Source organism: Pinus tabuliformis, chromosome 7 (assembly GCF_031772625.1).
Source record: "Pinus tabuliformis cultivar Carrire ecotype Pingquan chromosome 7, CPIR1, whole genome shotgun sequence".
In the NCBI taxonomy this organism is placed as follows: domain Eukaryota; kingdom Viridiplantae; phylum Streptophyta; class Pinopsida; order Pinales; family Pinaceae; genus Pinus; species Pinus tabuliformis.
In genome coordinates this window covers 1,413,584,106-1,413,656,194 of record NC_142293.1, presented here as the reverse complement: position 1 = coordinate 1,413,656,194, position 72,089 = coordinate 1,413,584,106, and positions in this window count along the sequence as shown.

Genomic DNA, 72,089 nt, shown 5'->3' with positions numbered 1-72,089 from the left:
AGCTTGTCTTGAGGGTATGGCTTCTATCCACTTTGTAAAATAATCTGTGGCAGTGAAGATCCATCTATGTTGGGCAGAGGAAGGGGGATGAATTTCACCAATGAAGTCAAGACCCCACTTTTGAAATGGTGCTTCAGTAGATATTGGTTTCAAAGGTAATAGTAATATTTTTCTTTTTCCTTCAAATCTGACATTTGTGACATGAGGTTACAAATTTCTTTACATCAAAAAATATAGTGGGCCAGTAGAAACCAGCTCTTAAGATCTTATCAGTTGTGGTCTTCCAGTAAAGATGTCCCCCACAGTCACCTGCATGAAACTCTTGTAATATTTTGTCAAATTCTTCCTTTAACAAACAATTAAAAAGGATGCCTTCATGATTTTTCCAAAATAAAGCATTGTCAATTATGAAAAACTTCAAAGATTTCATTTTTAAGAACCTACTTTTAGTCCAGGATAACTCTAGAGGAGCTTGAAGATTATGTAGAATATATATAATGTCATCATACCATGGTGAGTCATTAAAGGCCTGGCTGATCTTTGGAGTCGCCATCTCCTCTTCGTTATCCAATTCTGCAATGAAATTTATGTCTAGGGCGTAAGAGTTCGATCCAGCCATGAGCTTGGCTAAACCTTGGCCTTTGATCAATTTTGTAGGCTTAGTTTCTAAGTCATATTATAATATGGTAGCTATCCACTTCCCTCTCTTTCCATCTAGTCCATCCTGTGTTAGGATGTCTTTGACTACAACATTGGGAACATAAGCTACTATATGACAATACAAGATATAAACATGGAAAATTTTAGGGGCTAATGTTCGCCCAGTGGGCTAATTTTCCATGATTTTTCCACAAAAAAGATTCGCCAATTTCCAATTTTATAAAAGACGATTCGCCCAAATTTTAGAATATAAAATTATTTTACCTTAAAAATCGCCAACATTATATAGAGACTATATATAAAATAATTATAAATTTGATTAATTTTACAAATATATCAATAAACATTTATAATTTGCATATTAGGGATTAGTGAGATTCGCCAATATTTTAAACTTCAAGAAAATTTTCCGTCCTTAAAATTTTCCTTGGATATAAACTTTGAAATCTTTAATAGCTTTGACTAGAGAAAAAGCTTGCTTTTCCATTATATTATACTTTAAAGGTGCATCTCTCAGGGCTTTACTAAAGAAGGCTATTGGTTGTTCAAAACCCTGATCATTTTTCTGCAGTAGGACTACAACAATGGTATTTTATGAGGCGAAAGAAAATATGATGAAATCCCTATCGAACATTGGACTGATGAGAACTGGTGTTTGTGTTAAGGCTAGCTTTATATATTGAAAAGACCTTTTAGCCTCTAGAGTCCATTTAATAGTTGAATATTTCTTTAACATGTTGTTTAATAATCTAATTAGTTCAGCTAAGTGTTATAGCTCCAAATCTCACTCTTATGGTTTGTGATGCTGCACTTATGGCCTAGGGCAACCCCTCCTTCCAGACCTGGTCCAAAAATTTAAAAAATAGTGTTTTATTCCCGCCATGACTTATGCGTTGAAGACTCATTCTTCTTTGCTTCTTCGTTTCGTTCTGGCCTTATACCCTAGAGGCTCCTATGTGTGTTGAGTTGTACTTCTGCATTGCATGTTGACCATTTGCACCTTTTGGCCTATAGCCGGCTTCACTTGGACTCGTGTTTAAGCCCACTTTTGACCATGACGTCTGCAAAAATCAACCTTGCATACCCTTGACCTCTGCAGCTTGACATACCCAGATCCGTGGAAGGGACATACCTCTGAGTGTCACTGACCAGTTTTTCACCTCCCTGCATTGAGCATAGGAACGTTCCTTTCCCAGGAACTAGATCATCTGTTTCACCGACACTCGTTCTTTCCACTGTACCATAGCATTCTTTTATTCTTTTTCCGGCTTATCAGAAAAAGACAAAAAAATTAAATATTCCAAAAAGAGCGGGAACAGGGACATTATTTCCATTTATTGTTGGCAGCTAGAGTCAGTCGTGTCGCCCTTGAACAAAGCACTCAAAACAAAGTCTCCTCCGCATGGGTGGGATTTAGTTTGACTTAGGTAAGCCATAACCTTGTTATCGAGTCAGTTCTCCCCCGATTGGTTATCTCTTCCAATCATATGGAGGGTTCGTTCGTGCCTCCTGCATGACGAACTTATATAGATTCATTATATGCTGCCACATAGTCACATTGAGTCGTGCTTTTGTTCAAGGGAAGTTAGCCTGAGTCGGCCTTTCTGCGGTGTCTCTTGACTCATTTTTTCAGTCGGCCATCCCTGGTTGTCAGTGTCATGTCTATCATCACATCAGTTATATTGGTCCTTCACTCGTGCCGGTTTGAGAAGGTCCCCATTGACTTCTTGCTGGCGGGTCTTGTCCTTATCGACGACGACACATTGCTCTGAGGGCAGACCTAGAGACCGCACCCTGGCCCTATTTTCATTATTGATAGGTCACCTTGTGCTCAGCATCGATCAGTATCATGGGTCTTTGACTGAGTGGTTTCCCTTGTGTTCGACATCAGCATACATTATCACACATTGGGATTCGTGCAGTACCTTGGTTTCCATTTGACCCTATTGGTGGATACCTCGCCTCTGTGTCAGCTTTCATTATTGGTTGGTTCAGAGGGTTTCTGCTGTGCGCTAGCCACATCTTGTGTACGCCGGAAACGTACTTCGGTTGGGTTACTACATCTTTTTCGTCCGATTCCTTCCACATTATTGGCCTACGGGTTACACTCGCGCTAGATTGATGGAGGATGCCTTAATGCCTTCCTTCTAGCGGATCTTTCCCTATCGACTCCGACTCATTGCTCTGGGGCAAAGATCTAGAGTCCATTTGGCAGTACCTTGGGGTTTGCAGTCATTAGTGGCAGATTCCTCACTATCGACAGTGGGAAACCATCATTGTCTCCTGATTGATAGATTCTTACAGGTGTTCGACTTCAGCTCATCTATTCACACTTGTTAGATTGTACTGGGTACCTTGACGCTCATTATCATTATCGGTGAGTAGTCTCGCGTTTGTTAACGGTATACATCAATGACCGGTAATCAAACGATTTCTCACATGGTCGACTTCAGATCATTTATTCCCATGGTGTAGAAATGTACCACGGCGGTCGGTGAAGACCTCAGGTTGTATCAGCATTCATTGGTTCACTTGACAGTTGCGCCTATTGCTGCTAGTTGATACCACTCCACCTTATATGTTGCAGTCAGTCATGGCGACATTTTGTATGCTGGCACCTGAGTTTGCAGTGTAGTACCATCCTATTCCATCATGTTCAGTTGGTACCTTATGGGATCAGTCTTTGATTTCAGTGATCCGTTGCATCTTTCAGCATCATTGACAGTTTTATATGTGATATTCAGACATGTACTTACTCATTATGATCAGATGATCCATTATGTATTTTACAGTCATTTATACTTGTATACTTAGTGGATCCGCTTGTACTTGATATGCGGACATGCTTTACTTTTCTTGAGCATGGGTATGCCCGCCTCAGACAGTGTTTCTTTCTGATCTCCTTTCGGTGGCTTGGCAGGCTGAATTCTGGTGAAGTCCTCCTCGGTTTTTCGGCAGAGTTCCTTTCCTTGTACTTACTTAATATGTTTCGGCCATCATGTTCCCCTTCTGACCTCATACATTAGGGGGCATCTGTTATAGCTCCAAATCTCACTCTTATGGTTTGTGATGCTGCACTTATGGCCTAGGGCAACCCCTCCTTCCAGACCTGGTCCAAAAATTTAAAAAACAGTGTTTTATTCCCTATACGCGACTTTGCCCTGTGTTAAACGTGTGTACACGCGGGTCTGTCATACCCAACCCGCGTGTATCTATTAAAACACTTAAAAAAATATAATTTCCTCTTTTTCGAGCGGTGATCGCGGGTTTACCTGCTGGATCACCTGTTAGTGCCCGTGGCCCAACTGTTCCCAACCAACTCCTAACTAAAAAACTACTTTGGAGAGGGTATAAAAAGACATCAAAGGGAAGGCCAAGGGGAGAGAGAAAGGAGAGCAAGATTATTATGCTGAGATTTTTCCCTTAGACCAGGTCTGAAGTCCTTGGTGCATTCTGCACTTCCCCCATTTTGCATAGGAAACCCTTGTTTCCATGTGTATTGGTGATCATTCATCCTTGACATCATCATTGAGTAAGACTTGGAAGGAGCTCTTGTTGGAGGCTTGAGGCTGGAACAAATCCGGGAGGAAGCTTGCTTGGAGCCTGCTGAAGGTGTTCAGGTGATATCTTTCCGATATATGTACTTTATTTGCCTTTATATATAAAGAAACACGTCTTTGTTCCCGAATAATCTTTCTTTATGCTTATGAGATTCTTGTGTTGAATTCTTATGAAAGTGGTTACTTAAAGATTTTTTATAACTAACTTTATAGCATGAAGATGATTTATATATAAACTTCTATACACGTACTGTTGTGTTCTTTGATTTGTTTGTCTTGCAGGTCAAAGAAAGAAGAAGGGAACTCCAAGAAGGGTTTGCACCCTAACGGTCTTCTCGAACGTAGGACCTTAGGTATGTACCCTAAACATTAGAATTTGCTTAAAAGTAAAAAAGATGGCTGTGTGTGTGTGTTTCTTTGAATAAGCAATTTTCAGTCTGGTAGAGTCTTAGCCCAAAGGACCCTAGGGGTACTTTCCCTTCAACCACTAAGTTAGAGATGAATCTCCTCAAAAAGTTTATTTTGCCTAAAAATTCTTATAGTTCTTTGATGTTCCTAGGATGTGGTATCTGTAAAATGGCTTAAATTCTTGTTGGGTTGATCCGAATACCATCTTTGGAGATAATGTGACCTATTAATTTTCCCTCTTCCAACCCAAATAAAGATTTTTTAGGATTCAGAGAAATTCCATACTTCCTACACTTGGTAAAGACCTGCCTGAGATGATCCAGGTGTTGCTGATTTGATTTAGAGAATAATGTGATATCGTCTAGGTATATTACCAAGAAGTCATGGATTTCCTTAGCAAAGGCTATGGGCTTTCAAGGTTTCCTCATCTAAATTACTCATTTTCACTCTCTTTAAGTTGTATTGAAATCTTTCAAGTAAATCCTCCAAGTTCTCATTTTCTTTTTGCGTCATTTTGAATACCTCGTCCTTATGATTAGTGGGCATACAATAATCCAAGTATCTATCCAAAAATGTTTGCTTCATATCATTCCAAGTCCTAATGGATTGAATGACTAATCCCATGAACCATTTCAAAGCAGCTCCTTTTAGTGTTGAAGGAAATAGTTTGAGTTTTTGAGAGTCTTCCATATAGTCATAAGTTCGGCACAAGACTTCAAACTCAAATAGAAATGTTTCAGGATCCTCACTCCACAACCCATAAAAGTTTGGAAGGACAGATGGTGAATTTTTTTTTATTGTTGTATGGGTTTCCTCATCAGCTATAGGGAATCCAAATGAGTTATCTCCTTCCCTATTTCCCCCATTATTACCTCTACCTCCTCCATTGTTTCCTCTACCACCACCTCCAAAGCGTTGTTAGATTCATTAAATTTATTTTATAGTTGATCTTGCTTAAGAAATTTGCCTTTCAAGTTCACCGCGAGATGTAGATGTACAATTCCTAAAATGCAATCTAAGATGATAAACAATCTTTTATCTTCTTTGTGCAATGAAAATCCTAGCTACTAAGGAAAGAGAGACAGTATTCTTTCACAAAGAGCAAAGAGCACACACTAAATGCATTGTCCTAAATCAAACCAATCAAACGGTCTAAATGCAAATGCACATGCATGTATTTTTTTTCGGCTTTCTTAGTATGTGAATGATAAAAAGAAAGCTAATGCGCAAATCTGAATTACTTTTCAAGCGACAGTTACTAACAAGTTTCTTTTCAAAATCAAAAATGAAGACAATCAAAACACTTTACAATTCGGAAATGAATACTTGCTTTCGACACTAGAAAAACTACAAATTCAGACCAAATACAATAGTAACAGGGTAATCGACTATCAAGAGCAACCAAACTCTCTCCTATGACTGAAAACGACACTTGCGACACTTTCAAATCAAGAAACGACAGTACAATTACGTTACTTTTTGCAAAGGAGAACTGAAAATGACTCAACAAATACACAAAAACATTTACAGTTCTTTTGCACAATGGAGGCGGAATATCAGCAAGGAAAGGGGTTTCAAACAGAGATATACTGATTACAAACAGAAAAACTCATGAATAGAACTGAAAAGAATGAACACAGAAACCAAAACTGAGGAACAATGCCTAGTCTAATCAGCGCACATGTAACACAGTGAACTTGAAATGCAGCGCACCTACTACACTCGGGAAGTGCACTGAATTTCAGATTCACAGAACAGAGCCTGCATTGGGTCAGAGACGATACTTTGCTTGGGTTCCGAGTCACAGTTTGCAGTTCAGTTCAGGGGTTTTGGCTGAGCAAATGGTAATCAGTAAACCAACAATCAGGGTTAGATATAAGGAGGTTACTGGAGCTACCACAGGGGCAATTAGAGAGTTTGTAAATCAGTTGTTTAATTCATAAACAAATCCTGGAGATTGACTTAAGCGGCATTTATCTACTTTGCATTTGCATAGCAAATGCAGTTCGAAAGCTACCTGGCTCGACTTCAGGCTCCGTCTGTAAGTTTATAAAATAAAAAACAAGTAAGATAAACAAACAACCTAGTCGTTCCCCAGCGAAGTCACCATTTTGTTACCGGGAAAAGTGTCTACACAGAAATGCTTATCCCACTAAGGTGTGGTAGCTACCTTAGAAACAAACAAAGTAAAGCTACTTTCATTTTTCCTTTATGAAATATAGATGAGAGAAGAACAAAGGAGACCAACCTCTGTCTTGCGCTTATCTCCTAGTTCGATGCCTCTCTCTCCTGATAGTCCTTCGCTACTTGCTTCCTTGTACGCCCAGCTTCACAGAGTACCTGTAGGATCAAAGTAGCATAACACTATACAAGAACATGGATCTATAATCATAAACAATCTAGGATCAGATGTAAATTGACCATACAAATGCATAAAACATAAATGACACAAGAGTATGGAGGAAAACTTGAATAGCTTTTATTGATAATCAAGAAAGAGCCAAGGGAGTTACAACCAGTTGTTCTGACCCAGCATCATCCTCTCAGCAAGTAAGCCCTTCTTCACCTCATACAAAGCTTAGATCACCCAACACTATGATGTTGTCCCAAGAAACCAACAACAATTCCTTACAAGATGCAAAATTCCAGCCTCTGGATCTCTGGGATGAGGGATCCATATATAGATATCTGTAAGGGAGATGAGTCAGCTTGTGCTTTGATTAGTGTCTTCCCTCTGATAGTTCTTGCTTCCACTTGGAGATTGAATATCTCTTACTCATCCTTGGTCGAATTAAGAGAGGCAAGTGTCACAGGAGAAGTTTCTGGAAGATTCCATGCCTCTCCACCTCGCGGATTGACACTGCCATTTGTCACTTCTCGCCCATCGCACCCCATAAAAGGGATTTTTGAAATGCAACGCACCCACAAAGTGTACTTAGGTGAGATGCAACGCACTTTGCCTATGGAGCAGCTGAAATGATCTTGTTTTGACCAGTTTTGAGCAGTTTTTCATGGAGAACTTCTGGGAGAAGCTGTAATCAGTTGACCTTGTTCCTTTAGGGGTTAGAACAACACTTTTAGGGACTTAGGAGCCCTTGGTTTATGGACATTTCATTCTTGGGGTTGCAGTGCCAAAAAATGTCTATAACACCTAGAGCATTGATTTTCTTACAAAACCCCTCTAGCATATCCCTATTGAAATGTAGCCATACTCTATCTCCCACATTGAACAATTTCTCTGTTCATGTTGATCATGCCTGGCCTTATATTTCTCCTGTGATTTCTACAGTATTTGTTGTACATGTATAGGGATCTGCCTGATCCTCTCTATAAACGTTTTAGACCGAAATCCATTAGAGATGAATGGATAGATATTTTAAACATGATCGGGAAGGGAGACATTTCTCAACTTCCACTACATGACATAGCATAACTATGTGTCCATCTCTCAAGGGGAAAATCTAAAACTGGAAAAGGGCCTAGAGATCCTTCTCTTATTAGAGCAAAAAAATCTACAACTAGATCAGTAAGTAGGGCAGAGATTGGCAATATGCTTGATGAGTTCAAAACTGATATTCTAGGGAGCCTTAGTGAACAACTAGACACCTTAAAATTCAAAACAAGCAGAAAGCAGAAGCTGATGCCTTAGCCATCTTTTGCCCAAAATGTAGAAAGAAACATGCTCTAAGGGAATGCCCCTTAGATGCAAAAGTTGTAGAAACATGTATGATTTGCTCAGAAAGTCATGAGACCAAGGATTGTCCTTCAATTCCTGGGCTCAAAGCTGTCTTTCAGGAAGATCCAAAATCAGTGGAATCCCTTTGTTTTATTTCAAGAAGACCTTGGCAAGGGTATCAAAATCAAGGATTTAACAATCCTATGAATTTTCAGCTCCCACCAAATTGGAATTCTTGGCAACAACCTTGGCCCCAACCTCAAAATCCATATCAATCATGGGCACAAGGGGTACAAAATCCTTATGGGAGATTTTCTCAATTCTATCATTATCCTCCATCTTTTCAAAATCAACAACAAAATCCACAACTTTCATTGCCATTTCCACAACAACAACCTTCTCAACAAAATCAAAATTCTCAACTCTTGCTTCCATTTCAACAAAAGCCAAATCAACTACCAGCCTAGCCATTACCAAATCCCAACAACAAAAATCCTCAAAATGCTTACATGGTAGAAGGACAACAATTTCCTACCTATATGATTGTTCCTCTTAATGATGTTCAACTCAGATCTGGTAGAGTTTTAGAAAAGGAAAAACCTTCTATAGATGTTCAAGAGCAAGATGCCTCTAAGGAGGATTCTCTTAAAGTCAATAAAGGTTCTGAGGAAGCATCCCTTCAAAACCCAATCATTCAAAAAGAAAAACAAAAAGAGTCAACCCCCACAACTCCTATAGTTGAGCAACCTGCATCTTCATCCACACCTCCTTTCCCTGAAAGATTACAAATTGACAAAGGGGTGGAAAAACAAATCTTGTTGCCTAACTATGATTTCCTAGATGAATTAAAGAATGTCTGTATCAAGATTCCCTTGCTACAAGCCATTAGAGAGATTCCTATTCTAGCAAAAACAATAAAGGAGTTGAGTTTCAAAAGACCAGGTAGGAAACCAAGAGATACAAAAAGAATCCACCTGGTAGTAAAAATTGCAGATATCATGATGGGAAAGATTACCATGCAAAAATATGTGGATCCAGGTAGTCCAATTTTCAAGACACACATAAATGGGACAGAAATTCCAAATACTTTGATTGATTTAGGGGCTGCTATAAACATTATGAGTAGACAGACTATGGAACAACTTAAACTTCCTAATATTCTTTTTACACCCACCTTACTGCAACTTGCAGATAGATCAATAATCAAACCAGATGGTGTATTAGAAGATATTTCAGTCTCCTTAGATTCTAGGGAATATCCAGTAGATTTCATGATTTTGACTCCCAAGAGTAATCTAGGAGGGCACCTGCTCATCTTAGGAAGACCTTGGCTAGCCACAACTGATGCTTTCATTAGTTGTAGATTTGGGGATATGTACATTTCCGATGGTAGTTCAACAAAAAAATTCAATTTGTATCCTCCAACAAAAGCAATTACAAAATTAGGACACAATGAATGGGTCAATGATGAAGATATTATACAACCTGTCTTTACTATTTCTGAAGTTAGTGAAGATAGTCAAATTTTGAACACATTAGAAAATTTTGAAACATCTTCAGAATATGACCACACACAATTTCAGTTAGATTCTGATATTGAATGTTTTTTATCAAGGCAAATGTCTTTTTACTCTATGGAAGAGTTTGGTAGTTCTACAGTTGAAATTTTTCCAGGTAAAACATTGAATATCAACAAAAATTTGGAAAAGTTACAACAGGCAGAGCTAACCAGAATCTTGCAAAAACATTTTGCTGCATTTGCATGTGAGTATAATGATATGAAAGGTATTGACCCTAAGACTTGCATCCATCATATCTATATCGAGGAAAATAGTAGACCTATCAGACAACCTCAGAGAAGGATGAATCCAAATCTTAGGGAGATTGTGAAAGAAGAGCTCCAAAAACTACTCAATGTAAACTTCATTTACCCAATTTCAGATAGCTAATGGGTTTCTCCCTTGGTTATAGTACCCAAAAAGAATGGTAAATGGAGGGTGTGCATTGATTAGGGAATTGAATAAAGCAACTTTGAAGGATCACTTTCCTTTTCCCTTTATCGATCAAGTATTAGATACATTAGCAGGCAAAAAGTACTTTTCATTTCTGGAGGGTTTTAGTGGTTATAATCAAATTCAGGTAGCACCTGAGGATCAGGATAAAACCACATTTACCTGTCCATGGGGAAATTTTGCTTACCGAGTTCTTCCTTTTGGATTATGTAATGCACCTGCAACATTCCAAAGAGAAGTACTAGGAATTTTTTCTGATCTAATTCATAATTGTGTAGAGGTGTATATGGATGATTTTACAGTTTATGGTAATTCATTTGAAGAGGCATTAGAAAATTTGGAAAAAGTCCTTATAATATGTAAAGAAACAAACCTTTCATTAAGCCATGAAAAATGCTTTATGATGTTTACTGAAGGTATTGTTTTAGGACATCATATTTCAGGGGATGAGATTAAAGTTGATAAATCAAAAGTTGAAGTCATCTCCAAGTTACCTATTCCAAATTGTCAAAAAGATGTTAGAAGTTTTCTGGGATTTACTGGATATTACAGAAGATTTATAGAAAACTTCACCAAAATAACATCTCCACTCTTTAAAATACTTACAAAAGACTGTGAATTCAAATGGAGTCCTGATTGCCAATCAGCATTTGAAGCTTTGAAAACAAGAATATCTTAAGCGCCTATCTTGAGAGGACCAAATTGGGAACTTCCTTTCCATATTTCTACAGATGCTTCAGATATAGCTCTAGGGGCTGTGTTGGGACAAAAAGATTTAGTTCCTTATGCCATTTACTATACCAGTAAAAATTTAACTCCCACTGAGTTGAATTATACTATGACTGAAAAAGAGTTCTTAGTTGTTGTTCATGCAATCAATAAGTTCAGAAATTATATAACAGGCTATGAAACTTTTATTCATACTGATCATTTTGCAATTAGATATCTAATGAACAAGCCCGTTACTTAATGGCAGAGTTACAAGGTAGCTCCTACTTTTACAGGAATTCAATATTACTGTGTTAGATAGAACAAGGAAACAAAACACAGTAGCTGATTTCTTGTCTAGGATTCAGAATACTAAATAAGATTCTCCTATAGAGGACAAGTACCCTGATGAATATTTATTTGTAGTAACTAATAAGACTCCTTGGTATGCAGTAGCTAACTATTTGGTTACAGGGAAACTACCTCCACATTTATTTCCTAGTGAAAGAAGAAATATTATTTAGGAGAGTTCAAAATATTCATGGATTTCTAACGAATTGTTTAAAACAGGGCTAGATCTTGTGATCAGAAGATGTGTCAGGGAAGATGAAATGCCTGATATTCTCAAGGCATGTCATGATGAACCGTGTGGTGGACACTTTGCTGACAAAAGGACAACCTATAAAATCCTTTCTTTAGGATATTATTGGTCGTCCCTCTTCAAGGATGCAAAACAATATTTCAAAAGGTGTGACATCTGCCAAAGAGTAGGGAAACTTACCCTCTCAAATGAGATGCCATTACAACCACAAGTTCTCATCAAACCCTTTGAAAAGTGGGCTTTATATTTTATTGGACCTATTAATCCACCATCTAAACAAAAAATATATATATATTGGTATGTACTGATTATGTCACTAAATGGGTAGAAGCCAAAGCATTATTTTCTGCTACTGAGAATTCAGTTGTTAGTTTTCTTTATGAGGATATTTTTACTCGCTTTGGTGTTCCAAGAGAAATTGTGACAGATTAGGCAGGTCAATTTACACCCAAATTGGTGGAGACGTTGATGGAAGAGTACAAGGTCAAGCATAGAAAATCTACTCCTTACCATCCGCAAGAAAATGGTCAAGTAGAGTCTACAAACAAAGTAATTGAAGGCATCATTACCAAGACTATTCATCTACACAGAAGAGATTGGGCAGAAAGGCTTCCTGAAGCCTTATGGGCCTACAGAACCACATGGAGGAACACAACAGGACATTCTCCCTATGAACTTGTTTATGGGAAGGAAGTTTTGCTCCCCATTGAGTTCCAAGTTAAGACCTTCAAGATGGCAGTTCAATTGGGAATGGATCTATCAGAAGCCCAAAAGCATAGAATGGAGCAGTTGAATGAACTAGATGAGATCAGATAAGAAGTAATCCTAAGAACTGATCTAGTTCAATATCAAAGAGCTAAGTGGCATGGCAAATACATCAAGGAGAAAAAGTTTCAAGAAGGAGATTGGGCATTGCTATTTGATTCTAAGTTCAAATATTTCAAAGGTAAATTCAGACTCATTGGCTTGGGCCATATGAGATTTAAAAAGTTTTTAGCAATGGAGCGGTAAGAATCAAAACAATTGATGAGTATCAAACTCCTCTCATTGTAAATGGTCACAGATTGAAGATCTATCATAAGACACTCTCAAAGGAGGAATTTGTCAAAATCTTTCAAGATAATTCTGCAATAAGGTTGGTGAAGAAGAATCCTTGTTCTTCTCTAGCCTAGTCTTTGTTCTTTTCATTGAAAAAAAATAAAAATGTATAAGCCTGAAAACCAATCACTGATTGGCAGTCTTATACAGAAAATACATGGTGAAAATCAGAAACTTCTAACGCCCTATATTTTCCAAAAAAAATCTCTCTCATTTTATTCATAGTTGTTCCATTTCATGTCATTTCACTTCACTTCATTTCATCCCATTTCACCATCACATTCCAACAAAAAAATTCCTTTCATGTCCACTTTTCATGTATCATTCATTCAGTGATCATTCATTTCCATCCATCTCCATTCACTTCGCCAAGTCATATGTTCACTATGTCAGTTTCCGTAGCCGAATTCTGATTCCTCAGCTGAATACTGATTCCGCAGCTGATTGTTGATTCCGCAGCTAATACTGTGTTACTTTGCAGTGACAGCCAAATGTTAGCCAAGTAATGATGAAAACTAGATGCAGGTATGGAAGAGGAAGATATTTTGAAGATGTTAGCACCTAAAGCACCAACAAGAAGCAGCCAATCAAAATTCAGCGAAGTGGTGAGATTTTAAGGTATGAGCAAAATTAATTTCAAATAGCATTTTAAAACACATAATCTGTATAGTTGTAAAACCACCGACTCCATCATGTGTAATGATTCGAGTTGATAGCTTCTTTAACTCCTCCATGACCTTTGCATAATTCCACCACGAACTTCGCATAAATTTCCAACGGCCTCATGATCCGCTTCCGAATCTAACTCGTACTTAATTGTACGTCTGCATTACACCTGTTGAACCGGTTAATTATGAAGATGTAATCCAATTGACCACGGCTCTTCTCTGCCGCACCACTCCGCAGTCCTTTTATGAATGTGCAAACGTCCACTCTGCAACCTTTTAATTCAAAATTCTGCCAGACTCACTCTATTTCCATAACGATTGTCAGTTTTGGTCTGTTTATACAAGCCTCCGCTCCGTGAACTCATTTTCATTACATGCTCTGTATTCTTTCTGTTTTGTGACTACTGGTTCTCTCCATAATCATCCTCCTCCATCTTCCGCTCATACAACTGTTCCGCCTCTGCCAATGCATCACTTACAGTCCATTACTTACAGAGGTATTTTCGAAGCAAGAGGAAGGAATGGGCCTTCTGGTAAGAACAGAGCTAGACGGGCCTAAATTCATGGAGGGTTATCCATAGTTAAAGAGCACATTAAGGAAATCACAGTGGCTGCAGTTTATATAGAAATTCAGAGGTCATAATAAATAAGTCACGAAGACATTTGCAAGGTCCTTCAACGGCATAGAAGTTGAGGTTGGGGATATCAAATTTTCAATAACAGAGGCTTCTATTGTAGCAGCAATGGGGCTCCCACAGGAAGGAGAACAGTGGTTCAAAAACAAAGACTTCAATGAGAGGGCCTGGAGGATTATTTTGTGTAACCCAGTTATGGATATAACCATTTTTAAACGTGGAATCCCTGTTTCTGCTCTAAAGGAAAGTGGACTAGTTTGTTATTGATAATTCAGAAGTTTAATACGTGTGAAGGAAGGTTTGGGTCCATGTACATGTACCACATCAGGTTATTAATGAATTTTCTGGAGAATCAAACCATCAATTTGCCTTATTTCCTGTTGAGTAGCCTCAAAAAGATGTCCACCACTGTACAAAAGAATTTGGATGACATAGAGCCTCACCTTTATCATCACGGCCTTGTCAAAATTCGAATTGAAAGACAATTGAAGGAAAGAAAGGACACATGGGAACAATTCTTGATTAGAAACTTCTTTCAGGACTCATCTGAAACACCTGAAGGTAGCTCAACAAAGAAAAGTAGGAGAAGAAAAACAAGGGTAAACATTCAAGATACTCCTACTAGCATAGCTAAAGAAACTAGTAAGGAGGAAATGTTGTTTGAAACTTTGATTGAGGTTAGGAAGCAAGTGAAACAAAAGGGGAAAGAAATGTTGAAGATGTTTATCAAACCCTAGAACCTTCCTTAGAAGAGGAATAGATACTTTCTGAAAGACTAATCCACCTTAAAGAACAATTAGCTAAGGCAAAGGAAAAAGGGAAGGAAAAACAGAGTGTAGAAAAAGGAGATACCAGCTCACAGTATCTAAGAAGGAGTTCTAGACTTAAAGGAAAATTGAAGAAAGTGAAAACTAAAGGAGCTTACTTCATAGACTTAGGAGGGGAAACCCCAGAATAGTCACAAGAAATCACCCCTCCTAACCATAGCCCACAATATTCTTCTTTTTCTCAACCAGATTTTGAGATTAGTCCAAGAAAGGCTACACCAGAAATAGATCCAACTCAGCAACAAATGTATGATTTTATTGAATCGTTGGAAAAGACTACAACAGACTAGGGCACTTCATCTAATCAGCCTAATACAACTCGGGAAGTTTTGATCCAATCACTAAAACATGAAGTTTTTGAACTAGAAGTCTTGAATAGACACATCAAAAGGGAAAATGAAACATTGAAAGAACAGAGCAGGTTGGATAAAATTATCCATGACAACACCATGTTGCATCTTGGATTGTGGCACAAGAAAAATAGGAAATTGAAGAAAAAGAATAGGAGGTTGAGCAGAGCCCTCATCAACCTCAAATACAGGTGCCTAATGATGAAGCCCAGGATGACAATGACACCAAGGAAGAAGAAAAGAAGGCTAGATGTATTAGCAGAGGTCTCAGAGCAAATGAATTGAAGGAAGGATGGTCACAGTTTTGGTTGCATGAGGACATGCAACATCTTCATAGTGGGGGTATGTTGAGCCCTAAAACTACCTCTCTTCTACATACTTTCCTAGACCTTTTTCCCACACCAGTGCCTCATAAGCTATCAAAGATCATTACATATTGATTCTAGGAGTGCATTTAAGTGGTTTTCTAACTATATTCTTGTGTGTGCTATTTGATTTATATTTTGTTCATCAACTGCGGAATGCAGCCACTTTCCGCAGCTCACTCGCAATTCCGCAACTATTTTTATTGTTCTATAGGTTACAGGTGTCAGCATGTGAAACGAGGCAAGTGGGTAGCTCAGAAATGATCTATACATGGACAAGGTCCTATCTATTTAGTCAAATTCATGAATAAAATCCTTGGTCAAAGGACGGTCAAACAAGGAGTCCTACAGCAAATAGGTCTCTGTTTTCAGCACGTGAAAGGTCTGAGACCGTTCCTAGATTTGTGGATCCCTCTTGATAGCTGTAGGCCGTATCCACGACACAAACCCAACATCCACCTTTTGTAGATTGAATGATCATGGCAACCAAAACGCTGAGCTTACGGGTTCTGTCTTGTTTACGTGTCTTCTGCTGAAGATTCCTCACAGAAAAACAGTTATCTAATTTCCTCTATAAATAATGCGTTTGCAAACGCAAGTAGTTAGTCTTGATGTTAGTTTTTATGCTATTGTTGTAGTGTTAGTCCTGTTGTTGTAACGAGAAGACATATCCTCTGTTTTGCAATATAAAAACTCTGTTTCTTATGACTGTTTAAGCATGATCTTGGGTTGACAGCGTATTAACCAAAGGCCATGCAGAGGGCCCCTGCTGGCTGAGGTTTTGTTTTTCATTTCTGTAAAATTTTCATGCATCGTTTCCCTTATTTTCACTATATATATTTCATAATTTGTTTAACTATATATGTTTCATAATTCATTTATGGTGTTAATCTTTTACCCCTGTACATGATTTCCAGCGTTGCATACCTTTTACTAACACTGATCAGTGTGTTTCAGGATAGGTTATGCTCGAGTTTTTTCATATAATTTTGCATAAAATAGTGACATGAGATTTGCCTCTCTACTGAACTTTTTAAGCTTTTCAATTTTAGTTATGCTTGTTTTGATTTCAGTGATATTTATTTGCTGCCGTTAGCTAATTTAGATATCAAATTCTTCATGTTATTTGACGTTATCTCCGGTGCCATGGCTTAACCCCGAAAAGCTACTTGGTGAGCTATCAGATTATAAGTGAAGTGATTTGATTTTACTTTCATTAACCTGCAAGTAGGTAGTTTAAATATCAAGTTCTTCATGTTATTTGACGTTATCTCCAGTGCCATGGCTTAACCCTGAAAAGCTACTTGGCGAGCTATCAGATTATAAGTGAAGTGATTTGATTTTACTTTCATTAATCTGCAAGTAGGTAATTTAGATATCAATTCTTCGTGTTATTTGACGTTATCTTCGGTGCCATGGCTTAACCCCGAAAAGCTACTTGGCAAGCTATCAGATTATAAGTGAAGTAAATTAATCTTGCTTTCATTAGTCTGCAACTTTTAGTTTGTTTGAGTGCAATAGTTTAGATTTTATTTCTGTAATTAGATGGGCAGTAGAGATAACGATTTCATGATCAATATTTCATCTTTTGTTTGATTTAAGTAGCTCCACGTTTACATTCCCGTTCAAGTACTAATTTTATCACTAGCATGTTTCGAGATCTTTTGAAGTGCTAAGTTCTGGAAGTTATCATAAGAGACATAAACCTTGTCTTAAATCTACATCGATACTTGCCCTCTAAAAGTATCCTTAAAACTTAGGAATAAGATCTCCATTTGCATTAGGAGACAAACAAAGAAAAAACCCAAAAAAAAATTTGAAAACAATAAAAGTAAGAAAGAGGTTGTCTTGCACATACAGTGCACCACACTTCATCAGTTTACGACTCCCGGATTGATAATTAATGTAGCAATTTAGGACATACTAAATTGACTAAACAGTAGGAAATGAAGACCCCAACCAATTCTGGTTCGTCGCGAAGGATGTATGGGAAGCTCATGGTATCAAGGATGATCAAATGAAGAAAGCAACGTTGGTTAGTGATTTGTAGAACCGCACACTAACGTGGTACATTAAGTACAATACTAATAACTTGACGTCCACATTGGCAGATATCTAGACCGCGCTGAATAAGGAATTTAGTAGGCCTAAGTCTCAAGCGCAATCCATTGTGGGATTCAAGGAGATCGTGATGAAGCCTGGGGAGATGCCCTGGGATATGGATCAAATATTGAAGAGTATGATCTGTGAAGCCAACATGAACCTAACTGATGGGCAACACCGCGAATGGTTTGTGGCCTCGCTCCTGCCCCACTTAAGGGTTGCGCTATCACAACAAAAGATCGGGACCTAGGTAGAAGCTCTAGAAATCATGATGAGACTACATGAGACACCAATATAGGATGCTAATCTGGGGGTTTAGCAGATTCACACACAATTTCAGAACCTTTGCCTTGAAATGCAAAGTCAGAAGAAAGATAGAACAATTCGGCCATAGGCGCGCAAAGAAGTCTGGTGCCTGAAATGCAAAGGTCAGGGGCATGACAAGGATCACTATCCAGTCTTCACGAACTATGTTGCAGTAGGGGGGCCAATGCCTCTAAGGGCAGAGGCTACAGTAGGGCCAAGTACAGGGCTTGTGCTATGGTGTGCTACATGCCAGGTAGCTCGGAAGCATGTGACTAAAAATTGCCATCTCCTGCAGAATTTCGTATAGACATTGCAACAACTTTTCTTAAATTTATGTCAATCAGTGGGTCATGACGAGCGCAATTTCTGTAGTTATGAATTAATGATGGACAAGACACCTGCATACAGGGTGCAGGCAGAAACGCGACCTCCGGACCAAGGCGCTGGCGGAGTGTGAGGTGAGTATCAGGGGTGCGACTGAGGTCAAGGTGGAGGAGGTCTGGTAGAGGCTGAGAGCAGCTTATTTGTTACAATTATAGAGGACCAGGACACTACATGAAATACTGCCCAAACCCTACGCGATTGTCATGTCGCTATTGTACTTAGTTTGACCATGTGACTGAGGATTGCCCTATATTGTTGGCTAAGGTTTGCAAAAAGGGGGTGCAACCTCTGCAGCTGACACAGAACCTCCATATGATGAGGGCTGAGCCTTATGAGGAGGACCCTAAAGTAAACATTATGTTGCGAATTGGAACGGTGACTGGCGAGGATAAAGGGAAACATCCTGTAGAAAGTGAGTGGGTCCACAAAGAACCAGAAAAGGAGACTGGGTTTGATTTGGAGCACGCAAAAGAAACATTTATGAAAACAAAGAAGAGCTTCGCTAAGGCCTCTACCTCAAGAAGTCAGGAGAAACCGGGTGAAGAAATGGACCCATCCATGATTACCACGTTCTTGGAGACTTGCATGAAACTACTCCATGATAGTAAGGCTATGAAGGGACTACGGGAACTGATCAATTGATGCATTGGAAAGGAAAACGATACTAGTGAACCACGCAAGTTAGAAATCTTGGTAAGCATAAGGGAAGGACGGGACGTGAGATGAGACTCACTGTGAAGATAGGAGATTATGAGATGGATCAAGTTATTTTGGATCTAGGGTTGGACGCGAATGTTCTGCCTAAGCAGATATGGGAGCGGATGGGGAGACCTATGCTGCAGTGGTCTCCAATTCAGTTAAGAATGGAAATTTAGCAAAAGATCATCCCCATGGGCCGATTTCATGGAGTAACTGTAGATATTGAAGACGCAAGTGCATTGGATGATTTTGAAGTAATAGAAATTGTGGATGACAACAACCCCTACCCTACACTCCTTGGGATTGATTGGGCTATTGACATGAATGGAGTGTTCAACTTGAAGAAGAAAAAAATGTTATTTGAAAGAAAATCGCTTCGCGTAGTAGTACCCCTAGATCTTGCAGAAGGACCATGCTATATTGAACCGGTCCGTGATTACTAAAGAGATGACGATTTAGAACATATATATAAGATAACAACATGAGATCAAGAATGGGTGAATCCAACAGTGGATGACCATATTGCATGGGACTGTGAAAGTTCCTGCACATCAGACTCGGATGAAGAATTAGAGCACTGGCAGAATCAATTATATGAAGTATTTACGTTGCATTGTAATATGATGACTAAGACGTTGCGCTGTAATATGATGACTAAGACGTTGCGCTTGTGTGTCATCGAAGGTGAGGAATTTGCCTTCTTATGATGGGTTGACTGATGTGGATATATTTTTGGATGCATTTGAAAGGGAAGTGCTAGAAACGCATCACTTCCAAGCCTTGGATTAGGCGCTGCGCGCTACACCCGCAAGATGGTGGGGTACACACAAGGGTAGTTTTGATGATTGGTGCGAATATAGGAGGATGATGAGAATACGCTTTGGACAGTTGAAAGTACAGATGACAGACAAGTATGATGGGAGGGATGATCCATGCGATCACTTGGCCAAATGGACTAAAGCTTATGGAGTGGAGCCTCAGCCTGAATGGGTGCATCTGTTCTGTCATACCCTGGATGTCATACCAATGAATTGGTACCTGGAAACAAAGCTCCTTCATGACACTGAAGAATGGGATATTTTCCACCAAGAGTTCGTAATGACATTCAGCTTTGAAAACAGGTTTGACTATATTAATGAAGCACTACAAGAGGTTAAAGCAACGATCTTTAGGATACCACATGATCCTTTAGATCTGATTCAACCTGATTGGACCACTCAGCTGAGCCACGCACTAGAGTGTTATAACGTGACTGTTGAAGAAGAAGACGAGGATCCTAGGAAAATTAATATTTCAAAAACTAAAGGTCACCGCGAAGTTGAAGGACCGTAGGTAGAAAACCCAGACATAACTGCACCACTCAAAACTAGGCAGGTGAACATTGGCACAGAAGCAGAGCCAAAGTTTGCAAAGATTGGGGACTATTGGGACGATGCGATAGTAGATAAGGTCACCGAATTACTCCGCAAATATCAGGATTTGTTCCCCATGAAGTTTTCTGACCTAAAAGGAATAATAGGAGACCTAGGTGTCATGAGGATCACCCTGAAACCGGACGCAAAAACTGTGAAACAAAGACCTTACTGCCTCAATCCGAAGTATAAGAAAAGGGTCCGCATTGAGTTAGATAAGATGCTCATGGCAGGTATTATTGAACCAGTTGAAGAATCTGATTAGGTAAGCCCAATAGTGCTTTAGGAAAAGAAACAAAAGGAAGAAATAAGGATATGTGTATATCTTAGGAAATTGAATGAAACTTTTGAATCATTGACCGGAGAATCCACAGTTAGAACATTTTTGCACCAACGTTTCAAATCCCAAATGGGATCCATCGTCAGGATATGAGAATGATGATAACAAAAGAGCAACAAAGAAATAATAAATAGTGATGAGGATAAATTTTTAGAACAACAAACTGTCGGCTGTAATAATCATTAATTAATTTTAATTAATTTTATATAATTTAATATTAATTTGTTTTAATAAATTACTATTATTTGATTATTATTTAAATTTTGGAAGAGTTCATAAATTAATACCAAACCTAAAGATTAAATAGGGACAAAACTAAAACTAAGGAAACCTATTAAATTAAAAAGAAATAATTTCTATATAAAATTAAATTAATGTGTTAACCTAATCTATATTAACAATTATAAATAATAAGTATTTATAATTGATTAATATATTAATTAATTGTTATATAGAAATTATTTTATTTTATTTTTATTTTATTTTATTTTAAGGAAAAATATTGCTAACTAATAAATTTTAGGGTTATAACTAAAACAAAAATAGACTGAGGAGACTAATTTTTACTAAAAACTATGGAAATATATTAATTCTTTTATAATTTAATTTAAAATATTAATCAAATTATATTAACCATTATAAATAATTAATATTTATAATTAATTAATATAATGACTAATATAATACTAATAGCTATATAGAAATTAATAAATTCTAGTCATTAATGGAATTTTATTATACCTAGATCTAAAGAAAACAAAGACTAAGGACACAAGAAAGGAGAGGGAAACTTACCTGCTGAGGCCTTTACCAGGGGATGTGCTTGCGATTTTTTATTTCCCTGATCAAGGGAGGCCAGCTCCCGCTAATCTCCATACCATTGTCTCTGTTTAGATTGTGTACATGATCCTTTCCCGACCCCGTTCACCGACGAGGTTCTGGATAATGTAGGCAGCCAACAAGCATACTCTTCAGGGAAAATTTTAAGAACCCCCCATAAATTTACATGTATAATAAATGGGAAAATCTCCATGGTATATAGGAAAAATTGAAGGCGATTTTATCAATAATATGATATGTATATATAATTTTTTGGCGAATCTCTCACCAGGAATGGCGAATATTTTACTCAATTATAAAATCTTGTATTTATTGAATACACAAATAAAATCATTGCATTTCTTTAAAATATCTTTTGAAATCAAAATTACCGAAATTACATATCGATAACCTAGTGGGTGTAGGATAAAATTCACCCGTGCCATTCACAGAAAGCATGAGAAAAAACCTAATACTATATATAAAACTAAGAAAAATTCAAATTCATCACTTCTAGGGACCTTGTAACCACCCTGCCAATACACAAGTATGTTCCTGTTTGCAATTAGAAAAATTACCCAAATTACAATCTATTTACTCCAGCATATGTTGGAAAGTTATAGAAGGATGACTAGTGCAATCAATCCATTCCTTTTAGCCCTGGATTTGTTTCAGTTTAAAACAGAAGTATACAAATATACTTGTCCAATGTCTATGCTTTAACCATTCACCTTAAGATGTTTTTACAATATAATTTCCTAAGTCTATTTAATATCTTCTTTATCATAAAAACCAACCTATATCCATCTTAACTCCACATCTACCACTCTTAGGGGGATGAAATCTATTTATCCCTCTGAGCACTTGGTAGACCCAGAATTAAGATGGATCTAAGATGATAGAATTTCCCCTTTAAATAGTTTATGCTCACATGAATACCATGGTATTACCATGGGTCAATACCATGAGTTATCATAAACCTGGAGCTTAAAAATTACTATTAGTAATTTATAAAAATTAATAAAATTAATAGTTGATTTTTATTTTATTTTTTATTTTAACCAAGCTAAATGTTTAACATACATTAAATTACAACATCCATTTTTACTCTTGATCGGATCAAATATTTTTTCACTCTATGCTAGTTTTCATATCACGATATTTGGTACCTCTTGGGGGTTAGTAGATCCAAAGTAAAGATGGATCTATGCTGGTTTAATTCCCCAATTTAAATAGGCTACATTCCAGGTGAATACCATGGGTCAATACCATGTGCCATTTTGGTGAATACCATGGGTCAATACCATGTGCCATTCTTATTTTTATTAATACTAATATTAGGGTTAATAATGTTTTTTTGCATGGTGTATTTGTCCCAGAGTATTTTGCCCATAGGTTTCACCTAAATATAAGGCATTTTTTGAGTGTTCGTAAATATAAGGTGAATTATGGAGTAAATATAAAAAAATGTTTTATTTGTTTACCATACCTCTCGTTTATTTATATTTTTATTAATTTACCATACCTCTTTTACAAATATGGTATTTGGCCCATAGGATTCACTTAAATAAAACCTCTTTCTTGAGCCTTCATAAATAGAAGGAGGGTTATGGACTAAATATAAAAAGATGTTTTATTTATTTACCGTGCGTCTAGTTTATTTATATTTTTATTTATTTACCATATCTTTTGAGTAAGTATAAAAAGACGTTTTATTTATTTACCATACCTCCACTTTACTTATATTTTTATTTGTTTACACCCTTGCATGTATATGAGGTGACTTATGGAGTAAATATAAAAAATGTTTTATTTATTTACCATACCTCTCATTTATTTATATTTTTATTAATTTACCATACTCTTTTATAAATATGGTATTTGGGCCTTTGGCCCATAGGATTCACTTAAATAAAACCTATTCTTGAAAATGGGCGAATGGATTCACTTAAATAAAACCTATTCTTGAAAATGGGCGAATGGAAGGTTGTAACTCCTAATTTAAAGGGATAAATTTACCTTTTTTACCCTCTCCGTTAAAATAAGGTGGGCTATTTGAGGTGATTTGTAAAAATGTACTATGATACAAAATATTCGCCCACTAAAAATTTAAAACCCCTTAATTTTGCCAAAGGGCGAACATTCGCCCCTAAAAGTTTCTATGATACTCTTTCACTGATGGGTTCTCTGTGTACTGGAATGGTGGAAGCATTCAATAAGATACTGGAGAGTGCGCTAATGAAGGTTTGCAATGCTTAGAGAAATGACTAGGATGTGTGCGTCCCTGCGGTGCTATGGGCCTACAGAACGACTTGCAAGAAGCTCACAGGACAAACGCCCTTCAGATTCATGTATGGCGCGGAAGTTGTGATGCCAATGGAATACATTGTACCTAGCCTACGCATAGTGGAATTCATAGGAATGGCGGATCGCGGGGCTTTGGAAGAGAGGCTCGCGCAGATAGTGGAGCTTGAGGAGGACCGATTTCTAGTTGGATTTCATCAACAAGTTCAAAAGGAGTGTGAAAAGGCATGGCACCATTGGCACATCAAATTGCACACCTTCAAGGTAAATGATCTGGTCTTGTTACATGATAGAAAATTTGATAAATTTCCAGGGAAAATTAGGGTGCACTGGTTAGGGTTGTATGTCATCAAGGATATTACCGATGGTGGAGCAGTTCAGCTGGTCAAATTGAATGGAGAACCCTTCCCAGGGAAGGTGAATGGTAGCCGATTGAAGCCATACACTGTTGATCTAGCTAGGTGACTATATGAGGGAAGCACAATATTAACGCTCCAAGAAGTTGAAAGGAAGTGTGGGACTATAAACTACACTGCTCGGGTCAGAGAGTTGCGTGATTGGGTCACTGCGCAGAACAAAGAACTGTCACACAGCCCACAGAAGTGCGCAGTGAGTTGTGCTACCAAAGGAAAAACCGTGCACGACAGCCGGAAAGTGACCATTAAAGTCACTATTCATGATTTGACGATGAAAAAATGGCCAAATGGAGCGGGGGGCAGCATTTAAGTTAGAATTTATGGACTATATCTTTGAAAATCTACCGCCAATCTAGAATTGCTAAACCGATTGTGGGGGGAATGGTTGGATTTGAATTCGAAAATACCTATAAATTACAAAGGGTTTCCCCAGCGAAAAACACTTGGCATTTTTAGAATTGAGGTGTTGAGCTCTCAGGCGTGCATGAACCGTGAAAAATTTAAAGCTTTGATAGTGGGTTCAGTGTTTGAGAAATTTCCAAAGGTGACACAGGAGTTGTTGAATAGCATCATGTCAATGCCGGTTGAGACTATAAATGTTTGGGAAGTAATGACAACCGAAGGAGTTGTCCAGAGGTAGCCATGGCAGTCGCGGGAGTTGCCCTGGAGGTTGCAACTGCGGAAGTACCAGCTGAAGTACCTAAGTCATGTTGGTCGCCCAGTCCGAGGCCTACCCCGACCAAGGAGGGTCCGAAGAAAAAGAAAGGCAAGCAGGTCGTGACACTGCCACTGGTGTGTGCACCACCTAGAAAGCACCCATAGAAGGATAAGCCCACCGCGCAAGAAAAGGGCAAGATGGTTGACCTAGAGCCGGAATAAGAGGTCGAAAAAATCCCCGTGGATGAAGAGGATACTGCGATGGAAACGAAGGATGTTGAGGTTGAGGGGTCTGACCCCATATCTAAGCTACTGGAGGGCATTCCTCCATGTAGGGGAGAAATGAAGGTGCCGAAGGATATTGATGAGAGTAAGGTCACCCTGCATACACCCCTACTGCCAGGTCAAATTGTCTTTGAGGGACCGCACTTGGGGCGTGTCCCCCTTCTAAAATTGGAAGACTGGGATTTAGCTGGCACGGAGCGTTTCCCTCATTTAGCAATCCTCCAACTTATGCATAGTGTCTTCCACAAAAACACTAGAGTGACCACTTTGGAGCTGAGGAAGTGGCTAAAAGGCGTGGATAAGGCATGCCTGATAAACCTACTATGGGTGTCGCATTACCACCGCGCGCCCATCATGATGATCATGATCAAGCAGCTATTGTGCTTGGTGTACGATGGGTGTCTGTGGCTGGAGGAGTCGATACCCATCACTGACATGCTCATCCATAGGATCACACGACTGCTGCACTCAGGACAAAATTCAGCCATGGAGTTTGGCAGAAAGGCTGTCGAGCATGCGCTTGTTGAGGTGATGAAGGAAAAATTCAAGCTGGTAAAGAAGCCACATGGCTAGGCCATCACAAGCATTTATGACCCCGCAATCAAAGTGGTGACAAAAATCTTGGCAGGCAAGGTCATAAGGAAGTGTCGCACAGATGAAGAGCCGACACCAGTGATAGCCTTGGCGGCCCAGTGTGCAGAGGGTGTACAGTTTAACTGGGTATGCTACCTTTGCGGTCAGTTCCTCGCAAACGATCGTGAGGCACAAGATCATAGTAAGAAATTCCACTATTCATGGCTACTGCTGTCCATAGTGTTGGTTGCGTGGGAGCTACACGAAGATAGCCAGGTTCCTCTGGTCACGCTAGACCTACCAGAAACAGTAAAGTTCACTTACTTTGGGCTATGAAGGATCCTTAGTGGATCAAGGACAACAAGATCTTCTAGATCTTTATGGAGATGAGCATCCATATGGCCATCAACCACAAGTCGCTGTTGTCACCAACTAATTTTGATAAGCTGTACGAGTACATGGAATTCAATGCCGACTTCCACCATGTCTCAATACGTGTGTGAAAGGACCATGAAAAGAAGTGGCATGACCTTCCATACTTGGCCATAGATGATGCGATTGTAGTGGTCCTCAACTACTAGCCGACAAAGTGGCACACTAGTACGGACTTGACAATGGGATCTAGCAAGTTCGCTGCACAATGAAAGAAGGAAGAAGCCAAGCTGAAAATGGAACAGTTAGCCATGAAGAGGAGACACGAGGCCGAGGATAAGGCCAAGGTAGAGCACGCTTCTGCGAAGCAGATAGGTGGGCATGTGGGGTAAGAGGAACGTGGCTCTGACCGGAGTTAGAAATCACCCTCCCCGGAGAGAGAAGAAGAGGATGCACAGACAGAGCAGGGAGGAGCGGACCTGGAGACGACTCTATTCCACGTCAAGCACAACAAAGATCCTGAAAAGGTAGGGCCGTGAAAGAAGTTCTTGCAAGACATCCCTCGACCCGATCACCCTAACGGAGGGGGACTTGAATGACATAGGTGATACGGTAAGGGATGCCATTGTAGAACTGCTACAGCAGTTTGAGCAGCAATAAAAATAGGCTTTGGGTGCTATTCAGATGAGTCTGCGTGAGCTGCAGATCCACGCATCACAGATACAGACTGGCACAACATCAATTAGTTTGGTGCATGGCACTTTAGAAGCCACAGGAATGTTGCGCACATGGTATCCCCGAGCAATAGTGTTGCCAGATGGAGCACTGGCTACAGAGATAGAGGCTGACAGGCCCGCTGTCAGCACCCTCAAGGGAGTTGGAATTAACTTGGCCATGCTTCCCAGTGAGGCGCTTCACCTTTGTAGGATGGCGTGATTGTGGAACTGTGGTCCTGTGAACAATGCGTGTTACAGGTAATCAGTGAGCAGCAGGTCAATAACGCACAGATGGATGTACAACGAGACTCCGCCATTGACCTTGTGAAAGACCTTATGGACAAGAATCAGTGCCTGACTAAGATCTTGGCTAAGGCATTTAGATTTGTCCCGAAGCTGGAAATTCCCGAGGTTGAGCTAATAGATGTGTGGGTTCGGAAGCCCGCTGCTGCAGTGTGCGACGCACACACATAATTGGAAAAGGTCTAGTTGGAACTGAACCTCCAAATCACAGAGTTGTAGTTGAAGGTCCAACCTTTGACTCCACTAGAAATCAGAGAACAATGCGAGTTAGCTGTGAATGACGGCATACCAGTAGTGGAAAACGCAGTGAAGGACTACATGGCACTCTTCGGGCAGTCGCTCGAGGTGGTCACCAGCTTGCAAGAAGACTCCACTGTGCAGAGGCTAGAAACAGAAGCACGGGAGCTATAGTGGCACTATGACAAAGTTAAAGCAACAATGCGCACTGTCACCATCATGCAGAGGCTGGAAAAGCTGCAGGAGGCCAAGAATTTGAAAGAGAAGGTAGATGTAGCTCAACATAAGGAAGCAGTGCTAAAGGCTCACTTAAAGCCTTGGTTGGATGATTCTTATTTGATCACAACCACTATTGAAGGCAAGCTGGCTAGTCTACAGGAGACTCAGTAGAAGATTCAGTCAGACAGCGCGGGGCTAGCAACAGAGCAGCTGGTCGAGGAGATGAAGCAGGTGGCATCATAGTGTACTGACGAAGTCATAGTGATACAAGAGGAGCTGGGAGGTCTTCGCGACAAGATATCCACGCTAGCAGAGTGACTCAGGGGTGAGTCACCAGATTTGTGTTAGGGGCCTGTTGGTAATGGGTCCCCTAGGGTCAATTTTGGGGTTAAAATCCCAAGTTTTGGGGCAGAAAGCCCAAATTTTGTATAAAGGAATGCAAATTCTCTGCATTTTGTGGCCGTGGAGCACGAAGATATGAAGAGTCAAAAAGGGTTTCCACCCTTAGTTTAGATAACTTGTGTCAGCTTTAGAGATCTGCCCTTGGTCCGCGGACCATGGGATTATATAAAAAAGAGAGTCTTAAAGAGTCTAAGGGGGAAGTGAAGTTCATGATAGGGAATAATGAAGGTAAGGGGTCGATAGAAGTGAAGAGCGTAGAGTATTAGCATAGGGGGAGGCTTTGTAGCTGAGTGCGCATAGACCTAGGGTAGAAGTCCGCAGCTGAGTGCGAAAACCCCTGCAGTTGTGTGCGTAGGGCAGATAAAGTCTGTATTGGAAATATGAATTATCATTAAAGAGAAGTATTCTGAAATTACTGTGTATTTTTCCTTTGTGGATTGCATACAATTATGTTATGTTAAATTCTAGGTTTATGTATAATACTAATTTGATGCGCGAATATATATGTTTCTATCTGCTATATGAACGCAACTAAGGATATATGTTTATGTGAAGATAATATTAATTGCATGGTAGAATTAGCAAACACTTAAGATAACACGGGAAATTATACAATAACGCAGTAAAAAAGGCGTGTAAGTGCATGTTCCACCGTTAGGGTTGTGCGAAGGATGATCGTATACCTTCGCAGAGATTCTACGAGACCTAAGAGAGAATACATCGATAAGCCCTAAGGGCTTATCGATATGCATGAAGGAAGGGTGTAAGATATAAAACTGACATCACAACCATCTCAGGATGCGGAAACTTAGTTCCTGCATCCCCCTATACTGCTTCGGGTGAGATTTCAATCTGTGCTTCGCGGACTGATGCCGAAAGGGCCAGTAGTGTAGGGATTTGCTTGGCTGACTACCGCTGAACCTTGATCAGGGCCCATCAAGCCAACAATAATATAAAAGGAAGGTATGGTTGTTTCTTTGTGGACATAGCCCAAATTGGGTGAACCATGTATATTTGTGTCTCTCTTGTTTTATGTGTTTCTGTATTTGTGTTTCCACAATATTTTGTGTATTTCATTGCTTTGTTAATTAATTTATAAGAGAGGCAGTTTCCTTTCGTATATTGATGAAATTTGTAGGGGATCTAGATCATATGGGCCAAAATTCATAAAACCCTAATCATGGTTGATGAATTTGTGAATATCCCTCATATCCTACAGAGGAAAGGTTTTCGTGACTAAAACAACAAGTATTAGATATAAATCATAATGTAAATCATCCCATGGAGGCCCTAACTAATAAGCTTGGAATATTCATAAAAGATGGAGTGTCTAATGCAAAGGATAAATCAAAAGGTGGATCAGGAGATCGAGAAGAAACAGAGAACTAGTCCAAGAAAGAACTTGAAAATGTTCAATCCAGATCAAGTATTTTGAATCAGTGATAGCCCCTATTCAAAATGGAAGAAAAGGTTGAGATCAAGATGCACCAAGGTGAGATCAACGCTTTCAATCTAAATAATTAGTTGTAGCAACTAGAAGGGTATTTCAATGTTCATCATATAGAGGAGGAACAAAATATTTCATTTGCACGATTGGAATTAGAGGGCCATGCCCTAACTTGGTGGAAAAGCCACAATAAAACGATGAGGTTAGGGGATATCCTCTAGTAACTAAGTGGAAGGACATTAAAACCTCCATTAAGTCAAATTTTTACCCTAATGGGTACATAGAGGAAAAATGGATATGGTGGCACTACTTCAAGCATAATTCTGGGAAAGCATCAGGAGTACACCATAGAGTTCAGAAAGATGATCATAATGCTAGGTATCTCCCAAAATAATGAAAATTTACTGCTCAAGTATTTGGTGGGTATACAATACCACTTGTAGGATCAAGTTGTGTTATTCAAGCCTAAATCAAAAGACAAGGCTTGTGTGCAACCACAATACTTGGAGAACATAGACCTAAAGAAAAAGAAATCAAGTGGATCGAAGTAGAAGGAGAAATAGGATGCTTCTAAGGAGGGGAAGCATAAGAAAAAAGGGGGAAGACAACAAACATGGCACATCAGTGAAAAATATCCCAAAAAACAATGCAACATAGATGACCATACATATGATAAGTGTTGGAAGTTTCATCCCGAGTTTTACATGAAGAACAAAAAAAAAGAAAATAAGAAGAAGAATCTCATGGCCACTAATTCTAGAAACCAGGTTAAAAGAAACTTGGACGTGGATGAGGAGATCATTTGTACATCAATGTAGAAGGAGGTAAATTTGAGTAGCCTTCAATAACAAGAAGAGAAAGAAATGACCAAACTCTTCCATATAAAGGTACAATTCGAGAAGGCCAAGATTGATGCTTTGTTTGACTCAAGATCACAGACGAATATCATTGTAGTATATTTGGTTAAGAAGTTGGGGCTAGAATTTCGAGATCATCCAAGCCCATATCCATTGGGATGGGTAAATAAGGATGCAAAGATTGAGGTAAAAAAATAGTGAAAAAATAGATTTTCTATAATTCAATGCTAATTTTATTAATGAAGTAGAACTAGATGTTGTTCCCATTGATGTATTAAGAGTCATGTTTGGGAGTCCCTACATGTACATGTGAGATGCAATATTCATACAAAGAGCCAACCAGTATGCAGGTCACCCATAATCAGTGCGATAAAGAAGGATGAGACTTGGCAGATGTGTATAGTTTACAAGGCATTGAACAAAATAATGCTCAAGAACATGTACCCCTTTCCCAGGATAGATGGTCTTACAGATCAGTCGCAACAAGAAAAATAATTCACCAAGTTGGATTTAAAGTCCGGATATCCCTAGGTTCGATTTAGAGAAGAAGATACCTAGAAGACCACCTTGAAAACAAGACAATGTTTGTATGATTAGTTAGTCATGCCATTTAGCCTATGCAATGCACTAGCTACATTTATGATATTAATGAATGATGTACTATGCCATTTTATAAATTCATTTGTTATTGTCTATTTGGACGATATATTGGTATTTATATAACCTGGGAGGAGCACATCTCACATTCGATGCAAGTGTCTGAGACATTAAAGAAGCACTAGCTGCTAGAAAATCTCAAGAAGTGTGAGTTTGCACAATAGTATTTGATTTGGGGAATGTGATAGTCGAGGAGAGCTGAATATAGATCTTGCCAAGATGGAGGCCATCATGAAATGGTCAATGCCTAATCGTGATTCTAATGTTAGGAGTTCCATTGAGGTGACATAGTACTTGAGGATATTCATAGCCCTGTTTCTAGTGGTAGCAACAACGCTCCAAGCCATAAAAGAAAGTGGAAAGAGTTTCCAATGGAGAAAGGGTCAACAAAGGTCTTTCAAGGAGATTAATAACAAGATTAGTCAAGCACCATTTTTGGAATTACCAAAATTGTAGTAGCCCTTTTAAGTGGAGACAAATGTGAGTGGGTGTGTTATTGGAGCGGTCTTGATGCAAGGAGGAAGGCTTATATGCTACTACTATGAAGTATTGCATGGGGTAGTTCTTACTACCCTACCTGCGACAAGGAGAGTTCTTGGTGCAAGCTATGAAGAAGTGGAAGCACTATCTGAAGGGAAAGGAGACAATAATCCACAAAAACCACTACCCACTACAGTACCTGCAAACCTAGAGTAAGCTACAAAAAACCATGCATTACAAGTGGATGTGGTTTCTACAACAATTTAATTTAGTGATTAAGTACAAGAAGGACAACAACAAAAAAGTTGGTTGAAATGATTTCAAGGCCACCCACATCAAATATCACAGCTTTGGGGACTCTTATGCACATGGAATCATTCACCCATGATGTGTACAAAGAGGTATATTCAGATGATGAGGAATTGAAGGTGGTGTTTCTGTAGTTGTGGAGTTAGATTCTTATGCATGATGACGATGAAACTGTTGACTACCATCTCCACGATGGATAAGCTATGTGTTCCTAAAGGTGAGTGATTGTAGCTAATTAGAAAGGCTCACACTTCCAAGTTTTTAGGGCACATTGGTGTAAGGAAGACCGTGGCCAACTTGCAAACGTATATGTATTGACCCAAAATGTAAGAACATGTAGCTATGTTCATAAGAGGATGCATGACTTGAAATAGGGTATATATAATCCCTTACCTATACCCATTATAATCCCTTACCTATACCCACTCATCATTAGGAGAGCATTTCCATGGAATCTGTGGGAGGGTTACCAACAACCAGGAAGGGACATGATTACTTGTTCATGGTAGTTGATAGGTTTGGAAATATGTGAATTTTAATTCCATGTAAAATCATCATCAATGGGAAAGAAGCATCAAAATTTTTCTTTGGATAGGTGTTACACAAAAATATCGTCACCATGATTATTTGCAGTCAGTATGGGTCTATCATCACTTGTACTGTCCTCCTAAGCAAGTCTAGGACCTCAGTTCTTCAAATCAAGCTTTGGAAGTGGGAGAAAGACATTAAAAATCAATGTAACTCTGGTCCCGCACTTTCTCTCATGGTCACCTGCGGTCCCACACCTTCTGTGTACAAAAGCTGCGTACCTACCTGCTCTGTTCCTAACAGTGCAGGTGCGGACCCCTGTGAAAGTCAAAAGGCGCAATTTTTATCTTAAAAAACTCACTTTGGGTTAATTCTAGAGTTTTCTAGAAGGAATTTTGACGTGGATTGTTCGCTCTGAGGTGGTTCATGCATCCCAAAAGAGAAGGAGCTAATCCCTTGACTAAAGGAGCTATCCCTTTGAAGGAGGGCTTTATCCCTTTAAAGGAGGACCTAGTAACTTCCCTCCATTGCACTATAAATACAAGCATTGGGGTGAGGACTAGAGAGGTTAGAAGCTCAACATTTTGAGGGTAAATGCTGGTGAAATCAAGACTCTTTGGTTGAGCTTGAGAGGAAAGATCACATACCTCTTGGTTCCATTAGAGAGTGAGTGAAGCTTGTCAAAGTAGAGGAGACATCTTGTTGGACCCTGGGAGGAGCTTGTACAGCGTCAAGGCAAAGGTTGTAAAGTTCTTCTTCTTTTGAATTAATACAATCAAACTCATTTTTCTCAACAAGTATCTTATGTTATTTGTTTCATGGACTCCTTGACTTTCATGTTAAATATGTTTCATGCAATTGGTTTTTCAGGTGCTATTTAATTTGTTTGCCTTGTTTGTGTTTGCAGATTCGCGAAGAGGAGCTCATTTGGATCAAAAGAGCGAGGGCATCCACAAGCTTGCGTTGGACCAAAGGTAGGCCCTAAAAACCTTTGTTTGCTATTGTTTATTGAAGCATATTTAGAGAAAGATAGTGTCTGGTTGGTTTGCTTGTCGTTAGGTCTTCTTTAGATTCTAGGAAGGTCTATCTTGTCCGCAAGATCGACTCATTCCGCGCGACAGAATGGCGACTCCGCTGGGGACTTGATTGTTTTCTTTGTCTATACTTTGACCTGAGAAACTGTATTTTCTTTTTCTGTTTTTGACTTGATGATTGTGGGATTGGGTGAATTTAGTTGATTTTGAGTTAGTTTTCATTTTTCATAGTTTTGGGAGAGGTACGCACCCTCTGAGTTAAGCACAGTGCGTACTTGTACGCACTTTTTCTTTGTGCACAGAGCGTAGACGCACCTGTGTAAACAGGTTGCCTGCGTACCCTGTCAAAAATTTGAAGAATTTCAGATTTTCCTCTTTTTTATCAGTTTAGAATTTGTTTATAAGTTTTAGCCATTGCCCAGACCTGCTTGTTCCCTGTCAAAAACTTTCCTTGGTTTAATTTCATTAGCATTAGGGTTTTAGGTGGAATTCCTAGGAATTTTGCTTGTTGGGTTTGTTTTTCGTTTTGGTTGTGTAGTGGCTCTGAGCTTAGAAGCCCTAGGGACCTCAGATTACCTTGGTGTCTACTAGTCTTCTTGTGAGTCTGACCATTTATGAAATCTCCCCTTGTTGAGGAATTCGCTTTGAGTTTTCTCATTTCAAAATTTCGTAAAGCTTGTAGTTGAAAGTTTGGAATTTTCATTTTTACAAAAAGAAAACGAAAGATTGGTTGTTTTTTGACTAATTGTGATTCTGCATAAATTAGTCCTTAGCTCACATTTAGCTAAGTAAAACATCCTCAAAAAGACTTTTAGTAGGCTTTGAATTCAAGTAGCTTTTTATAGTTTGTAGCTCTCAAAGTTAGTCATTTTCATTAGTTTTGAGTGTCTTTTTTACAAAATATAAAAAACAAAATCTCTTTTGGAAAAGTTTGTCTTTTGTAGTGATTGAGTGCTTTGAAAAGAAAAGGGAAATTTGTGTGAAATACCTAGTTGTCTCGTTTTGAGTGCTTTGGAAAGGAAAAGCTCTCCTTTTAATTTGTTTAATTGAGAAAGATTTGTGTTTACAAAGTAGTTGCATTTCTCAAACTCTTTCTTAGTTTAGCAGTTCATCGAAGAGAAAAGATTGTTTAAATCATCCTAGGTGCATCTTTTTAGTGATTTCGAGTCGAGTCTTTACACCACGAGTTTCATCTCCGCCACCTCTTGACTTAAACAACAACCACTAAAATTAACGCTTAAAGTAAAATTCACCTAGTAACATTTTATTTCTAGGGCTCTGATACACCAACTTAGCTTAGGCTAGTGTCTTGGAGTAGGAGAGTAATTAACTCTCCAAGAGAGTAAAAACAAACAAGTAGTTGTATCTTGTGGTAGGAAGAAATCCAATTGTTGCATTTATGCTCTGGGAAAGCTCCTCTTAAAGGAGAAGCACGAGATCGTGTCTTAACCCGTGTGGGAATCAATCCTTCCTCATTGGGAACGACGCCAGATATTCACGTATTAAAAACGGTAAACCTCGAATTAACCATTGTCGAGGAGCCTGGGGTCACTTGTTGGTAAACCTTGGATTATGTCAAGGAGCCTTCAAAGGGATTGAGCTTGCTACTCTGCCCTTGCGTGTGTATCGGATCGTAGACTGTTCCCCCAGGTGTATTTGTCTCAGTTGGTAACCTTAGTGGCCATATTCTTTAGGATTCTTCCTAAGGTGACAGTGGTGGGAAGATCCCACTGTACCTGGAGCAGACGTCGGCTAGACTCACTTGGATTTTCTGGGGGATTCACTTCACTCGAGAGAGTTAAGTGGAGGAACTTGGTCTAGTCTATTCATTAAGCAGGTTGCCGGGGTAACTGTTCCAACCGCCATTTCTGTACTGAATTCTGCGACGTTGGATTTCATCACCAACTAGTGTTTTCGGTCCGAAAAGTTACTGTTTGTGTGTGTTTTGATCTCTAGATTCTTTAGGCGTGTGATTCAAATTTGTTTGGTTCTTTAGAGGCTTTAGGTGTTTTTCATTGAGATTTTACTTTGTTTACGTGTGAAGTAGTTAAAAGTTTTTAACTGTGGCTGAATTACCAAGATAGTCCCGTAGACTTCGGGGCCAGTCTCCTGAGTTTGTAACCGTGGCTGATTTACTGAGGAAGTCCCATAGACTTTGGGGCCAACCTCCTGAAGAAGTCCCGAGCCATCTTGAAGGCTTGAAAGTCCTCGTAACTCCTAGTGGCAGTAAAGTTGGTTCACCTGAAGAAGGAGAGTCTTCATTGGTTGTACATCCTGATTACCAAACTCTAGAAATAGGTTATAATCCTGAATCTATTTCGGTTTCCGAACTTGCTGGTAGCTTTTCATCTACTAGTGATATAGGTGAAGAACCTGAGATATCTGAACCTGTTACTCCAACATCAGGGTTTGTCTCTCCAACTTCTAGTGGTCCTAATTCACCTAGGGTAGAAAGAGTAATCACCGAAAATCTTCCTTCTGGTTTGATAGCTATTGAAGAACTTGCTCCAGAAGAAGAAGTAGGCATCCCTATCCCTGAAAATCAACTTGTTATTGATCTAAGGGAGCGTGAATCAATTTTTTACAGTCCACCTAGAAGTACTACTTGGTATCTTTCTTTGACTAATTATTTGGAAAACTCAGTGTTAAGTTTTTCACCACCTCGTGCTCCTTATCATCCTAGAGGTTTTTATACTCCCGTAAATATGTCAGGTCAGTCGTCCATGTTTACTCAATCGCCTGAATCTTTTTTGTACGGCGGTCCTTCTGTTCCCGATGGGTATCAGTCACTTTCTGGTACTTTTTCGGGAGCATCTCCTCAACCCATTGAACAAGGGTTATTCACTGGAAGCAATGGTGCAAAGCCATTGAGCGTAGAAGACATTCTTATGATGTCAGGTTCTATTCCCAATTCTCAACCTCAAGGTGGCCAGTTACCGCCTGGGGGGCAGCCTCATTTAATGCCTGGGGGACAACCTCAAGGTACACAATTTGCATCTGGGGGGCAACCTCAAGGACAGTACGTACCTACGATACAATACGTTCCTCAAGGTCAACCCCAGACTGAATATGTACTCCAAGGTCAACCCGAGTATCAATTTATACCTCAAGGTCAACCCCAGTATCAGTACGTGCCTCAGGGATATCTACCCCAATGTCAGTACTCGAACCAAGGTTTCCAACCACCCCAAGGTCAATCTTATGTTCAAGGGACGGGAAATGTACCTTTCAACTATCAAACCTACCCTCAACCTGGTTATGGTCCTCAATATTCTCAACCTATTATGGGTCAGTACCCCGGAACAAACATAGTGTGGGATCCATCGTAAACTCAACAGGTGTTGCAGCCAGGTGTACAGTTGTCATCTCAAACTGGACAACCCTTAGTTTCTGGTTCACCCCAGCAACCAGTCCAATCTAACATTCAAACTTCTGTACCTTCGGTAGTTTCACAGTCTGGGCCTACTGCGCCTCGTACTCCATCTCAAATGACTGCTGCAATTGCCACAACATCTGTTCCATCTACCCCACCTACTTCTGGAGTATCGACAGCTCCAGTTTCTACTGTTTCTGTATCTACTCCTCAGACATCTTTACCACCGTCTGGATCCACCATTCAAACTACGATTCAGATTCTTGTAGGACAACCTGGTTTAAGTACGGTTGTCACCAGTCAACCTCAATTCACCTATCAACCGTACCAGGGACAGTACCAATTCGGTCCTACTGTCCAGCAGCCAGTTTATCTGTATCAACCGTATCCTGGGTACACTTATCGACAACCTCAACAACCCAGTACGGTCCGGTTAATCCTGGTTTTCCGGGAGGATACAATATCCCGAACGTGATTCCTATTCCTAGTTATCCTGGATATCCTCCTCCTGGAGCTGGTCTCATGACCCAGAGTTTTAGGGATCCTAATCGGCAGTTACCATTTATCGCAACTTTGGACTTACCAGACTTGTCGCGCCTAACGAACGATCCGATTAATTATCTTCCGTTTTGGCCGCCAATGCCGAATAAGTTGCCCAGTGACATTCCCAAGTTCGAAGGTGAATCTGGAGAGGACCCGTTGAACCATGTGATGACTTGCCACCTCTGGTGTGCATCTAACTCCATCACAGATGATTCGATCCGTCTTAGACTTTTCCAGCGCACTCTAGGTCTCGCGGCCAAGTGGTACATTGAGTTACCGCGAGGCACTTTTTATAATTTTAGTCAATTAGCTACCTCGTTTTTAACTCATTTCCAGTTGCCAGTTCGATATGACAATGTCACGGAATTGTTAACTTCGCTAAAACAATCGACATCCACGTATATTTCAGATCATATTCATGAGTGGAGACGTCGACGACGTTTAGTGAAGGTATTCATTCCGGATCAAATCTTGGCTGAGTGGTTTGTAAAATCTTTGTTGCCAAGGATCACTGAAGATGTTGCTAAGGCCGGAGTTGTTACTGAGGAGAAAGTGATTGCTCAAGCACAGTACCTTGACTTGGTCTATACTCAGTCAGGTACGTTACACGAAAAGATCCCCGATCTTCCCAAGTCAAATCAAATCACTGCAGCTCCTTCGGGATCTCATGCCGCTGACGGTATGATTGGTACGGTTAACACTAAAAGTAAGAAGAAGTCTTCCAAGAATTCTTCTCCTATCATAACCTTGCCTGATTCCCCGACAGGAGATTCTTTTGCAGAGGTTTCCGCCGATGTTCACGTTGTAGAATAATCTACAGCTAAATCAAAATCCGGTGGGAAGAAGAAAGGAAAGAAGAAGAATAAAACGGACAAAAGTTCAAAGGAGAAACCTGAAAAGGCGGAATCCAATGATGAAAAGCGCAAACCTCGTTATCCGTGTCTCATTTGTGAGGAAGAACATTTCACAAGAGACTACCCTCATCGAGCAGAGGTTGCGAAAATCGTCAAAGGTTCCCAAACTCCTGCTGTTTTGAAGGATCCATTTCCAAATCAAGATAGCAAGATGACAGGTTCTTCCTCGAGTGCCAATGAAGAACCCATATTGATGATGTCCCATGTAAGGATTGCGACTCGATCGCAAGATTATGGCAGTAAAAGTCCTGTTGATGGCAAAGAAGCAGAGTCTTCTCATTCTAATCCATCAACCTCAGCTCCCGGTTCCAATCCACTACAGATCGAGAAACCTAATCCAGACTTAGTAATCAAACCGCCCGCCAAGGGTGTACTTCGAAGGTCAGCTTTCAATCCACATGTGAGAGTGGCTCAGAATTATAACATTGTTGAGGATTTAGTTGTTTCACCCTCAGTAATGTCGGCTTTGGAAGTGCTGCAATCATGCCCAGCACAACGCAAATTACTTTTGTCGGCTATAGGAGTTGTTGATGTTCAGGACTCGAACCTAATAATCTTTGATCTAGAAAATAGTACACCGCGTTTGCCTCATCAAATGGCTTTCCAGATTCCAGTGATAGTAAAAAACAGGCCTATTCATCGGACTGTAATTGATGAGGGAGCCTCAATGTGTATTATGTCGATACAATGTTTGAGATCGCTTGGTTCTCCTTCACTAAATCAATCCCCGACGATTCTTAAGGCCTTTGATGGCCGTGGATTTCATCCTTTTGGCATTCTACAGGATTTGCCTATAGGGGTTGAAGGAAAAACCGTTAGTCTAGATGTGGAGGTGGTTGATGCCCCTCTAGACTACAACCTTCTCTTGGGTCGAAGTTGGTCTTACGCTATGACAGCGGTCGTTTCATCGGTCTTTAGAGTCATAAATTTTCCACATAATGGAAAGATCGTAAAAATAGACCAGCTGGCTTACTTTTCATCCGACCCAGCCTCTTCGGAGAGTATTCAGCACGTCGGTAAAACGACTATCCCATATAAGGATGTTGGAGTAGGATTAGTTAAAGATGCCAGTTTACTAGGAACTTTTCCTTTTCCTCCAATCAATGCATCATCTTCATTTGCAACTATTCATATGATTACATCAGACACTATTTTTTATGACGATCCTTGGATCGTTCCTTCTGAATCTGAAATAGACTCATTTGGTAATTCCATGCCTTTGAGTCCATATGAAATTGCCTATGAAGCTGTGCAGTCTTTTGCCGACCCGTGTTCAACCGAAAAAGACTTAATGAATGTGGTCCGTGAGGAATCACTTTTCACATCAACCTCGGATTTAACTACATTTTCTGAACTTGTTCAGTCTGATGAGCAAATTCGTGAAATCCTATGTGTAGATGATTTACCATGGGAAGATCTCCATCACAGATCTTCGTTTTTACCTGAGGATGATCGTTTTGAAAATAATTTCTCATCAATCTTTACGACCGAATATGTCAAGGAACCTCAGAATCCAATGAAACATCCCGATTCAGAGTTAAATTTGGGAAACATCTCTCGAACTATTCCCATTGACATTTCGGTTAAGCCTGGAAATGTTGAGAACATTCATATAGGTGCCTCGTGTACAGATGACAAAATTCAATTATATAAGGCCCTATTTCAAGAATTCTGCGACGTGTTTTCCTGGTCCTATGAGGAAATGCCAGGAATTGATCCCACAATTGTTGTTCATGAGATCAAAACTTACCCGGACGCTAAACCCGTCCGGCAACGTTTGCGTCAGATTCACCCACGAAAAGCTGCTGCAATTGAAGCAGAAGTTGAAAAACTATTGAAATCAGGTTTCATTTATCCGATCCCGCTAACGGATTGGGTATCGAATATTGTTCCAGTTAACAAAAAACAGGGGACAATAAGAATATGCGTCTATTATAGGGACATTAATTGAGCCTGTCCAAAGGACAATTACCCAACTCCCTACATCAATCAAATCATTGATGATTGTGCCGGCAGCGAAATATTTTCCTTTATGGACGGTTTTTCCGGATACAATCAAATCAACATTCTACCTGCCGATCAACCAAAAACGGCTTTTATTTATCCATGGGGGACATTTGCTTATTGCAAATTACCTTTTGGGCTTAAGAATGCCGGAGCAACTTTTCAGAGGGCGATGTCTTATGCATTTCATGACATCAAGCACATTGTGCAACCCTATATTGATGACTTGCCTGCTCATTCACTACATCGAGCTGATCACCTCGTCCACTTACGAGCAATCTTTATGAGGTGTAGGCATTATCGTATTCGGTTGAACCCACACAAATGTGTCTTCTGTATAGAAACGGGTCGATTGCTGGGATTTGTAGTTTCGAAAGCCGGCATTCACGTTGATCCCTCGAAGGTCGAAGCTATTATCAATTTTCCTCCTCCTTCGAGTCTTCGCCAACTCCAAAGTTTGCAGGGGAAAGCAAACTTTTTACGACGATTCATTCCTAACTACGCCGAGGTTACAAAGGGTTTTACCTGGTTGTTGAAGCAAAACACTCAATTCTATTGGGATGAGATAGCTCAGAAATCTTTTGATGCACTCAAACACGCGTTGACCCATGCACCGTTGTTGCATCCTCCCAACTACAACCAGGATTACTTCTTGTTTCTCGCTGCCTCTCATTCCACCATTGGAATGGTCTTAGTTCAGGAAGATGAATCAGGAACGGAACATGTGATATATTACCTCAGTCGCACGCTAAATCCAACTGAGCTAAAATACTCGCATGTGGAGAAATTGGCATTGGTAGCTGTGCAAGTTGTCCAACGTTTCCGTCACTACATTCTACTACGCAAAACTACGGTAATTTTGGATTGCAACCCTATGATCTACATTTTGACCAAGCAATTGCTAGGGGGCAAGTACTCTAAATGGATCGTTATCCTGCAAGAGTTCGACTTGGAGTTTGAGAAATCTAAGTCTAAGAAATCTTTAGTTTTTGCGGAGTTAATGTGTGACTTCCCGCATGCTGACACAGAAACTGTGGTGGAGGAGCCCATTGTGGACGAATCCTTGTTTCTAATCAGCACTTTAGATCCGTGGTATAGGGATATCATTGTTTATCTCCAGACCCAATCCTTTCGGCCAGAAATTTCAAGGTCAGAACATCGGAAAATTCGATTCCAGTCCCAACAATCGAGGTTTCTTGGGATGAGATAGCTCCGAAGTCTTTTGATGCACTCAAACACGCGTTAACCCATGCACCGTTGTTGCATCCTCCCAACTACAACCAGGATTACTTTTTGTATCTCGCCGCCTCCCATTCCACCATTGGAATGGTCTTAGTTCAGGAAGATGAATTCGGAATGGAACATGTGATATATTACCTTAGTCGCACGTTAAATCCAACTGAGCTAAAATACTCACATGTGGAGAAATTGGCATTGGCAGCTGTTCAAGCTGTCCAACGTTTTCGTCACTACATTTTACTACATAAAACTACGGTAATTTCATATTGCAACCCTATGATCTACATTTTGACCAAACAATTGCTAGGGGGCAAGTACTCTAAATGGATCGTTATCCTGCAAGAGTTCGACTTGGAGTTTGAGAAATCTAAGTCTAAGAAATATTTAATTTTTGCAGAGTTAATGTGTGACTTCCCACGTGTTGACACAGAAACTATGGCAGAGGATCCCATTGCGGACGAATCTTTGTTTCTAATCAGCACTTTAGATCCGTGGTATGGGGATATCATCGTCTATCTCTAGACCCAATCCTTTCAGCCAGAAATTTCAAGGTTGGAACGTCGGAAAATTCGCTTCCAGTCCCAACAATTCAAAATTATTGGAGATACTCTTTATTTCCGTGGGGTGGATTCTATTTTTCGACGTTGCTTAACTCATGAAGAGGCTGAGAGAGTTCTAAATGACTGTCACTCTGGATCATGTGGCGGTCATATGTCTGGGTATGCCACAGCCCAAAAGATTTTGCGCGCTGGCTATTTCTGGTCGTCCTTGTTTAAAGATTGTATTACGGTGGTCCAAAAATGCCACAACTGCTAGATTTTTTATCGTAAGATGCGCGCTCCACCTGCTCCTGTCGACCCTATAATTGTCGTTGGTCCTTTTGCCAAATGGGGTATCGATTTTATTACATGTAACCCTCACTCGGCCAGGGGGCATGCGTATATCATCCTTGCGGTAGATTATTTTACTAAGTGGGCCGAGGCGATGCCTACATTCGAGGTAGATGGCAAGGCAGCTACAATTTTCGTGTTCAATCATATAATTGCTAGGTTTGGTGTCCCACAAGCGATAATCACTGATCGTGGGCGTCATTTTCGAAACGTTATGATGACCTAACTTACAGGCCAGCTTGGTTTACGTCACGATAGTTCAACCCCTTATTATCCACAAGCAAATGGTCTGGTTGAATCCATCAACAAAGTTTTAGTTATCATGATCCGACGAATCATTGGAATTCATCGGTCGAATTGGCACAACATGTTATTTTCAGCGCTTTGGGTGTACTGAACTTCAGTAAAACATCAACAGGGTTCACTCCTTTCCAACTAGTCTATGGTTTGGAAGCTGTGTTACCCATTGAGTGCGAAATCCTGTCACTGCAAATGGCCATCGAGTTACTTCCAGCTACTTCCGAAGAGGAAAAGCGTTTTTTATACTTAGCTCAATTAGATGAGAATCGACGTGATGTTGCATTGGCGATCGAGACTCACGCAAAACGTATGAAAGCTCAGTATGATCGGAATGTGACCCCTCGAAATTTTTCGGAAGGAGACCTAGTGTTATTGTATGATCAAGCTAATGATAAAATAGGCGCTGGGAAATTCGTTCCTATGTGGCATGGTCCCTATATTGTTAAGCAAAAGCTAGAAAAAGGGGCCTATGAGTTAGTAGACTTTGATGGGGACTCTTTGGGTAAACCCAGAAATGGCCTTTACTTGAAGAGGTACTATGCTTAAAAGAATGGGGTATGGAGATTTTTAGTTAGGATAGTTTTCTTTCTAGCTGGTGTGTTTTAGTTTAAAAACAAAAGTGTGCTTAGCTTAGAGAGTGTTTTTTCGTCATTATTCTTGCTTATCTTGGTTTTACTCTTGATATTGCAGATGTCGATGCCTCTCCAAACATACATTGGATTTGCTGATGGTGCTTGTCGTAATACACGGAACATCTCTTCCGCAGCTTGGGTTATCTATTCGCCCTCTGACGAGTTAGTTTCTATGCATGGGGTAAGTCTCGGTCAAACAACAAACAACATTGCAGAGTATAGTGCAGTGATTGAGTTATTATCTGAATCTATTTCATTTGGGATTCAGAGTTTGATAGTGAGGTTGGATTCTGAACTCGTTGTATTACAGCTTAATAGAGTGTATGCCATTAGAAATCCAGTGTTATTAAGATTATTTTTGAGAGTGCGTCTCTTGGAATGTGAGTTTGATTACATTGAATATCAACATATTCCAAGGTCTTTAAATACATTAGCAGATGCAATTGCTTCTCGAATGTTAAATAGACATTTGCAATAATCATACATGTAAATTTAAAACCATTCCATGATATGATTTACAAGATAAGCCAGTAATAGTGATATATATATAGGAGTGTGTCAAAAAATACATCTTTTTCGATCATAGGTTGAAAAAAACCTTATGATCAACAAAAATGATAAGTACAAAAAACAAAAATGTCACATATGCCCACAAAAGGCGATCATCCTATCACTGGTGATGATCTCTATAAGAAACCATTGCCCGAGCCACCTTGCAAAGGAACCTCCTAAAAGGTCCCGGGACTCTAATCACATAGTGCTGAAGTCGACGAGGAATGTCGTTGATAGTGGTCACAGGAATATCTCCTGTCAAGCGCTCAAGATGACTCTCCAACTCGGCCAAAACCTCTGCTGATTCGTCCTGTGGGGCTGGCGCGGGTGCAACTGGTTGCCTCCTCTCGAAAGGCCGGAGAGCGGCTGGTCGCTGTGGACCCACATCTGCATTTGAAATTTTTACTATCAGTTTTGAGACGATGAAAAATATAAAAAAAAAAATTAAATAGGGAAAGTTGAAAAGGATTTTACCTGACTCGTCCCACTGCTATCTTGGTGGAAGAGCCATGTCTGGGTCACCACGGAAATCTATCCCAGCGTAAGGGAAATCCTGAATGCAAAAGACCTGGTTTTCCAACCATTGGAAATACTCAGGTTTGAACCGAGTAACCTCTGTCCTCTCGTCCGGGTGACGGGCCATGACTGCGACCCATCGCATCAGTTTGGGCTCTCGAGGAATCCCACCTCCAACAGTAAGATGCTGTGGGATCAGCATAGGAACCCTCTCCAGGCCAAAAATCATGACCAAAGCCCCATAACCAAAGGTCTTTAGTCGTCCGCTCTTGGCCCTGGTTAGTTGGCCTTTCACATTGGCTAGCACAACATTGCACCAGTTGAAGATGGTGCCTTGAAAGCAATCAACTGCCATACTCATCTGGGATCCGGTGGCAACATGTAATGCGGCAGCTCCGCAAAGTCTGGTGACAATAAACACAATCACCATGAGCTCAGGACGGGATATGGTCTTTATGTCTATCCCTTTGTCTTTAGCCTGGCTGTTGCAGTACTCTTGCCGGAGGCTATCGACAGACTGGCCACCTGGCCTAGTCCCAAATAGAGTCAAGTCCTCGCCTCTCTTAGGTAAACCAGTCAAGAAATAAATGTCCTCCGGCTCGATTTCGAGCCGGTGTCTGCCAATGAAAAAGCACTGGTCCTGTACGCTCCATCTGTCCACCAGCCACTGCAAGAAATCTACCTGAGCCCTCATGCCAGGAATGGTCCAGAACTTGTACAGTCTGCATGCCCTCAAAGCATCAAGTGAAGGCTGATGATTCCATGCGGCGGTATCCACGTCCTCATGCTCCCGTTCTCGCCAATCTAGCATGATATATTCTCTGCATCAAGTATAAAGATTAATTAGATTGCTAGAAAACATTTTGATTGGTCCATTTTTGAGGAATTTTAGGTTCAAAACCCTTGCTGCGGGGTACGCACCCTCCACGTTAGACACAGTGCGTGGGTCCGCACTTTGTCTACACGGAAGGTGCGAACCCCGAGCTTTTTCCCAATGGAGAAAAAGTCGGGGTCCGCGGGTCCGCAATGGTAAACCTGCGGACCCCCGCGCGCGGGTTTTGCGCCTAAAAACTCTCCCAAAAAACAAAATGAGGGGCTAAATCAAAAAACTAAACGGTTGAAAATGAAGAGTAGGATGATGTGGATTACCTGGAGAAGACGGCGCTCGATTCCGACAGTTGGATTTTCCAAAATCTTCACGGGAAGTTTTCTAAGCAAAAACACTATTTTCTCACCCAAACTCGAACGGTAAAAATGAATTGACAAAGGCCATTTTTATAAGTTTTTTGAGTAAATAAATCGCAAGTTTGTTTATGTTTCACTTTGAAAAGGTATTTTGCAACGCTTTTATCCATTTCAAACAGGTATGAGTAATGTTTGTGTCTTTGTGCAGAATACAGGATTATTCAGGCAAAATCTATCATTTTCAACGAAAAAACAAGTAGAGTCATCTTTAAGCCCTTTTCTGACTCCTAAAACATGAAAAGATTGCCAAGCGTTTCTTTTACACTCGTTAAGACGAAATTAAAGGCAGTCCACTTATAGCTCTTTTCCGACCGTAAAAACATGAAAAGATTGCCAGATTTTTGTCGTTTCAAATTTGATATTGGTTATAAAATGACGTGTCGTTGATCGCTTTTTTACTTTTTCGGGTCAGTGACACTAATAACGAAAAGTACTCCTTGCTTGTAAAAGATCAAGCGGTTCTCTCAAGTATTATTTTATACTTTTTCGGGCTTGGGAGACACAAATTTACAAAAAAGGTCAACCCTGGAGTCTTCTTAAGTTTTTTCAGACTCTCTAAAATTGAAAAACGCTGAGTTTCTCCTATATTGGACTGGTTAAAATTTCACAGTAAAGGACCTGTTCAATTACAAACAGGAACGAACCACTCCTTCTTAGGGTTCGAATTTAAACTAAGTTGGACTCATCCGAAGGATGAGCTTATAATCAAGCAAATGTTATCCTCCTCAAGCTTGTCAAAAATAAAGAGGTACTTGCTAGAAATGGTGGGGGAAAAGAGAGGAAAATGAGTCTGTTTGTCATACTTTGTAACCACTCTTGAACACGACACTTTTATTCACCTGGGTTGGGAAATCCTTTGCCTAACAGTTGATCAAACCACATTGAAAGTCTTCAGCCGGTTTCTGGGTATTAACTTTGGGTCAATTGTCACCAAGCCATCTGTCGTGTCGTTATGTGTTCAAGAGGTCACTGCCAATAAGCCATTCATCTGCAAAATATCTGTCATCCATCTTAACCATCCCTGAGTCAATCCTTGCAAATAAATTTCTTCAACTTGATCTATGATTTCATGTTGTGGGCTTTCCTATGACGGATCACTTTCTATTGACATCAGCTCATTATCTAGAAAGATGATCTAGAAATCGTCAGTACCTTGAAATCTGCATGCCTCAATGGCAGGTTTCTCGCCTTTGACGACAGTTTACATCATTGACTTTCGATCGAAGGATTTCGTGATATGTTCGACATCAACACATTTACTCACATCTCATGGATTGTACTGGGTACTTTGAGAGCCATTGACATCACTGGTGGTTTCTCTCACACTTGTTAACAGTTTACATCATTGACTGGTAATCAAGTGGTTTCTACCATGTTCGACATCAACACATTTATTCGCATGGATAGAATCGTACTATTTCGGGAAATAGAAATGAAGACCCTGGATCTAGTTTCCACCATCCAGGCTGCGAGGAATTTGTACTCATTATGTTGTGGACTATTCATAAAAGATATCTGCGTCCATACTGTGTTCACACGAGTCTATACTTATGATGTTTTACAAGATCATTCCTATATCAGAGCAGTAGATAGGTTTCTAGTTAGTTTTGATCTGAGTATGGGAATGCCTACCTCAACGATGATATGATCTCATATATATATCTTGCATTGAATGTTTTTATAGGTTCTGACCGGGCTCTCCACAAGATAATCCTCGAAATGATAAAGTACTTCACTCTTCCTATATGATAAATGAAATCCTCATCTACTACAGACTTTGCACTTTAGGGGGCAATCTGTTACACAAAAATATCGTCACCATGATTATTTGCAGTCAGTATGGGTCTATCATCACTTGTACTGTCCTCCTAAGCAAGTCTAGGACCTCAGCTCTTCAAATCAAGCTTTGGAAGTGGGAGAAAGACATTAAAAATCAATGTAACTCTAGTTCCGCACTTTCTCTCATGGTCACCTGCGGTCCCGCACCTTCTGTGTACAAAAGCTGCGTACCTACCCGCTCTGTTCCTAACGGTGCAGGTGCGGACCCCTGTGAAAGTCAAAAGGCGCAATTTTTATCTTAAAAAACTCACTTTGGGTTAATTCTAGAGTTTTCTAGAAGGAATTTTGACGTGGATTGTTCGCTCTGAGGTGGTTCATGCATCCCAAAAGAGAAGGAGCTAATCCCTTGACTAAAGGAGCTATCCCTTTGAAGGAGGGCTTTATCCCTTTGAAGGAGGACCTAGTAACTTCCCTCCATTGCACTATAAATACAGACATTGGGGTGAGGACTAGAGAGGTTAGAAGCTGAACATTTTGAGCGTAAATGCTGGTGAAATAAAGACTCTTTGGTTGAGCTTGAGAGGAAAGATCACATACCGCTTGGTTCCATTGGAGAGTGAGTGAAGCTTGTCAAAGTAGAGGAGACATCTTGTTGGACCCTAGGAGGAGCTTGTACAACGTCAAGGCAAAGGTTGTAAAGTTCTTCTTCTTTTGAATTAATACAATCAAACTCATTTTTCTCAACAAGTATCTTATGTTATTTGTTTCATGGACTCCTTGACTTTCATGTTAAATATGTTTCATGCAATTGCTTTTTCAGGTGCTATTTAATTTGTTTGCCTTGTTTGTGTTTGCAGATTCGCGAAGAGGAGCTCATTTGGATCAAAAGAGCGAGGGCATCCACAAGCTTGCATTGGACCAAAGGTGGGCCCTAAAAACCTTTGTTTGCTATTGTTTATTAAAGCATATTTAGAGAAAGATAGTGTCTGGTTGGTTTGCTTGTCGTTAGGTCTTCTTTAGATTCTAGTAAGGTCTATCTTGTCCGCAAGATCGACTCATTCCGCGTGACAATAGGTCTAGGTGCACTTTGGGATGCGAAAGAGCATAGTTTCAGAGAGGGACACAATGTTTCTTCGTGAATTCTGGACTACATTGTGGGAGAAGATGGACATGTAGTTGAAGAGATATACAACATTCCATCCACAAACGGATGGGAAGACAAAAGTAGTCAAAAATATTTTGGTGTAGCTTTTGTGGGGATACAACCAGAAACAACTGAAGACTTGGGATGAAAATCTGGTATATCCACAACATTTTTACAACAAATAAATCCACACTTTTACTAGAAACTTCCCATTTGAAACTTGTTTTGGATATTTTCCGCCTTCACCTTTAGACATTGCATATGGGCAGAAAGGAGTAGTAAGAGAAGATCTTATAGGAGATGGCCTGAGGGCTAAATTTTTTATAGAGTAGATCAGGAAGATCCATACACTGATACAAGATACACTATAAAAGTCAAAGGAGAAATATAAGGCCAAGAATGATCATCATAGAATATAGAAATTGTTTGTGGGAGACAAAGTATGGCTACAGTTGAACAGGGAGAGGTTATAGGGGCATGGTAATAAAATTAGGGCTTTGTAGTATGGTCCCTTCAAGATGTTGGAAAAGGAGGGTGAATTTATATCAACTTAGTTTACCACTATATATGCACATTTTGTTAGTTGTGAATGTAGAGAATCTGAAAATCTATGATCCTTCCATGTTATATCAGGAAGAGGAACAAGTCCTAGCTTTTGTGGAGGTTTTGGCACGAGAAGGTTAGGAAGAGTTGACAGAAGATACAAATTTTCAAAAGAGGTTCAGAACTACAAGATAGGGACAACATGAACTTTGGCAGCTTGGGTTGAGAGGACAACTTCCAAGCAAAGATAAATGGTACACCCAAGAGAAGGTGGATCAAATATTTCCTCACCTCATTTGGTAAAAGCTTTTGGGGACCAAAATCCTCCAAAAATGGGGAGTCATGATTCATATTTGATCATTATATTATTTTTCATCCATCTTGATGCTTTTAGAGTGGAAAAAAATGGAGGAATAATCTCACATGACCCTTTATACTAACATGAACTAGTTTGATAAATTAGTGTTTGAAACCTTTCATGAGCATTTTGCGGTATCAAATGACATTTTTTTGAGGTAAAATTATGTTTCCTTATCGAAACACCTTTTTTTCCTATTATACACACAAAGACCTTTCCAACAATGCCAGAATCACATCAATTAGAGTTCAGATGAAAAATTTATGCTACCCAAATCTTTTCCTTTCTTTTTTCACCACCATAATTTGAGAGGATGCCATGTCAGCCCCCATTATTCATGGAAAATGGGCTCGCCACATGATCATGATGAATAATACTCTATAATATTCTATATTGTAGCTTTGGTTAAGATTTGAGGTAGTCAAAGTTAACCACTAGTAGGCTATTAGACTATGTTATAACCAGGCCACTAGGAAGAAAAGGGGTTCAATTATGTTGAGTGAATTTGTTCGATAGCTGAGAAAAAATAGTTGAGGGATTGGAGATAGAGCAGAGACAGAGGATTTGTGAATTTTAGTAGCCCATGGGACACAAGTCATACTTCTTTGTACTCATAGACAATTTCTATTCAAAGAAAGAGAGAAGAGTAGCCTCACCTTCAAGTTGGGGTTTTCTCCCGAAAGGGTTTCCTAGGTCATATCACGTGTCAAATGTGTTTGTAAATTTTTATTTTTATGTTCTCTATTTTATGCATAACTTTAATTTGAATGCATACAATATTAACAATAATCTATAGATCTATAAATCTAAGGAGATAGGAAACTATAATAGTGTAGAGTTTCATATTTTAAATATAATTTTATCACATGTGTTGTGCCAAATGGTCTAGTGGAAGATCCATGACAATTTATGGATCATATTGGTATAAAAGGTGGTATCTTTGGGTATGTTAGAGCCTATATTTGTCTCAGGCTGAAAAGACAAGGTTCTAGGTCCACATCAAACCACGCTCAGCCTCGTAGCTAGCCCTAAGAGGACAGGAGAGGGCTCTCTCCGGGTCAATCTCGGCAAAAGGTGATCAATGAGGCTCGAGATGACTAAATTGGCAATTGATCTTAGGCTAGGTATGAAGTACAAGGAGTTTGAGGTTGATTTTTGAGGTTTTTGTTGAATCAAAGGAAAAGGCAATTTTGGGTGCGAGGATGAGACACAGTTTTTGCAGAGGTCTACTTGGGGCGAGGTAGGCGATTTTCTTGATGCTTTAAAGATAATGAATGGCTAGATTTGACTGGTGAGAAGCTAAGGAGAGCAAGAAACTTTCAGGGATTCTCCTTAAACAGACGAAAACATGGAAAATCAAACAAACTTAAAGGCAGAGCATAACAATCTATGGATTCTACCTTAACACTTCATTTGTTCAATTGCAGAAGATGAAAGAAAGAAAATGATACACATTAACAACTTACAATTACATAAAGAAGCACACCATCAACACACAAAGCCACAAGGATCCCAAACAGTGCTGCAAAACCCTGGTCTTTCCTTTGCCAAAAATGCAGAAGTGAATGTACAATAGAGTGTTAAGCTTTTCCCAAGAGTCCAACCTATGATACTCACTAAAAATTTACATATATAGATCAAGACAACTCATTCCCTAACCTCTAGGGGTCGAGCTCCTCCTTCTAGGAGCAGTTTGAACAAATTCTAAACATGGAGCAAAAATCTAGGTGACCAAAACAACCTGCCTCTAAAAAGAAGGAAACTGATTCATTACATTAATTTCTTGCTAATATGTGAATGAATCATCTAGAAGAAGGTAAATAAGTGCCATGTTACCTTACACACATCAAATTACATCATGTTGGGTCAAAAATTTTTGAGATTGCAACAAGATGATGGAGCTTAGTGAAAAGAGTCGCCTTCACTAAGTGGGCCCGCAGGAAAATTATGCGCAAGTTCTATTTTTGATCCCAGCAGGGATGATCACAGTGTGGGTGACCATAGTATGAGTGATCACAGTGTGGGTGACCATAGTGTGAGTGATCACAGTGTGAGTGATCAAAGTCTATTTTTAGACTGGCTGTCAAAAATAGAAAAGTCAAATATTATTGTCTCATAATAATATTTGGACTATAAACTTGATCTTATTCTCTTGGAGCACTTCAGTTTGAGCTACAGATGTAGCCCATGCAGCTGTCAGAAGGAAGTACGCTTTTCTTATGAGTCAGTTGAGTTGTTGCATGCAGGACTTCAGTTAGAACTCAAGTGAGTTGAGTTTAGTGGAATGGAGGTGCAGTTGATGGAGTTGTGTTTAGTTTAGCTTTGTTAAACTGGTTGTATTTAGTCTAACTGGCAAATAGACTAGAGATGAGTTGGGTGAATTAGTTATTAATTAATTCACAAGTTATTAACTCATAATGCAACTATAGAATACATCAGTTAACTCAGTTGCATGTCAGTGCATGTTCAGTTCAGTAGGGACAGGTGTTAGAGGATCAGATTGCTATCAATTGTGACTATAGTTGTGCATGATGATTTGCACAATCAGAGGGATTGAGTATGCCAATGAATTGGCCAATACCAAGAATTCTAGCCTGTGCTCAAGTCCAACAGAGTGTGAGTGATTCTTTGCAGGTGAAATACGAGTTTGGTAAACCATTCTCGTCAATTCTTGAGCAGGTATTGAGCTGTGGAGGCAGGCAAGTAGTGGAATAGATTTGGAGATCAGACCTGAGCTGTATTGTGTGTAACAGGTGGAGCTGGTACTGGATTGCTTGTGATAAGCATTGTACTTTGTAATGTTACATGGTCTCAATCATTAATATACAGATAGTGTGGGGTTTTTAGCGAGATGCTTTCCCCGGGTTACATATTGTGTTAATGTGTGAATGCTCTTGATGTTTTATTGTTATTGATGATCAACGTAGAGGAGCTTATGTATTGTGTATGTATTCCGCAATAGTACATGATCACGATAATATCTGTTGAATATGTGTTAAATTTTTCAAAATTTCTACATGGTATCAGAGCGAGCTAGATAATTGTAGAAAAAGTTTCTACATGGTATCAGAGCTGTTGAACATCAGATCTACTATTCAGGAAGTGTTTACATTCTATTTCTTCAGGCAGAGTTTGTAATCGGGCCAGGTAGCCTCTGGATTCATCCTTCCTTTGGAAGGTGAGATATCCGGTGAATGCCCATACAGTTAATCTCTATACAAGAAATATTGTGTTCTCACGAGTCTTAGATCCGAGGCGGTTGAGTTGGTTGCTGGTGGAATTCGAATTTGTAGCAATGTTTTCTTGGTGACAACGCAACAATGTCTTTCAACAGATTGCGATTGGAGTATGCTCTTGAGGGAAGCTCAAACTATATTGCATGGAAGGACAGGATGGAGGCAGTATTGGATGATAACAGGCTGAAGGAGTTCAGAGATACGGATATCCCAAAGCCTACTTGTGTTGCTGAGGCGGAAGTTTGGCAAAAGAAGACCACAAAATGTCGAAGGATTCTGTTGGAGGGCGTGAAGGATCACATTGTGTCCAGCCTCCATGGAAAGGCTACTCCATATTTGATGTGGAAATCATTAACAGAATTATTCCAAAGCAAGAGCGATCAGATGAAGCTGGTGCTCAAAGATAAACTCAGAAATATCAAATGCGAGAAGGGTGACAGTATACCCAAGTATCTCACGAAGTTCACTCAGTGTCGAGATGAGCTGGGAAGTGTGGGGGTTACTATCGATGATGAGGACTTGGTGAGCTTGGCTCTCCTTGGTCTTCCGAAGAGTTGGCATTCCTATCAGGACTCTGTCAATGGTCGGGAGAAATTGCCAGGATGGGAAAGACTATGGTCAGATCTTGTGCAGGAGGAGATCAGGCGGAGTACCAGGGACGGATCTTCGTCAAAGGGAGCTGATGAAGAGAATTGTGCTTTAGCTGCCAAAGCAAAGAAAGGGAAGAGCAAGAAAGCTTCTCAGTCTGGTGAGAAAGGCAAGAAGCAGGATATGTCCAAGGTAAAGTGTTTTCACTGTCACCAACACGGACACTATGCCACTAATTGTCCGCAGAAGAAGAAGAACAAGCAGGCTGCTGGATCTTCAGCAGGAGAGGCTCTAACCTCACAGTTTGAGCTTGATTTTTCATTGATCGCATGCTTGGTTTCAATTGTGATGAGATCAGTGTGGTTCTTGGACAGTGGTGCGTCTTTTCACATGACGAGAGATAGAGATTTGTTCTCTGATCTGGAGGACAAAGATCTTGGAGTGCACATCGAGATGGGTGATGATGGTAGATACAGTGCGACCGGTATCGGTACCATTTCCTTTGAGAGGGAGTCTGGTAAACCCTTCGTATTGAAGGAAGCCATGCATGTTCCACGATTGAAGAAGAATCTTATCTCAGTGGCGATGTTAGAAGACAAGGGGTAGGATGTTGTTTTCAGCGAGGGAAAGGCTTTCCTGTGCAACAAGACAACTGGTGAGACCCGAAAGATAGGGGTTCGAGTGAGGAACCTTTATCAGTTGCATGTAGATGGATGCGCAGCAATGGCGGGCAAGGTAGAAGGATTGGTGAGCCGGGATGATGGAGAGTTGTGGCACAGGAGATTGGGTCACCTTCACCATGGAGCCTTGAAGATACTGCAGTAGATCACTACAGGGCTCCCTAAAGGCACACTTGCGCAGTCAGATCAGTGCAAGGGGTGTACTTTGGGGAAGTTTGTGAAAGCCACCTTCCACGAGAAGGATAGTTGCGCCACGATGATCCTTGAGAGAATTCACACAGACGTGTGTGGACCTTTCTCAGTTGCTTCGACAATAAAACACAGGTATTATGTGATTTTTGTTGATGATTTCTCTCGTAAGTGCTGGATCTTCTTCATGCAGAAGAAGAGCGAGACATATTCAAAGTTCTGTGAATTCAAAGCACTGGTCGAGAAGGAGTCGGGGAAGAAGGTGAAGGCTCTTAGGAGTGATAATGGTGGTGAATACATCTCGGACGAGTTCAAGGATTTCTGCAAGGCATAAGGGATTCGAAGAAAGCTCATAGCTCCCCATAACCCACAACAGAATGGGGTAGCTGAGTGGAAGAACAGAACGATTGTGGGTGCTGCACGGGCAATGTTGCATGATCAGGGCCTACCCCTTCACTTGTGGGCGGAAGCATGCAATACAGCAGTTTATGTGCAGAACCGTTGTCCTCATAGGATAATTGGCATGAGTACACCCGAGGAGGCTTATTCTGGTAAGAAACCTGATCTTTCTCATTTAAGGATTTTTGGTGCTAACTTTTACATGCATGTGACGAAGGATGCCAGGAAGAAGTTGGAGCCGATCGTAGAGGTTGGGATATTTGTGGGGTACACTGATACGCCCCACAACTATCGTGTGTATTTGCCAGACAGTGGTAAAACTGTTGTGCGACGGGATATAAAATTTCAGGAGGAGAAAGCCATGAAGTGTTCGCTTGAGAGGGAGCTACACTTGCATGTAGATGAGGAGCTATTAGTTCCTAAGGATTAGCTTTAGGATGTGGATCAGCCACAGGATGAGGTTCATGGAGTGGAAGAGACCACTCATGTAGCGCCAACCATCAGAGGGCGAAAGCGCTTGACAGAAGCTAAGCGACTGGCTCAAGATGCAGAGAAAGTTGTAGGACCACCTACAACCCAACGCAGGCAGAGACAGTTAGCTGATCGGTACACTGGATACATGGCTCTTATGAGCAAGTGTGTTGTGACTGAGCCATCCTCTTTTGAGGAAGCTGTGGAGGATCCCGCATGGGTAGACGCCATGGTGGAAGAGTATGATTATATTTTCAGAAACAGTGCATGGGAGATTGTTCCTAGACCAGAAGGGAAATCAATGGTGGGTTTGAGATGGATCTACAAAGTTAAGTAGGCAGCTGACGGGAGTGTGGAGAAGTACAAGGCAAGATTTGTTGCCCGAGGCTTTTCACATATAGAGGGGATCGATTATGAGGAGACCTTTGCACCTGTCGCAAGGTATTCTTCCATACGGACGATTCTTGCTCTCTCAGCACAGATGGGATGGCACATTCATCAGATGGATGTGAAGATTGCGTTCCTCAACGAAGTCATTGAGGAGGAGGTGTACATTGAGCAACCCGAAGGCTTTGAGGTCTTCAACAGCGAGTCGCATGTGTGCAGGCTCAAGAGAGCGCTGTATGGGTTGAAGCAAGCACCACGTGCTTGGTACACACGGATAGACAACTATTTCACAGGACTTGGATTCTCCAAGAGCGAGGCGGATCCTAACCTATACCAGATTGTGGTGGAGGGTAAGTTGCTTATCATTGTACTGTATGTTGATGATTTGATTCTAATGGGTGATGAGTTGTTGATACTATCATGCAAGAAGGATCTTGATACAGAGTTTGAGATGCAGGACTTGGGCCTCCTTCACTATTTCCTAGGATTGGAAATATGGCAACGCAGTGGTGGATTGTTTGTTTCTTAGGGCAAGTATGCTCGGGAGATACTGGAGAAGTTCAACATGCATGGCTGCAAGCCTGTTGATACTCCTCTTCCTGGAGGTTGGAGGAAGGAGGATGCCACTTCGGGAGAAGAAGTGGATGCCACTGTTTATCGACAGTTGGTGGGGTCGTTGATGTATTTGGTCAATACACGACCTGATATATGCTATGCAGTTAACCAACTTTCACAACCTATGGTTAAGCCTACCAAGCTCTTCTGGAAGGCGGGCAAGAATGTATTGCGCTACTTGAGAGGCACATTGGGATATGGTTTATGGTATAGACAGGAGGATGAGGTGAAGCTATGTGGCTTCACGGATGCAGATTGGGTAGGGAGCCCAACAGACAGAAAGAGCACATCAGGAGGGGTCTTAGGTATTGGATCAACAACAGTTTCTTGGTACAACAGGAAGCAGAGATCCGTGGCACTCAGTTCAGCGGAGGCCGAGTATATGGCAGCAAGTTTGGCTGCATGCGAGGCTATATGGATGAGGAAGATCTTGGTTGGTTTGTTTGGTTCTCATTTGGATCCTACTGTGATTTACTGTGATAACCAGAGTTGCATTAAACTCTCAGCTAATCCTGTATTTCATGATAGATCTAAGCATATTGACATCAGGTACCATCATATCAGAGATTGTGTGCAGTGGAGGATCATGTTGCTTTCATACATTACAACGGAGGATTAGGATGCTGATATTTTGACGAAGGCTCTCACCAGGAGCAAATTCGAGTACCACCGAGGCAGGATAGGGGTTGCTGATAATCCATATCTTGTTGAGAGGGAGTGTTGAGATTGCAACAAGATGATGGAGCTTAGTGAAAAGAGTCGCCTTCACTAAGTGGGCCCGCAGGCAAATTATGGCGCAAGTTCTATTTTTGATCCCAGCAGGGATGATCACAGTGTGGGTGACCACAGTATGAGTGATCACAGTGTGGGTGACCACAGTGTGAGTGATCACAGTGTGAGTGATCAAAGTCTATTTTTAGACTGGATGTCAAAAATAGAAAAGTAAAATATTATTGTCTCATAATAATATTTGGACTATAAACTTGATCTTATTCTCTTGGAGCACTTCAGTTTGAGCTACAGATGTGGCCCATGCAGCTGTCAGAAGGAAGTACGCTTTTCTTATGAGTCAGTTGAGTTGTTGCATGCAGGACTTCAGTTAGAACTCAAGTGAGTTGATTTTAGTGGACTGGAGGTGCAGTTGATGGAGTTGTGTTCAGTTTAGCTTTGTTAAACTAGTTGTATTTAGTATAACTGGAAAATAGACTAGAGATGAGTTGGGTGAATTAGTTATTAATTAATTCACAAGTTATTAACTCATAATGCAACTATAGAATACATCAGTTAACTCAGTTGCATGTCAGTGCATGTTCAGTTCAGTAGGGATAGGTGTTAGAGGATCAGATTGCTATCAGTTGTGACTATAGTTGTGCATGATGATTTGCACAATCAGAGGGATTGAGTATGCCAATGAATTGCCAATACCAAGAATTGTAGCCTGTGCTCACATCCAACAGAGTGTGAGTGATTCTTTGCAGGTGAAATACGAGTTTGGTAAACCATTCTCATCAATTCTTGAGCAGGTATTGAGCTGTGGAGGCAGGCAAGCAGTGGAATAGATTTGGAGATCAGATATGAGCTGTATTGTGTGTAACAGGTGGAGCTGGTACTGGATTGCTTGTGATAAGCATTGTACTTTGTAATGTTACATGGTATCAATCATTAATATACAGATAGTGTGGGGTTTTTAGCGAGATGCTTTCCCCGGGTTACATACTGTGTGGATGTGTGAATGCTCTTGATGTTTTATTGTTATTGATGCTGCTATATTGATGATCAACGTAGAGGAGCTTATGTATTGTGTATGTATTCCGAAATAGTACATGATCAGGATAATCTCTGTTGAATATGTTTTAAATTATTCAAAATTTCTACAAAAATCACATCAAGAAGTGAAACTGGTGAAAACTGGCCGAATTCCTGAGCTGGAGGATGAAAACTGGACCAAAAACCTCTATGCGTAGCGCCCTGATTCCTATGTGTAGCGCACCTTTTAGCCTATTTTTGGGGCACTTCCCGACATCGAAATCAAGCTCAAAATAGGGTTGGAAAGCTCTGGATGTCTACCATCCAACCCAAGTGGAATTTCCCAATTTGGAGCTCATTTGCCCCCTCAAAATTGCATTCTCCTAGAAGTACTTCCTGTTGTTGCAAAAGGTGGCAGCAAGGTGGTTTTCATGGTGTTTTTAGGCCTTTTGATCATCCAGAACTTGATGAAATGCTTCGGCAATAACTGAGCATGCATAACTTACCATGACAAACCCAAAAATACAAAGTTTTCCTCCAGCAAGTGTCCCAATCAAAAGCGAGCGCGCCGACGCGCTACTCATAGAGCGGAAAAAACTGTTTTTGGGACCAAAAATTTCAAAATGACAAAAATTTCTCCGAATTTGCTCAAATTCGGAGCGAAGACCCTCCATCATGTGTCATGCTCAGCCAGCGAAGCCTCGGCCAAAACTCGAAGTGGATCTAGCCTCTTTCGCCGTTTTAGTGCTTTGCTCAACCTCCTTTTCAAAATCTTCATTTTTGCTTTGCCGACATGCATGCGAGCCCAATAATGATTTTTCATGTGACGAAGCATGTCTTTGTCTCTATTGGCCTTTGCCAACAACTCCTCCAGATGTCGATTGACTTTCTCAAGCCAAAATTTCCGCTCAACAGGTGTCAAATCACCAGGTCTTTTACGGGCCAACCTTCAGTCTTCATGGATTTGTCGCAGCTCAATAAGTGTATGCTCATCCTCTAATTGTTTATTGCGCTGCTCCAAGTATTTGATTAGACATTCTGCCTTCAGTAGCTTCTCATTCAAGCTGTCAATCTCGACCTTCTGCTCTTGGATGATCTCTTTCAGCTTCGAGCGAGGAGAGCTCCTATCCACATCACTCAATGCAACATCAACATCATGACCACTTGAATGGCCCTCCTCATAAATTGACCTCTTGCCTCTGTCCTGAACCTATACATGTACTGAAGAAGAAGGCGAGACCCCTTCCACACCATGTGGAGATAGTACTCGTCGTGTAGCTGCAAATAAGGCCCTGTGGCCTCGCTGATATGTCACATATGTTGGAGCATTGGCATGCTCGGTCTCGGGAATGTCAAACTGATGTGAAGGCTCCCCCTCATCATGAACTATCTCTGGAGGTGGCTGTGGCGCTGTGAAAAAGTCACGAGAAATAAAATCCTCCCAAGTAATGCCCTGCTGTGCCAACTGATGAACCACTACGATCTTGATCAACGCGTAATGATAAATACTTCTATGCTGCTGTGCTAGGGTCTTCTTTTGTACTAAGACAACCATCCTCTCTATGTTGCGAAACATGAAGTATGGAATGTTCATCAAACGTACCCTTGTGAAATGCATCAACAAACGGACATGGTACGTATAAAGACGCGATAATCTACCCTCACAACTGAAATACTGAATGATGAGTTTCATCAAAGGTGCAAACTGATCACTCAGGTATTGGAAAGGAAATACCCTGCTCAAATGCCTCATATACCCGGGTTTGATGTATGGCTCATAGTAGGATTTCTCTAACTGCTGACGCTTATTCCACTGCTCTCCAATATTTGGTATCCCAGTGGCCTCTGCAATAGTCTCTGGTGACAAAATGAAATCAACTCCGGCAAGATTTACATGGCCATCATGTAAATGTAGAACAAACAAGCGAGCTAGTTCACAATGATGCTGGATTTGTGAAATTAGCTCACAATAGTGATAGCATGACTGATAGCGAAAACAATCCATTGCAAGCGGGCAAGCCTGCAATTGAACCAAAGAAGTGGGCTCTTCCCTGAGATGCTTACCACCTTTGCCACCTCTGCGAGGCCTCCGTGGCACATTACCCTCTGTTGTGGAATCACTGTCATTCTCCTGCTCATAAACTGAATCTGTGTCTGACATGGCTTTGAAAACACAATGTTTGTAATATGTATGTTGATATAGGGGTGGTGAAATCAGAATTTCAATGCATACCCAAAACCCACATATGTTTACCACAACATGATAAGAACCAAACCATAATGGTAATAACTCTGTTTTCAGTGTATTGGCATAAAACAGTCATTGTTTTGATCACAAGGACAGTTTTGACAAATGAACAAAAATGTGAAGTGCACCCTTTGTGATGTTGGCTAAAACTTGGCAAATGAGTTATTTCACCAATGGAGAATGGGAAAATCTTCACAAACCCACTCACATGTCTTTTTAAAAACCCTAAGGAATGATTTTGGTATGAGCATAGGGTTTCATTTTTCTACACCCAATACATCAAATTTCCCACCTCAAACATACTACGAACAATTTAAAATTGACTGAGCAGCCATGAAACACCTACTTGCAAGTTTTGGAGTCGATTTGGCAAGATCTGGACACATTAACAAAAAAAATTTGGTGCTGTGACTGAGTGTGTAGCGCCCAAACCCAACGCGTAGCGCACACATGTGTGCGTAGCGCCTGTGTATTTTTACACTGGCCAGTGAGGCCCAGTGCGTAGCGCACAGATCCAACGCGTAATGCACACCTCCAAACACTGTCCACAAGTATGGAAACACGGTTTCGGCCTTCACAAATTCAAACACGATTTTGCCTTGGGAATTTTTTGAAAAAATATCTTACCAAATCAGATTTGATTTAAATTGAATCAATAACCCACTTTATAATGTTTGGCACTTTGACATCTTTGGTCTTTTAATACAATGCTGCTTTTTGACTTTCTCTTGCTTTTTCTGAGGTTTGGACTGATAATATTTTGTTGATTTTTGTAGGGATCCGACATTTTGGCTTTGGAGAAGATCAGAGGCTTGCTATGAAGCTTTTTGAAATGAAACAAGTACAATTATTTACAATAACAATTTTTAGTTCCAAAATAGAGTTTTGGACTAAAAATGTTTTAAATGATTTCTGAGAAAAATATTAAATGAGTTGAAACCAACCTCATGGCCTGCGGGCTTTTATTATGTGTATGCAAAGGACTGACAACCCTAGACTCTAGGACTAAATACTTTTTAACGAAACTAATCTTTTATGACGATGAATGCAATGATCATGTACTTCGGTGATTTTTGAGAAATTTTTGACTAACCCTGCAGGGACAAGCATGAGGAAACACAAGACAACCAGACGCCCTCGTCAGTCAATGGCATGACCCTAGTGAAATGCAACGAAGTGGAACGAGCGAGACACCTAAAAATGATATGCAAAAGTGAAAAGATCTCTGATGTAGGGCTGTAAGGACTGACTCTAACACTGGCTCCAATGGGGATGGTGGCTCCTTGGAGATGCCAAGAACGGCAGATCTCTGGGAGAGCCAGACAGTGCCTTCATCCATTGGGCTATGGAGTCATGATTTCGACAAACAATCCAATATGTTGACCCAATTTATTTGACTGAAAATTAACTTGCAAATGACTCAAGAATATGACTAACTAACTGACTCGATAAACTGAACTCAAACTGAAATCTTTCCCCAGAATTATAGCCTTCACTTCGGGCCCCAGACTGAAGAAATGATCACAGCACACACTTGCATCGAAACTGAAATGAAATGGTATTTGCAATGCTAATAGGATAGCAGAGAAACTCAGAAAATGTACCGCTTGAGCAGCCGACCATTGACCGGCCCTCCTGGACAATCATCCCCGTTCATTTCCTTAAGAAGAAAAGCGTTCTGACCTCGAAATGCTGCAATCTTAAAAGGACCTTTCCATAGATTTTCAAACTTGCCGTGTTTTCCCTTTTCTTCATTTCTTGCATCCCACCTTAACACCACATCATCCAACTGAAATGTATCCTCCTTTGCTTTTCTGTCAAAAATCCTTTTAATATGCTCCTGCAACTTACAGGTGTTCTGAAAAACATCTTCCCGTGTCTGTTGCAAGTGGATCATTTGATTTAGCCTTCGCTGCATTGGATCCTCTTCACTACCAGCCTCTTGAAGAAGTTTCACTACCGGAGCTGCAAGAGAAGTAGGGAACACTGTATCGATTCCATAAACTAATTCAAAGGGGGACATGCCAATGGATTTCTTTTGACTCACCCGATCCGCCCAGAGTGCAAGGACCAACTTCTTATGCCAACTTTTCTTGTTCATTTCCAGCATTTTCTTAATGATATTAACCAAAGATTTATTTGAAGATTCAGCTAATCCATTTCCTTGCGGATGATAGGCAGTTGAGTGTCCCAAAGTAATATGATATTTATTACAAAACTCGACCATCTTTTTTGACTTAAAAGCTGCTGCATTATCAGTGATTAACTTACTCGGGCAACCGAAACGAGACAAAATATTATTCTCAAGAAATGAAATTATTACCGCATCCGTAGCTTGCTTGGTGGGAATTGCTTCGATCCATTTTGTGAAGTAATCCGTACCTGTGAGGATCCATTTATGTTGACCTGAAGAAGAAGGATGAATTTCACCAATAAAATCTAGCCCCCACTGCTAAAAAGGAGCACTCACCTCAATGGGCTTAAGCGGCAACGGCTGTAGTCTTTGTTTCCCCTCAAAAATCTGGCAATTATGGCAGCTCTTGACAGCCCTAAACACATCAGCAAATAATGTCGGCCAATAGTATCCATCCCTCAAAATTTTATTTGCCGTTGTTTTCCAAAAAAGGTGACCGCCACAATCGCCTTTATGGAAATCTTCTATGACTTGTTTTGCTTCTTCTTCCACCAAACAATTTAACAAAACGCTACCAGGATCCTTCCAATAAAGTGCAGAATCTAAAACACAAAACTTAGCAGCCTTCAACTTAAGAGTTCTTGCTTTGTTTCTAGCCATCCCAGGCGGTGCAGACAAATTTTGAAGAACATATATGATATCTGAATACCATTGAGAAAGAACAAACATTTCTGATACCTGAAGTGAAGAGCTTTCATCATTTTCATCGGACAAGGTAGCGATAAAATTGATGTCTAAGAGACGCATATTTGATTCAACCATCAATTTTGCCAATCCCTGACCTTTAATCAGCTTGGTAGGCCTTATCTCCACATCATACTCCAACAAGGCCGCTATCCATTTGCCACGTCTTCCTTCTGGGTCGGTCTGAACCAAAACATCTTTGGCAGCAGCATTAGGAACATAAGCTAAAATATGAGAATGCAGAATATACACACGAAAATCTTTGAGTGCTTTAACAAGGGAAAGGGCTTGTTTCTCGATAATGTTGTATTTCAAAGCAGCATCTCTTATGGTTCGGCTGAAGAAAGCAATGGGTCTTTCATGCTCTTCTTTTTTCTGCATTAACACAGCTGCCATAATATTCTCTGAAGCAAAAGAAAACAATATAAAATCCTGAGTGTAATCTGGGTTGATTAGAACCGATGCTGAAGAAAGAATCAATTTAACTAAATTGAATGATTTCACTGCCTCTTCCATCCATGACACTTGGCTGTCCTTCTTGAGCATGTTTGTAATTTCTCCAAGGTTCTCTGCAAGATTAGGAACAAAACGACGCAAAAAATTCATCTTACCATTGAACAATTGGATCTCCTTTTTATTCCTGGGCAAGTCAATTTGCTGAATTTCTTCCACACGTGCTAGATCAATACGAATGCCATCCTTTGAGATAATGTGCCCAAGGAGTTTACCTTCATCCATTGCAAATAAACTCTTCTTGGGATTCAGCGACACACCATATTTTCTGCACTTTTCAAAGACAATTTTCAAATGATGCAAGTGTTCACCATCTAATTTGGAAAACATGGTCAGATCATCAAGGTGCACCACTAAGAATACATCTTTCTCATTAGCGAAAGCCAAGTCCATTTCCCGCTAAAAAGTAGCACCTACATTCTTCAAACCGGAAGGCATTTTCACATAATGAAAGGTTCCCCACGGAGTGGTGAAGGCTGTTTTGTCTCTGTCATCTTCATGAACTAAAATTTGGTTATATCCGGAATAACCATCAAGTAGGGACATGCGGGATGCACCAACTACTCGCTGTAGTATATGATCCATTTTGGGTAGCGGATAATTATCCTTCAAGGAAACTTTGTTGAGGTTTCGGAAGTCAATGCACAAACGAATCTCACCGGTTTTCTTACGCACCGGCACCAAATTTGATATCCAATCAGAAAAGCGGATGGGAACAATAATTCCTGATTTGTACAACCTATTTATCTCTTTTTCAATTGATGGCAGCAATTTTGGATTAAGCCTTCTTAACTTCTGTCTGAAAGGTTTTTGATTAGGCTTAATAGGAATGGTATGCTGAATTATATTTGTATCATACGTCTTCAAATCAGAATAGTCCCAAGCAAACACATTGACAAAAGATGACAACAAGTTGATATATTTGGCTTTTACCTCTGGTGGCAATGTTTTAGAGATCTTTACCATCTTCGGATGCTCAGCTGTTCCAAGATTCACATCTTCAACTCCCTTTTCTATTGGCTGCAATGTTGGTTTGCGGGCTACATCATCATGATCAAAGAGCTCCTCTAAAGGTATCAAGCCTTTAGGAATTACATTATCCTTGAGCTGCAACACTTCCATTTGATTTATTCGTACATCAGTGCTACCGTCATCATATTCTACATCCACTGAAGTATCCTTGAACTTACCTTTGCTTTGTAGAAAATCATTGATCTCCTCATCATCTTGGAAAACTTGCCAATGTCTTTGATTGTCTGGAACAGTCGGACGATGCTTAACATGAATTTCAAATTTATTGTTGGAATTCATAGGGATCTTCAAATTGCTAGCTGCCTTAGCAAGTGCATCTGCAATGCTATTTTGAATACGAGGCACACATGTCAATGTATAATCTGAAAACACTTTCAAGATATCCAAAACAGCATTCCGGTAGGCCCACATCCGTGGGTGTTTCGTTTGATATTCTCCCTTAACTTGCTTGATCACTAATTCAGAATCACCATATACTGCAATCCTCTTAGCATTTAGCTTTCTTAAAATTTTCAGACCAGCAATCAAAGCTTCATATTCAGCTTCATTATTCGAACAATCAAAAGCAAGCTTGTAAGAACATACCCGCACATTACTAGGCACTTTGTCTGAAGCAGAAAAAGGACTACGTACCCAAATACCAATCCCAGCACCATCATTACCCACTGTTCCATCAAAATCCATGGTCCACAAGCCATCTTCCTCTTCTACCAAGTGCTGAAAAGTTTTTTGCTGTGAATTTTCTGCTTGCTGTCCATTACCTCTAGCTGATTGCTCAATGATGTTTTGCTGTTCTTGTCGTTCTTTCTTCAAAACTTCTCTAAAATTCTCCGCTATCTCTGGAATATCATCTACTACAACTAATTGACTATCAATATCATTGAAACTATCTAAATACAAAACAAAAGACTCTAGATCCATATGTACATAACTGATGGGATGATTAATTGGTTTCTCCTTGCTGGTGATCATGTATTTCATTTTCTGTTCCCGGTACAACTTTCTCATTTGGCCAAACACAAGGATCATTGCATAAGAGAAATCAAGCTGTATTGTTCCTTGTAATTTTGCGCCCCAAGATCTGGAAAGGAGCATGCCAAAGCGGGGAGGAATGTCAGCCATGACAACATCCATCAAGACATTCTTTGCAGGGATCTGATCCAAACTTACAACCAAGTCTTTAATTAGCCCAATACATCTCACCCTGCTGGAATCAAAAGAGTAAAGATCATGATATTTCCTGGTGATGTCCAAACCCAACTTCTCCATGATAGCCTTCGGCATAAGATTGTGGGAGGCGCCGGTATCAAACATAGCATTGTGCAACACAAACTCATGCACTCTCAAACTGATATAAAAAGGAGGTACTTCAGACTCACCACTCAACGCTGGTCCAAATATTAATTCCGGTTGATCATCTTCTACACTCACCATATCAGACATTGGGTCAAAATTCAGAATTTTGGAGACTTGACCTCTATAGTTGTTGTTCTTCATGAGCTCAGTCAAAGGAATAGATACTTTCAATTTAGAAATTTCATTTTCTAAACTAAAAGTAGAAGCCTTGTCCACTTCTTTGGCTGGAACATCTTTCTTTTCAGGTTTATCCTTTGATACAGTGAGTTGATTTACCTTTTCATTTGCTGGTGAAGGCTTGCTAGTCATAGGGTCAACACTCTCTTTTCCTTTCTTTGATGCAGCCGGTGTTTCATCTTTAGATGCTGGAACTTCTTTTCTTTTCTGAACTGGATTGATGGGAACATTTCTGCCTCTAAGTGAATACTGACGTTGTTGGGCGGACAAAGCATGCATGTAACCTCTTTGATACTCATCCGACTCTTCCTCCAAAACTATATCATTTGCCAAGATAAAATCTGCATCATATTGTACTGCTGAACTTGTTGCCTTTTCATCATCTTTAGTGATAAATGTGGGCATATCATCAGGAGTAAAGAAGTGATTTTCTTCTCCAACTACGTTATCTTCATCATCTAACTCGGGACCAACAAAATTCTGCTGAAGTGGTGTCCTTACCTGCTGCTGTTGTGATGCCGTGTCTTGTGCTCGCTGCTCATGCTGTTTGATCCTAAATTGTGGTTGTTGTTGACCACGGAAATTGGGATTTCGAATCTGCTGTTCAGGCTTATCAAGTGCTAGCCTTTCAATCATATTTTCTACCTTATGGGGAACTTGATCTGATGTAGAGGATTCTTCTTTTATTGAGACTTTCTTCTCGGCTTTCATTCTTGCTCGCTTATCATTCAGGTTTGCCTCAACACTAACAGCAATTTTCTGCATGTCTTCTAAGGTAGCCAGATCTCTCTCCCTTAGTTGATAAGCCATGTCCGGATCAAAACCATCCGGGAACTTGAGCAACACTGTTTTTCTAGTTGGTTTTAAATCATCTGGAATTGCATTATATACTGCATTGAATCTAATGCAATAGTCTTGAACGGACTCTCCAACATTTCGTTTGATCTTAGTATATTCAGATTTGATTTTCAGTGAATCTTTCTTTACTTCCCAACGTTCTAAAAACTGCCTCTTCAGATCTTCTAATGTAGGAACACTTCTGGCTGGCAAAGCTCTAAACCATTTCCTTACTTCTCCACCAAAAGTCTGCACGAATAGCCTCATGGTCACATTTTCTTCATCAATCTCATGGAGATCAAAGAAATCCGCCATTTTGTCGACATGCTGTTGAGCTGTGATATTCTGAGATGTACCATCGAACAAAGGAATTTTACTTTGATAATCTGCAGGCATGTCATTTAAAACTTGAGGAAGAGCGAGAGGTGCGAACCGAGCAGCCATTGCTCTTGGAGGATTTGGTCTGGGAGTTGTTGGAGGAGTGGATGCAGCTGAAGTATGAGGAGTGTGAGGAGGTGTATGCGGAGGAGAAGCCACGTGAGATGAAGAAGGAGAATTTGTTGTAGACTTTGGATAAGTGATTATAGGTTGTTGGGGAATAGTGGGAATGAAAGGGGGTTCGGTAGGAACTTTTGAGGCGGAAGCCGTGATAGAAGATCCAATGTTTGCAGATGCAGCTTCTAGGAAATCAGCAAGGCTTGAAAACTGAATGTCTCTCTGAAGGCGCCGCAAGATAAAATTTTCAATCAACTTATTGTTTCTTTCAACTTCAAGGGCCGCAGCAAAATCAGGATTTGGAACTAGGGAATCAAGTGCACTTTCAGATTTGGTTTTAAGCAACAAAAATTCAAACCTTTCGTCAAATTCAAGTTCTTCAAGATATTTAAAAATTGCAGGACATGAGTGGGATTTAAACACGGGAGTCACAAAGCTCTCTTGACGTAGAAGTCTTGGAATCAAATTGGGATTCTCGTAAACAGGAGGAGGATTAGGATCCGGATTAGCTCTGGTATATCTCTTTGAAGCCAGCGTGTTATTTTCACGAAATCAAAGGAACATAAACAACTTTTTCAGCCTATCAAACCCTAAACTTATCATCCAAGAGCTTAGAGTTTGCAGATGTACTGGGGTGTTTCAAGTGTCATAATTACAAGCTAGACCGGAGATTGACTGAAGTAGCGTTTATCTACTTGCGCTAATGCAAAGCAAAAGCGTTTCTAAGGCTACCTGGCTAATCTTCAGGCTCCGTCTGTAGCTTATAAAACAAATGACATTAAAAAACAAACCATTTGTTCCCCAGTATGGTCGCCACTGTGTTAGAGCCTAGATTTGTCTCAGGCTGAAAAGACAAGGTTATAGGTCCACATCAAACCACGCTCAACCTCATAGCTAGCCCTACGAGGACAGGAGAGGGCTCTCTCCAGGTCAATCTCGGAAAAAGGTGATCAATGAGGCTTGAGATGACTAAATTGGCAATTGATCTTAGGCTAGGTATGAAGTACAAGGAGTTTGAGGTTGATTTTTGAGGTTTTTGTTGAATCAAAGGAAAAGGAAATTTTGGGTGCGGGGATGAGACAAAGTTTTTGCAGAGGTCTACTTGGGGCGAGGTAGGCGATTGTATTGATGCTTTAAAGATAATGAATGGCTAGATCTTACTGGTGAGAAGCTAAGTAGAGCAAGAAACTTTCAAGGGTTCTCCTTAAACAGATGAAAACATGGAAAATCAAACAAACTTAAAGGCAGAGCATAACAATCTATGGATTCTACCTTAACACTTCAGCCCGTACTTACCCCGTACTGCCCAGACCCTCGAATCGTACTGCACCTTCCCTCGACTAATAAAGAAATCCTGATAGTCACATACATCACTAACTCTATTCACTCACTAGCGTTCGTGGGGAAGGAAATACCAAGATGCGTAATGCACCTGTCTTTCCCAAGATGCATAACTGGCCTTTATAAAGATGGCGTACTGGCACCTGCCTTTCCTCAGTCTAAGAAAAAGATCTAGGCCGTAAGTATGGTGTTGGTGCGGTGTTGGTGCGGTGTTGGTGTGATGTTGGCGTGGGGCTTAGGTGTGAGTGCCTTTGTTAATCCATAAATCCAACAAGTCAATTCATAAATTAGTAGGCGCAGAGAAGCGGGCGTAAATGAACAATTGACTAGTTTTATTGGGGAAAGACCGGAACAATACTATTTTTTCAATTGCAGAAGATGAAAGAAGGAAAATGATACACATTAACAACTTACAATTACAAAAAGAAGCACACCATCAACACACAAAGCCACAAGGATCCCAAACAGTGCTGCAAAACCCTGGTCTTTCCTTTGCCAAAAATGCAGAAGTGAATGTACAATAGAGTGTTAAGCTTTTCCCAAGAGTCCAACCTGTGCTACTGACTGAAAATTTACATATATAGATCAAGCCAACTCATTCCCTAACCTCTAGGGGTCGAGCTCCTCCTTCTAGGAGCAGTTTGAACAAATTCTAAACATGGAGCAAGAATCTAGGTGACCAAAACAACCTGCCTCTAAAAAGAAGGAAACTGATTCATTACATTAATTTCTTGCTAATATGTGAATGAATCATCTAGAAGAAGGTAAATAAGTGCCATGTTACCTTACACACATCAAATTACATCATGTTGGGTCAAAAATGACATCAAGAAGTGAAACTGGTGAAAACTGGCCGAATTCCTGAGCTGGAGGATGAAAATTGGACCAAAAACCTCTATGAGTAGCGCCCTGATTCCTATGCATAGCGCGCCTTTCAGCCTGTTTTTGGGGCACTTCTTGACATCGAAATCAAGCTCACAATAGGGTTGGAAAGCTCTGGATGTCTACTATCCAGCCCAAGTGGAATTTCCCAATTTGGAGCTCATTTGCCCCCTCAAAATTACATTCTCCCAGAAGTACTTCCTGTTGTTGCAAAAGGTGGCAGCAAGGTGGTTTTCATGGTGTTTTTAGGCCTTTTGATCATCCAGAACTTGACGAAATGCTTCGGCAATAACTGAGCATGCATAACTTACCATGACAAACCCAAAAATACAAAGTTTTTCTCCAGCAAGTGTCCCAATCAAAAGCGAGCGCGCCAACGCGCTACTCATAGAGCGGAAAAAACTGTTTTTGGGACCAAAAATTTCAAAATGCAAAGACCCTCCATCATGTGTCATGCTCAGCCAGCGAAGCCTCGGCCAAAACTCGAAGTGGATCTAGCCTCTTTCGTCATTTTAGTGCTTTGCTCAACCTCCTTTTCAAAATCTTCATTTTTGCTTTGCCGACATGCATGCAAGCCCAATAATGATTTTTCATGTGACGAAGCATGTCTTTGTCTCTATTGGCCTTTGCCAACAACTCCTCCAGATGTCGATTGACTTTCTCAAGCCAAAATTTCCGCTCAACAGGTGTCAAATCACCAGGTATTTTACGGGCCAACGTTCGGTCTTCACGGATTTGTCGCAGCTCAATAAGTGTATGATCATCCTCTAGCTGTTTATTGCGCTGCTCCAAGTATTTGATCAGACATTCTGCCTTCAGTAGCTTCTCATTCATGCTGTCAATCTCGACCTTATGCTCTTGGATGATCTCTTTCAACTTCGAGCTAGGAGAGCTCCTATCCACATCACTAAATGCAACATCAACATCATGACCACCTGAATGGCCCTCCTCATAAATTGACCTCTTGCCTCTGTCCTAAACCTGTACTTGTACTGAAGAAGAAGGCGAGACCCCTTCCACACCATGTGGAGATAGTACTCGTTGTGTAGCTGCAAATAAGGCCCTGTGGCCTCGCTGATATGTCACATATGCTAGAGCATTGACATGCTCGGTCTCAGGAATGTCAAACTGATGTGAAGGCTCTCCCTCATCATGAACTATCTCTGGAGGTGGCTGTGGTGCTGTGAAAAATTCACGAGAAATAAAATCCTCCCAAGTAATGCCCTGCTGTGCCAACTGATGAACCACTACGATCTTGATCAGCGCGTAATGATAAATACTTCTATGCTGTTGTGCTGGGGTCTTCTTTTGTACTAAGACAACCATCCTCTCTATGTTGCGAAACATGAAGTATGGAATGTTCATCAAACGTACCCTTGTGAAATGCATCAACAAACGGACATGGTACGCATAAAGACACCAGAATCTGCCCTCACAACTGAAATACCGAATGATGAGTTTCATCAAAGGTGCAAACTGATCACTTAGGTATTGGAAAGGAAATACCCTACTCAAATGCCTCATATACTCGGGTTTGATGTATGGCTCATAGTAGGATTTCTCTAACTGCTGACGCTTATTCCACTGCTCTCCAATATTTGGTATCCCAGTGGCCTCTGCAATAGTCTCTGGTGACAAAATGAAATCAACTCCGGCAAGATTTACATTGACATCATGTAAATGTAGAACAAACAAGCGAGCTAGTTCACAATGATGCTGGATTTGTGAAATTAGCTCACAATAGTGATAGCATGACTGATAGCGAAAACAATCCATTGCAAGCGGGCAAGCCTGCAATTGAACCAAAGAAGTGGGCTCTTCCCTGAGATGCTTACCACCTTTTCCACCTCTGCGAGGCCTTCGTGGCACATTACCCTCTGTTGTGGAATCACTGTCATTCTCCTGCTCATAAACTGAATCTGTGTCTGACATGGCTTTCAAAACACAATTTCTGCAATATGTATGTTGATATAGGGGTGGTGAAACCAGAATTTCAATGCATACCCAAAACCCACATATGTTTACCACAACATCATAAGAACCAAACCATAATGGTAATAACTCTGTTTTCAGTGTATTGGCATAAGACAGTCACTGTTTTGATCACAAGGACAGTTTTTAAAAATGAACAAAAATGTGAAGTGCACCCTTTGTGATGTTGGCTAAAACTTGACAAATGAGTTATTTCACCAATGGAGAATGGGAAAATCTTCACAAAGCCACTCACATGTCTTTTTAAAAACCCTAAGGAATGATTTTGGTATGAGCATAGGGTTTCATTTTTCTACACCCAATACATCAAATTTCCCACCTCAAACATACTACGAACAATTTAAAATTGACTGAGCAGCCATGAAACACCTACTTGCAAGTTTTGGAGTCGATTTGGCAACATCTGGACGCATTAAAAAAAAAAAATTGGTGCTGTGACTGAGTGCGTAGCGCCCAAACCCAACGCGTAGCGTACACCTGTGTGCATAGCGCCGGTGTATTTTTACACTGGCCAGTGAGGCCCAGTGCGTAGCGCACAGATCCAACGCATAGCGCACACCTCCAAACG